This window comes from Psammomys obesus, unplaced genomic scaffold, assembly GCF_907164565.1.
Source record: "Psammomys obesus unplaced genomic scaffold, mPsaObe1.curated_primary_1811, whole genome shotgun sequence".
Classification (NCBI taxonomy): Eukaryota; Metazoa; Chordata; class Mammalia; order Rodentia; family Muridae; genus Psammomys; species Psammomys obesus.
Genome location: NW_026594143.1, coordinates 212,491 through 284,579, shown reverse-complemented (window position 1 = coordinate 284,579; position 72,089 = coordinate 212,491). Strand labels below are relative to the sequence as shown.

General features: G+C 40.1%; 1 pseudogene; it reads right to left on the bottom strand.

The window, feature by feature from the left end:
• Positions 1-41,017: 41,017 nt before the first annotated feature.
• LOC129684707 (zinc finger matrin-type protein 5-like) lies at positions 41,018-41,883 on the bottom strand (annotated as a pseudogene).
• Positions 41,884-72,089: the final 30,206 nt, after the last annotated feature.

Below are 72,089 nucleotides of genomic sequence, written 5' to 3'. Positions count from 1 at the left end.
CAGGAAGGCCCTGCAGCTTCTCATCTTACCGTCTAGGAAGAGTTCAGGGTGGGCCTCAGTGGTCTGAGCCCCACTCCTGGCCCCAGCACCTCTATACTTTTGGCAGAGGGGATGCTTCTGCATCCGTGCATGATGCAGACAAACTTGTGGGAGCAGCACTGGGGAAGGCTGGGTTTCCTTCAGAAGAAGAAAAGGATTCCTGAGACAACAGCATTGAGATCACAGGGCACCTTACCCAGTCGAAAGGGACACCATAATCTTCCCCTTGGGCAACAGAGCTCAGAATCAGTTCAGATGTGAATGTTTGTACTACCAGGCCCATGGGCAAATTGTTTCTGAGGAAAGGAATGGGTTCGACAATACTTCCGCCTGAGATACACTAGTGCAGGGACTTGGTGGCCTTACTCTCAGCCTGGGAGCCAACAGACTCATACTCCCAGCAGAAGGGGTGCAGCAACTTCCGGAGCCCATAGACAAGTGCCAGCAGGAGAGCAAGACGAAGTTCCAGAGGCTGTTTAAACAGTGGTTGGAAGAAAGCTGAGATGCTCATCTTCAAGGGACCCAGATATCTGAAAGGATTCACACTGCATCCTTGTCAGATTCTGAATGTAGGCACTTTTGTGGGAGGAAATACTCAGCAGTCCATCGCAGGAGTTCCAAGATCTGCCTGTTTTACCAAAATCTTCAAGACAAGAAATCTGATTCACTCCCAGAAGGGCTGCAGCTTTCCTGCCTGTTTTTGTTTGTTTGTTTGTTTGTTTTGTTTTTTGTAGAGACCTGTGAAGCATTCTGGTGCAAAGGAGACTACAGAGGTCCACACCTCATCTCATGTGGCTCCCATGATGCGTGTTGTCACTTTCCCTGCCCGGATCTCCTTTCCTACCAACTTTCTTATATGATGAGGGGGTCCATGCTTTGGCAATGTACAAGTGCTTTTGAGCTATGTCATGCAGGTACTGACACTGTAGAATGGGTGGGGAAAGAAGAAATCAGACCATGGTGGTTCACCATCATACTGTCTGGATAAACAAGATATTGCAACTATGATAAGCTAACTGTAAGTTCATGTGTACCTCCTCCTTAACAGTGGAGCAATATTCTCCCACATAGCAATTTGTGACAGAGTTCCTCATTGTCAATGACAAAAATAAAGAGACTTATGAAAAAAAGCATATGCTTCGGATTCAGAGTTGAGGTATCTTGTTTCTTGACAGAGCTGAAAGATCCCTGACTGGTAGACTAGACTATAAAAGGAGGAGCACAGCACCATGGAGAGTTGAACCAAGGGAGGAATGGGGGAGAGTGGGTGGAGATGAGAGGGTGTGGTGGTTTGAACTGGAATGGCCCCTATTAGCACATGTATTCAAATTCTTGTTCTCCAGTTTCTGTTTGGGAAGGATTAGGAGGTGTGGCCTTTTTAGAGGCGGTGTGGCACTGGGGTGGGTTTTGAGGTTGTAAAAGCCCTTACCAGGCTCAGTTAGCCCTCTGTCCTCTGCTTGTGGATCAAAGACAAGCTCTCAGCAGCTGCTTCATTGCACTCCCTTTCCCCTATTTCTCAGTCTAGGGGAGTCACACACAACCCAGCACATGAGGACTGAGTATCCCTCCCCTGTGGCCTGGTAGGGCAGTACCACCAGGGGGAACTGATCAGAGAGCCGGAAATATAATTCATGGCAGGGGCCTATGACTGAGATGTAAATTGAATTAATTAATAAACAAATGGAAAAAAATTAAAGAAACTCTTAAGCAGTGGGAAAAAAACCCATTGAAAACAGAAATCTGATGAAAATGTATTTGAGGGGGGCCAAGTTTCTGCCCAAGTAAGCAGAACCTGACAGCTTTGGCCATGTGCTTCTGGCTTCCGAGTCAAGAATATAAGAAAGGGGCTGTGGAATCTCCCCCCATAGCTAAGGTGAGCTGCTGAGGCCAGGTGTGTATCAGGGGTGTCTCTGCACAGACACCCAGAGAGGTTTTGCATGAAGCTGTGAAGGGGAAGCCTGGATTGTGTGGGAGACTCCAAGATGTTGGAGATGGAAGAATCATGGAATACCTGCTATGAGTATTGATAATAGAGTGTGGAACACTGCTCTTGTTCAAAAGCAACTTTCTGCTCTGATTACCCAGCCTAGGATATTTTGTTATAGCAGCACAAAACAGACTTAGACAATGTCAGATCTTTCTCTTTGATTAAATGATCACCAACTAAACCTCTTTTCCTCACCATACCAGACAGCACAGCAAAGACTAGGGAGGGGGTAAACTGAGACTAAAACTGAAACAAAAACTAAAACTAAAACAAAAACACAGGCAGTTGGTTCAATGATTGTTAGTAGATCAGTGAGCGTGGTGTGGCTAACGACAGGCCTAGAGTGCCTACAGAGTGGTATATCTGGGTCTTGCACTATTCCAAGTTCTCTGAGAAAGCTCAGGATTGATTTGCAAAGTGTTTGTATAAGTTTACATTCCCACCAGCAACGGAGGAGTATTTTATTTTCTCCACATTCTTGTCAGCATGTGTTGTCACTTGAGTTTTTGATCTTAGCCATTCTGATGGGTGTGCGATGGACTCTCAGAGTCATTTTGATTTGAATTTCCATGATGACTAAGGATGCTGAGCATTTCTTTAAGTGTTCCTTGACCATTTGAGTTTCATCTGTTGAGAAGTCTCTGTTTGGCTCTATACCCAGTTTTAAAGTTGGATTCTTTGGTTTGTTGCTGTTTAATTTCTTAAATTCTCTATATAGTCTGAATATTAGCCCTCTGTCAGATGTAGAGTTGGTGAAAATCTTTTCCCAGTTGGTAGGCTGTCTGTTTTTTTATTTTTTTCTGTTGACATTGTCTTTTGCTTTACAGAAGCCTTTCAGTTTCTAGAGGTCCCATTTATGGATTGTTGATCTTTGAGCCCGTGCTGTTGGTGTTCTGTTTAGAAAGTTGTCTCCTGTGCCAATGAGTTCAAAGCTCTTCCCCACTTTTTCTTCTAACTGGTTTAGTGTGTCTGGTTTTACGTTGAAGTCTTTAATCCACTTTGACTTTACTTTGTGCAGGGTGATGAGTATGGATCTATTTGCATGTAGACATCCAGTTAGACCAGCACCATTTCTTGAAGATTCTGTCTTTTTTCCATTATATGTTTTTGGCTTCTTTGTCAAAAGTCTGGTGTGCATAGATGTGTGGGTTTATTTCTGGGTACTTTATTCCATTCCATTGATCTACCTGTCTATATCTATGCCAGTACCATGCCATTTTTATTACTGTTGCTCTATAGTACAGCTTGAGATCAGGGATGGACATACCTTCAGATGTTCTTTTATTGTGTAGGAATGTTTGAGCTATTCTGGATTTTTTTGTTTTCCCATATCAATTTGAGAATGTTTCTTTCAAGGTCAGTATAGAATTGTGTTGGTATTCTGATGGGAATTGCATTGAACCTGTAGATTGTTTTTGGTAGGATGGCCATTTTAAAACTATTGATCTACAAGCATGGGAGATTTTTCTATCTTCTGATATCGTCTTGAATTTCTTTCTTCAGAGACTTGAAGTTTTGTTTTTTATTTTTCCATACAAGTCTTCCTTTGCTTGGTTAGAGTCACACCAAAGTACTTTATGTTATTTGTGGCTAGTGTGGAGGGTGTTGTTTTCATAATTTTTTTCCCAGGCCATTTGTCTTTTGTATACAGAAGGTCTAATAATTTTTTTTGAGTTAATTTTGTATCCAGCCACTTTGCTGAAAATATTTTTATCAGTTGTAGGAGTTCTCTGGTAGAATTTTTGTGGCCACTCATGTATACTATCATATCATCTGCAAATAGTGATACTTTGACTTTTTCCTTTCTGATTTGTATCCCCTTTATCTCCTTTAGTTGTCTTACTTCTTTAGTTAGGACTTCCAGTACTATGTTGAAGAGGTACAGAGAGAGTGGGCAGCTTTGCTTTGTCCCTGATTCCAGTAGGAATGATTTAAGTTTCTCTGTGTTTAGTTTGATGTTGACTATAAGTTTGCTGTATATTGTCTTTACTATATTTAGGTATCTGCCTTGTAGCCCTGTTTTCTCCAAGACTTTAAACATAAATGGGTGTTGATTTTGTCAAATGCTCTTTCAGCATCTAAGGAGATAATCACAAAGTTTATTTTTCTTTCAGTTATTTATATGTTGGGCTACATTGATGGATTTCTGTATATTGAACCACCCCTGCATGCCTGGGATGAAGTCTACTTGGTCATGGTGGATAGTTTTGATGTATTCTTGCATTAGGTGTGCAAGTATTTTATTAAGTATTTTTATGTCAACGTTCATATTAGAGATTGGTCTGAAATTCTCTTTTTTTGTTGGGTCTTTGTGCAGTTTAGGTGTCAAGGTGACTGTGTCCTCATAGAATGGGTTTGATGATGTTCCTTCTGTTTCTATTTTGTCGAATAGCTTGAAGAGTATTGGTATTAGCTCTTATTTGAAGGGCTGGTAGAATTCAGTGCTGAAACTATCTGGCCCTGTGGGGTTTTTTTTGTTGTTGTTTGTTTTGGTTTTTTTTGTGGGCTTTTTTTTTTTTTTTTTTTGGATGGGGGACTTTTTTTGACTGCTTCTAATTCCTCAGGGGATATAGGCATATTTAATTTATTTACCTGTTTTTGATTCAGCTTTGGTGGGTGGAATCGATCAAGAAAATCGTCCATTTCATTCAGATTTTCAAATTTTGTTGCATATTGGCTTTTGAAATAGGACCCAGTGATTCTTTGGATTTCCTCAGTATCTATTATTATGTTCCTCTTTTCACTCTGATTTTGTTGAGTTGGATAATTTTTCCTCTGTGTTTTAGTTAGTTTGGCTAACGTTTTGTGTATCTTGTTGATTTTCTCAAAGAACCAACCAGCTCTTGGTTTCATTGAATCTTCCAATTGTTTTCTTTGTTTCTAATTCATTAATTTAATCTCTGCATTTGATTATTTTCAGCTGTCTACTCCTCTTGGGCGTGTCAGCGTCTCCTTTTTCTTTCTAGTGCAGTCAGGTGTTCCATGAGATGCTTTTATGAGATATGTCCAATTTCTTTATGAAGGCACTTAGTGCTATGAACTTTCCTCTTAGCACTGCTTTCATTGTGTCCCATAAGTTTTGATTGTGCCTTCATTTTTTTTTTGAATTTTATTTTTTTCTTATCAGTTACATTTTATTAACTCTTTATCTCAGCCGTGTCCCGATCCCTCATTCCCTCCCAATCCCACCCTCCCTGCCTCATCTCCACTGTGCCCCTTTCCAAGTCCACTGATAGGGGGGACCTCCTCCCCATTCATCTGATCCTGTTTTATCAGGTATCTTCAGGATTGGCTGCAAAGCTCTCCTCTGTGGCCTAACAGGACTGCTCCTCCCTTGGGGGGTGGGGAGGCCAAAGAGCCAGTCATTGAGTTCCTGTTAGAAATAGTCCTTGATCCCCTCACTATGGGAAACCAATTGGTTACTGAGCTACCACAGGCTACATCTGAGCAGAGGTTCTAGGTTATATCCATACATGGTCCTTGGTTGAATGTCAGTCTCAGAAAAGACCCTGTGCGCAGATATATTTGGTCCTTGTGGAGCTCCTATCCTTTCCCCATCAGACTAACTCCCCTTCTTTCTTATGATTCCCTGTACTCTGCCAAAGGTTTGGTCATGAGTCTTTGCTTTGAAAACACTGCTAGTTAGAGTCTTTCAAATGTGCTCAGTAGACTCCTGTCATACGTTCAATGCACATCCCATCTGTCTTTCTAAACGAGGATTGATCATCTTTCCCCATGTCCGCTCTCTTGATTATCTTTTTTAGGTGTACAGATTTCATTATGTTTATCACATTTATAGGTCTATATAAGTGAGTATATACTGTGTTTGTCTTTCTCCTTCTGGGATATTTCACTCAGGATGATCTTTTCTAGATCCCACCATTTGCCTGCAAATTTCATGATTTCCTCCTTTTTGATTGCTGAGTAGTATTCCATTGTGTAAAAATACCACAGTTTCTGTACCCATTCCTCCTTTGATGGACATCTGGGTTGTTTCCAGGTTCTGGCTATTACAAATAAAGCTGCTATAAACATGGTTGTGCAAATATCCCTGTTGTGTACTTGAGCAAACTTTGGGTATATACCTAGCAGTGGTATAGCTGGGTCTTGAGGAAGCACTATTCCTAATTGTCTTAGAAAACGCCAGATAGATTTCCAGAGTGGTTGTACCAGTTTACATTCCCACCAGCAGTGGAGAAGGGTTCCCCTTTCTCCACAACCTCTCCAGCATGTGTTGTCCCTTGAGTTTTTCATCTTGGCCATTCTGATGGGTGTAAGGTGATATCTCAGGGTCGTTTTGATTTGCATTTCCCTGATGGCTAATGAGGATGAGCATTTCTTTAAGTGTTTCTCTGCCATTCGATATTCCTCTGTCGAGAATTCTCTGTTTAGCTCTGTTCCCCATTTTTTAATTGGATTACTTGGTTTGCTGCTTTTCAGCTTCTTTAGTTCTTTGTATATACTCGATATTAGTCCTCTGTCAGATAAAGGGTTAGTGAAGATTATTTCCCAATCTGTAGGCAGTCGTTTCATTTTGTTGACAGTGTCCTTTCCTTTACAGAAGCTTTTCAGTTTCATGAGGTCCCATTTATTGATTGTTGCTCTTAGAGCCTGTGCTGTTGGTGTTCTGTTCAGGAAGTTGTCTCCTGTGCCAATGAGTTCTAGGCTGTTTCCCACTTTTTCTTCTAACAGATTTAGAGTATCTGGTTTTATGTTGAGGTCTTTCATCCACTTGGACTTTAGTTTTGTGCAGGGTGATAAATATAGATCTATTTTTATTTTTCTGCATGTGGACATCCAGTTGGACCAGCACCATTTGTTGAAGATGCTGTCTTTTTTCCATTGAATGGTTTTGGCTTCTTTGTCAAAAATCGAGTATTCATAGGTGTGTGGGTTTATTTCTGGGTCTTCTATGCGGTTCCATTGATCCTCCTTTCTGTTTTTATGCCAATACCATGCAGTTTTTATTACTATTGCTCTGTAGTACAACTTGAGATCGGGGATGGAGATACCTCCAGATGATCTGTTGTTGTACAGGATTGTTTTGCAGATTCTGTTTTTTTTTTTTTTTCTCCATATGAAGCTGAGAATCTTTTTTTCAAGGTCTGTAAAGAATTGAGTTGGTATTTTGATGGGAATTGCATTGAATTTGTAGATTGCTTTTGGCAGGATGGCCATTTTCACAGTGTTAATCCTACCAATCCATGAGCACAGGAGATCTTTCCATCTTCTGAGATCTTCTTCAATTTCTTTCTTCAGAGACTTGAAGTTTTTCTCAAACAGGTCTTTCACTTGCTTGGTTAGTGTCATAAGGTACTTTATGTTATTAGTGGCTATTGTGAAGGGTGTTGTTTCCCTAATTTCTTTCTCGGCCCTTTTGTCTTTGGTATACAGGAGGGCTTCTGATTTTTTTGAGTTGATTTTTGTATCCTGCCACTTTGCTGAAGGTGTTTATCAGCTGGAGGAGTTCTCTGGTTGAAATTTTGGGGTCGCTCATATATACTATCATATCATCTGCGAATAGTGACACTTTGACCTCTTCTTTTCCGATTTGTATCCCCCTGATCTCCTTTAGTTGTCTTATTGCTCTGGCTAGGACTTCAAGTACTATGTTGAAGAGGTATGGAGAGAGTGGGCAGCCTTGTCTTGTCCCTGATTTCAGTGGAGTTGATTTAAGTTTCTCTCCATTGAGTTTGATGTTGGCTATAGGCTTGCTGTATATTGCCTTTACTATGTTTAGATATGTGCCTTGTCTTCCTGATCTCTCCAAGACTTTAAACATAAATGGGTGTTGGACTTTGTCAAATGCTTTTTCAGCATCTAAGGAGATGATCATGTGATTTTTCTCTTTCAGTTTGTTTATGTGGTAGATTACATTGATGGATTTCCGTATGTTGTACCACCCTTGCATGCCTGGGATGAAGCCTACTTGGTCGTGGTGGATGATATCTTTGATGTGTTCTTGGATTCGTTTTGCAAGTATTTTATTGAGTATTTTTACGTGAATGTTCATAAGAGAGATAGGTCTGAAGTTCTCTTTTTTTTTTTGTTGGGTCTTTGTGTATCAGGGTGAGTGTTGCTTCATAGAAAGAGTTTGGTAATGTTCCTTCTGTTTCTATTTTGTGGAATAGTTTGAGGAGAATCGGTGTGAGCACTTCTTTGAAGGTCTGGTAGAATTCTGCGCTGAAACCATCTGGCCCAGGGCTTTTTTTGGAGGGGAGACTGTGAATGACTGCTTCAATTTTCTTGGGGGATATAGGGCTGTTCAGTCTTTCTACCTGATCTTGACTTAATGTTGGAAGATGGAATCTATCAAGAAAATTGTCCATTTCATTTAGGTTTTCAAATTTTTTGGCATATAGGCTTTTGTAGTATGACCTAATGATTGTTTGAATTTCCTCAGTGTCTGTAGTTATGTCACCCTTTTCATCTCTGATTTTGTTGATTTGGATAGATTTTCTCTGCTTTTTAGTTAGTTTGGCTAAGGGTTTGTCTATCTTGTTGATTTTCTCAAAGAACCAGCTTTTTGTTTCATTGATTCTTTGAATAGTTTTATTTGTTTCTAATTGATTGATTTCAGCCCTGAGTTTGATTATTTCCAGCCATCTGCTCCTCTTGGGTGTATCTGCTTCTTTTTTTTCTAGGGTTTTCAGTTGGGCCATTAAGTTGTTTGTATGTGATGTTACGAATTTCTTCTTGCAGGCACTTAGTGCTATAAATTTTCCCGTGAGCACTGCTTTCAATGTGTCCCATAAATTTGGGTATGTTGTGCCTTCATTTTCATTGAATTCTAGGATGTCTTTAATTTCTTTCTTTATTTCTTCCTTTACCCAGCTGTCATTGAGTAACAAGTTGTTCAGTTTCCATGCGCGTGTAGGCTGTTTGTTATATCTGTTGTTGTTGAGGTCCAGCTTAAGTCCATGGTGGTCAGATAGAATACGAGGGATTATTTCAGTCTTTTTGTATCTGTTGAGGCTTGCTTTATGACCAACTATGTGGTCTATTTTGGAGAAGGTTCCATGCGGTGCTGAAAAGAAGGTATACTCTTTTGAGTTTGGATGAAAAGATCTGTAGACGTCTATTAGGTCCATTTGATTTAGGGTCTCTGTAAGTGTTTTTATTTCCCTATTTGTTTTCTGTCTAGTTGATCTGTCCCTTGGTGAGAGTGGAGTGTTGAAGTCTCCCACTATTAGGGTTTTAGAATCAATGTGTGATTTAAGCTTTAATATTGTTTCATTTACGAATGTAGGTCCTCTTATATTTGGGGCATAGATATTCAAAATTGTGATGTCCTCTTGGTGGATTTTTCCTTTGATGAGAATATAGTGGCCGTCCTTACCTTTTTTGATTAACTTGGGTTGAAAGTCTATTTTATTAGATATTAGGATGGCTACTCCCGCTTGTTTTCTGGAACCATTTGTTTGAAAGACATTTTTCCAGCCCTTTACTCTGAGGTAGTGTTTATCTTTGTTGCATAGGTGTGTTTCTTGGATGCAACAGAATGATGGATCCTGTTTCCGCAACCATTCTGTTAGTCTGTGTCTTTTAATTGGGGAGTTAAGTCCTTTGATGTTGCTAGAAACTAGTGACCAACAATTGTTACTTACTTTAGATGTGGTGTTGGTGGTGTCACTGAGTTTCATTGCTTGTCTTCTTTTGGTTTTTTTTTTTGTTGTTGTTGTTGTGTAGTTATCTATTTCCTCTGTTTCCTTTGATGTAGTTGTTTTCTTTGGTTTGGAGTTCCCTTCTAGTAACTTCTGTAGAGCTGGGTTACTATGTAGATATTGTTTAAATTTGGTTTTGTCTTGGAATATCTTGAATTCTCCGTCTATGTTGATTGAAAGTTTTGCTGGGTATAGTAGTCTGGGTTGGAATCTGTGCTCCCTTAAGGACTGTATGATTTCTGTCCAGGCCCTTCTGGCTTTCATAGTTTCTGTTGAGAAATCTGGTGTGTTTCTGATGTGATTCATATGTTACTTGGCCGTTTTCCCTTGCTGCTTTTAGAATTTTTTCTTTGTTTTGTAGGTTCAGTGTTTTGACTATGATGTGACGTGAAGAATTTCTTTTCTGGTCTAGTCTACTTGGTGTTATGTAGGCCTCTTGTATGTTTATGGCCATCTTCTCCTTTAAGTTGGGAAAGTTTTCTTCTATAATTTTCTTGAAAATATTTTCTGGACCTTTGAGCCTGATGTCTTCTTTTTCTTCTACTCCTATTATTCTTAGGTTTTGTCTTTTCATGGTGCCCTTGATTTCTTGGATGTTTTGTGTTTGGAACTTTTCTGATTTTATTTTTTCTTTGAGAGATGTGTCAATTTCTGCAAGTGTATCTTTGGCTCCTGAGATTCTTTCTTCCATCTCTTGTATTCTGTTGGTGATGCTTACCTTTGTAGTTCCTGATCTTTTCTCTATGTTCTCCAGCTCCTGGTTTGTCTCTATTTGTGTTTTCTTTATTGATTCTAATTCTGTTTTCATGTCTTGCACCATTTCCTTCATCTGTTTGAATGTGGAGTCCTGCTTTTCAATGATAGCTTCTATTTTTTTGTCCGTTTCCTCTCTATGTATCACTACTTGTGCCTCTACTTCTTTGGGTATAATTGCCTGTATTTCTATGAGAGCTTTGTTTATTTCTTCTTTATTTGCCTTCATTTGTGTGGACATTTCTTTGAGAGCTTTGTGCATTTCTTCTCTGTTTGCCTCAATTTTCGTGGTCATTTCTCTGAGAGCACGATTTGTTTCCTCTTGGTTAGTCTTGATTTCTTTGGCTATTTCTCTGAGGGCTTTGTTCATTTCATCTTTATGGGCCTCTAATAGCTGGAGAAACATAGTTTTGGGGTCGTTTTCTTGTATATCTAGTGAACTGAAGTGTCCATTGTTTTGTGGGGTTGCTGGTGAGGTAATTATGTCCTAATTTTTGTTGGGAGAGTTCTTACGTCTGCCTCTAGCCATCTGGTTATTTATAATCCTCACTGTTCCTCAAGATTGTAGTTCGGGCTATGATCCTCTCTTTCTGTTTTCTGGGTCTGGGGCAATCTCTCCCTAGAAGGCTCACTCACTCTCTTGCAGGACCAGTTGGAATGCACAGGGGTTCCCCTTGTTCACTACTCTCTGATTTGGTCCTGCTGCGGAAGTGCACGGGTAGGCTAACAGTCAGCTCTGTGACATTGTGGCCGCAGGACTCGGTGTCCACCTTTCCTGTGTGCTGCCTCTTTGTCCTTTCCCTCTGCCAGGAAGGGTTATGTTGACTGGTCCCTGGGTGGCACAGGAAAGAGTTAGGTTGAGTGTACTCAATCCCAGATCCCGGGCCCAGATCTCTCTGCCAGAAACAGCCTGGTGGTAGAATCTATGTTTGCTGATCCCGAGAGAGTACCAGGTAGGGTTGAGTGTCCTCAGATCCAGAGCTTGGGTTTCTCTGCTAGGGGCCGCTGGGTGAGCTGGAGAGAGGGTGCTGTGTCCTTGGCAGGCTGCCTCTCTGTCCTTCCCCTCTGACCTTCCCCTCTGGTAGGGCAAGCTTATGGAGGTGCTCTCAGGGGAGTGCCAGCAGGGGTTGCCTTCATTTTTATTCAACTCTAGGAAGTGTTAATTACTTTCTTTATTGCCTCCCTGACCCAGCTGTCATTGAGTAGAGAGTTGTTCAGTTTCCATGCATGGGCAGGCTTTTTCCTATTTCTGTTATTGTTGAGGTCTAGTTTTGGACCATGGTGGTTTGACATCATTCATGGATTATTTATATCTTCCTATATCTGTTGAGGCTTGCTTGTTTCCAACTATATGGTCTATTTTGGAGAAGGTTCCATAAGGCGCTGAGAAGAATGTATACTCTTTTATGTTTGGGTGAAAAATTCCGAGGGCATCTGTTCGGCCCATTTGATTTAAGACTTCTGTGTCATTATTTCTCTATTTAGCTTCTGACTCCATGATCTGTCCCTTGGTGAGAGTGGGGTGTTGAAGTCTCCTACTATTAATGTGTTGAGATACTTGTGTGACATAAGCTTTTATCAAGTTTCTTTCACAAAGGAAGGAACCCTTGTATTTGGGGCATAAATGTTCAGGATTGTGATGTCTTCATGATTTCTCCTTTGATGAGGATGAAATGTCTTTTTCCATTTCTTTTGATTAATTTTGGTTGAATGTCTATTTTATTAGATATCATGATGGCTATTTCAGTTTATTTTGGGTCCATTCACTTGGGAAACCTTTTTCCAACCCTTTATTCTGAAGTAGTGTCCATCTTTGTTGCAGATGAGTACTTTTTTAACGCAGCAAAAGTTGGATCCTGTTTCTACAACCATTCTGTTAGTCTGTGTCTTTTTATTGGAAATTTGAGTCCATTTATGTTTATAGAATATTAGTAATCAATAATTGCTAGCTCCTTGTATTGTGGAGTTGGTGGTGATTGTGTGTTTGTGTACTTGTTTTCTTTTTTATTTTGAAGAAATCTATATCCTGTGTTTTCTTGGGTGTAGTGAATCTCACTGGGTTGGCATTTTCCTTCTAGTGTCTTCTGCAGGGCTGAGTTGCTGCGTATATATTGTTTAAGTTTAGTTATGTCATGGAATATTTTGTTTTCTCCATCTATGTTAATTGAAAATTTTGCTGCATATAGCAGTCTCAGTTGGCATCTCTGGTCTCTTAATGTCTGCCTGATATCTTCCCAGTCCCTTCTGGCTTTCATAGTACCTGTTGAGAAGTCTGGTGTGATTTTGATAGATCTACTTTTAAATGTTATCTGGCCTTTTTGCCTTGCCACTTTTAACAATTTTTCTTTGTTCTTTACATTTAGTTTTTTATTATGTGGTGGGAGGAATTTCTTTTCTAGTCTAGTCTATTTGGTTTTCTATAAACCTCTCATATGTTTAAGGGCATCTTTCTTAAGGTTGGGGAAATTTTTCTTCAATTATTTTCTTGGGAATATTTTACGGAATTTGAAGCCTGGAATGTTCTTTTGTGTCTATACCTATTATTCTTAGGTTTCATCTTTTCATGGTGTCCTTGATTTCTTGGATGTTGTTTGTCCAGAATATTTTCATTTTCATGTTTTCTTTGAGAGATGTATCAATTCCTACAATTGTATCTTCAGTGCCTGAGTTTTTCTCTTCCATCTCTTGTGTTCTGTTGGTGATGCTTAACTCTGTGGTTCCTGATCTTGTCTCTAAGTTTCTCCATCTCCAGGTTTCCTTGGTTTCTGTTTTCATTATTGACTCTTATTGTTTTTTCATGTCTTGAATGATTTTTTTTTCATTTCCTTCACTTGTTTGACTGTGGATTCCTGTCTGTCCATGATGGCCTCTATTTGTTTGTTCATTTCCCCTTTATGTGCCTCTAATAACTGCATAACCACAGATTTAAGATCATTTTCCCATGTTTCAGCTGCATTAGAAATCCAATGATTTTGGAGGATTCTGGTGAAGCCATGATGTCTTGGGTTTGTTGATTATATTCTTTGCTGGCCTCTAGACGTCTGGTTGTTCATAGCCATGACTGTTCATGCAGCCTGTACTGCAGGTGGTTCCATCTTTTTCTAGAGTCTGGCGTAGTCTACAGGAAGATGAGAGATGTCCAGGGGCTCAGAATGAATGCTGGTCATTTGGATGCAGCTAAGGAAGGGAGGGTACTGGCACATTTGTCTTGAGGGTCATGGTCAGTCACTGGGGCAAATGCCTTGAAGGGGAAGGTGCATGAGTGTGCTATAGCTTCAGCGAGTGCTTTTGCATGGAAGTGTTTGTTGAAGGTCAGGGGTGCACGTGGACAGGGCGTGCGTACGGGCATATCTTGGGGTGTGAGAACAGTGTACATGCACAGGGTGGCAATCTCCTCTCTTTGCATTGCCCCTTAAGTAGCTTCCCTTGGCTTAACCACATCAAAATCACATGCTTAAAGTAAACAGAAGTTCTTGGATTAAAAGCGTGTGATAGGGATCAACCACACCAAACAAGAAACAGGGTTTTACAATTCACAATTTGGAAGTTCACAGTAGGAACAAATATATTGCCACCCAGGCAGATATTTGGGACAACGGCAAAATGGCAGCCACATTCTTTCCCCAAATATCACAAAAATAGTCTCTAAGCCACTGATTAATATTCTTCTCATCTGAAACCTCTTCATCTGGACCTTGCAAATCTATATTTTTCTCAGAACCACTGTCTTTCACACCTCAACTGGCATGGTTCATTAAACACACATAAAGTGCAGCTTTCAACTCCTTTCCAAATTCAAAGTTCACAATCTGCCAACACTGAAGCATGGTCAGGCCAAATACCTTGCTCCCTGGTTCCATCTTCTGTCTTTGCCACTCTTCTATTTCTGTTAAAGGACACTAGGACAAAGCAACTTTGGGGGGAGGCATGTATTTAGGGCGTGTACAGATTCAGAGGTTTAGTCCATTGACACCATGGTGGGATCATTGGGGCAGGCATGGTGATGGGGAAATAGTAGAGAGTCCTTCGTCTAGATCTGCAGGCAACAGGAAGGAAGAGATCCAACCAGGACTGACTTGGGCTTTTGCAACCTCAAAGTCCACCTCCAGAGACAGGCTTCCTCCAGCAAGGCTACACCTATTCAAACAAGCCCACAGTTCCTAATCCTCCTAAGTAGTACAGGTCCCTGATGACTAAGCATTCAAATATGTATAGCTTTGGTGGGGGGCATTCTTTTTTAAAAAATCATTCATTTATTCACTTTTCATCCCTATTACAATCCTCTCCCCCCTCTTCTCCCTGTCCCTCCCTCCCACTATCTTTCCCCTTCTCTTCCTCACCTTCTCCTCAGAAAAGGGGAGCCCTCCCTGAACCAAGCCCAGCACATTAAATTGCATCAGGACTAAGAACATTGTCTTTCCCTGAGGCTCAACAAGGCAGCCCAGCTAGGGGAAAGTGATTCAAAAGCAGGCAGCAGAGTCCATGTCAGAGACAGCCCCTGTTCTAATTACTAAGAGACCCTCATGAAGACCAAGTTGCCTATCTATCACTTACATATGTGTAGGGAACTTAAGTCCAGGCCATGTATGCTCATTGGTTAGTAATTAAGTTTCTGTGAGCCCCATGGTCCTCGGTTAGTTGACTTTGTTTGTCTTGTTGTTGAGTTCTTGAACCTTCCACATCAGGGAGGGAATTCTTATTCAAACCACAATATACATCATGAGTGAAACACATTGGCCAGGACAGCCTTTGCTGAATTTCTCCAATTAAGCAGTTGGTGTCACAAAGAGGCTATTAATCAAACAGCACAAAATCAAAATGCTAACCTTTCAATGTGATCACCACTGAAAAACTTATGGGGTGGATAAGCCTTATAAATAAGGCTTGAAAGGCAAATGCATTATGATGCTCAGACAGAAAGTCAATGATACTTGTTGTATTTGAGTCTGAGACAAAAATCCAACGACTGAAAAGGATACTGCCAAAATCACACAAGTGTCAATTCACTCTTTAATAGACTTCATTAGTAGGTGAAATAACACCTTGAAAGAGAGTTTCTGGATCTAATCTCAGAGAGATGTTATTAAAATAAGAGATTAATGTTAGCCTTTGACAATGACAATGACAATGGGAGTGTTCATTAATACAATGAAACAACCTATGTGTCCCTTCTTTCTGGATTTGCTTTTCCTACTATGATTCTAAAAGTTTAGCAGTTTATAACTGCAGATCTAAAAGACTGTTTCTTTCCACCATCCCCTTACCTTCACAAGACTGTGAAAGACTTGCTTTTGCCATACCAAGTATTAATCTGAGTTCCTCTGCCAAAATATATCCACAAAATGTGCTAACTCAAGGCATGTTAAGGAGCCCAACTATACATTAGTCATATGTATGATCTGCTTTGGCTTCTGTCAAAGATCTAGTCTCTTAGTTATATATTATCCACTATGTAGATGATACTTTGATTCCTGTCCCTAAGGCACAGTTTTAGAGGATCTCAGTGCAATTATGACTTTTATTTTTTTCATCAAAGCTACATATAACTTAGTAATGGATGATTAATGAAATTAATGTCTACCTACAACAGAAATAGTTCATTGGAATCCACAATATCAATGAAGGGCAACATTTTCATGTAAATTTTGGTTCAGTCTTAATTTGATAGTCTTCAAAAAACACCACAAAACCCACAAAACAAAGCAAAAGTGACAAGAAATCTGCTAGTAGAGCCAGTTAGGATGCCATTCAGTGGGGTCGCTTAGCATTATGTTTCACATCATGTGTCCATAAAAAAAGCTTTGAGCAACCTGGTATCTGAAAAGGCTATAAAATCTGATCTTTTACCTGAAGTAAAAGCCACAGGCTGTTTCATTGATCTGAATATTCTTGTGTGAAGAGAGGTATGTTCAACCACATGAAAACTCACAGAAAAGTATACTATAACAGATCCACCTGTATTACAGAGATGGAAACAAATAGAGGATATGCTGAGTGTCAAGATCAATCCCACTTCCAACTCAGTTGCTTCACTGATAAAACTAGGTTTGATTTGTTCAGTCTGAAAGATTGTTCATGAGGGTGGCTTTGTTTGTTTGTTTGTTTGGTCAAAGTGCAGTTGTCCAAAATGGCATTCAAAATTACTAACAGAGAATTTGTCCAGCCATATTTCATGTAACTAGACATTATTCTCCTCCCTTAATCTTTTTTTTTAAATTTTATCCCATTAAAATAAAGATTACAGCCAAGCTTTGCACAGTGTGCAGGGAATCTTATGAAAGAAGGGGGAGATAGAATGACCTGGAGGGGACAGGACCTCCACAAGGAGAGCAATAGAACTAAGAAATAAGGGCTCAGGGGTCTTTTCTGAGAGTGATATTCCAAACAAGAACCATGACTGGAGATAACCTAGAACCCATGCACCAATGTAACCCATAGCAGTTCAGTCTCCAAGTGGGTTCTCTATTAATGGGAACAGAGACTGTCTCTGACATGAACTCAGTGGCTGGTTCTTTGATCACCTCCCCCTAAGGGAGTAGCATCCTTACCAGGCCACAGAGGAGTACAATGCAACCAGTCCTGATTGGACCTTATATGCTAGGGTCAGAGGGAAGGGGAGGAGGACCTCCCCTATCAGTGGATTTTGGGAGTAGAATAGGAGATGAAAGAGGGAGGGTGAGATTGGGAGGGAATAAGGTAGAAGGCTATAGCTGGGATACAAAGTGAATAAAATGTATTCAATAAAAAATAAATTAATTAAAAAACAAAAACCACTATGGATTTATAATAATAATAATAATAATAATAATAATAATAATAATAATAATAACTGTTTAAAACTTCAACTCAATTTCTTCACTTGTTTAATAATTTTTCTTCAGCGATTTTAGGCATGGGGGATAAGTTGTTGAGATACAGATATAACCCTGTTTATTTTGTTTTCTAAAGGCTCTCCTGGGGCCCACAATTTAAGATGTTGGTTTTACTGAAGCCTGGGTTTTGTATCTGTCAGTGGTAATGCACTGTAGACTTGCATCAACTCCTTCTTGGTGTAGGCTGTAACTGAGAAAGCATAGCTGACTTGTGCTTGTTCAGTGGGCAGCTTAGTAAAGCATGCATTAGACCTACCCGTTATAACTATTTTTGTTCTTGAGGTTGTTGTTATTTAAGTTGAAAAGTAGTTGATCACATCCTCCTCCTTTTGTTTCATTAAACAGGGACCTGTAGATTTTTTTTGCTAAGATAGGGTTTTCATATGGTTTCCTTCTATGTGCTGCTAATCCTATAAAAATATAAAAGTCCATAAATGCGGGGGGTTGTTCATTTATTTGAATTTCTGATGTACAAGTCCATGTAACATTTTTGTTTGTTTTTTTAAGACAGGGTTTCTCTGCATAACCCTGTTCAGGACAGCCTATTCTGTAGTACAGGCTGGCCTCAGGCTTCCCAGAGAGAGCCACCTGCCTCTGCTTCCCTGAGTGCTGGGACTATAGGTGTGTGCCATCACTCCCTATGTTGTTAATTTTTGTTAATTTTAAAATGAATGCTGATTGTTCCATTCTTGAGGGATGTGTCAATCTATAATATGAGGTGTTGTGCTAATGTTGCTCTTTTTTCTTATTTGCATAGTTAAAAATAGTGCATATTTAATTTTCCTCTATGTCAAAATAATATTGTCAATCCTGAAGACATTTTCGACATCACTATACAAAAAGCAGCTTATTAACAGATTGCTTTATCTGACTTTTAGTAAGCTTTATTTGTCATTTTCCTAAAGGCCAGCTTTTCACTTCTTTAAAATCTTCTTTCTGGATGGTTTTCAAAGATGTTCTCACTTTCCTCATTGAGGGAGCTTCTGCCTCCTTTACTGTTGGTATCCGTCTCAGAGAGGCAGCCTAGGCTGAACCACTCATGAAGATTTTACAAACAACCTTGTCTTTTTCTTCAGCACAACAAATGATCTAGATGCTGTACGGATATTGCTAAAGGATGTTGCCACCTCATTTAATCTTGAGACTGGTTCTCGATATGCTACAGCTTCAATCCCTGTGCCATTACACGACATGAACAAATTGTTTCTCTTGGGTATGTTTTCAGGTTCAACGTTTGACAGGACAGTGAATCCATCCTACATATGTTATTTATACCAGTTCTCATTCCGGGCTTCTGGGTTCCCTGGTTAAGGGGAATGATCAAGTAGGTAAGTTGGTGTTCTTTACAGCTATCAAAGATCTTCAGCGCTGGCATGAAATTACATATGCCCTGTTCTCTTCTTTTGAAAAAAAAAATGCTTTTGTCTAGATCCTAACCACTACATGTCACAATTTCCTGTCCCTCCTGGGCCATCTCGGACACCTCTTCTTTCACAGATGGGAACCAATGAGCTATGGCAGATGGTTGTTACTCATATTCCATCCCCTGGTCGCTTGTCCTTTGTTCATGTGGTTGATGCTTATTCTGCTTACACATGAGCTAGAGTGCTACCTGGAGAAAGGGCCGTTTATGATGTTACACATTTACTAAATACGTTTACTGGATTAGCTGCACATTGTAACATTAAGACTGGTAACTGCTGTCACTTCTGCCTTCCTGTTTCTAGGAATGATAGCACACCTTCCACAGGAAATCTCCCAGCTGACTCGTGCCGTTAGTAATACTACCAATGCCTCAGCTACTCCTGTCTTAGGAGAATTATATACAGATATGAAGGAACTTGGAATAGCAGTTTTGCAGAACGAGCTGCCATTGATTATTTTCTGATAGAATGTCATATGGGGTATGAGCAGTTCCCTGGTATGTATTGCTTCAGTATTACACATAACTCTCACCTTTTCCAAAAACAGTTGGCTCAAGTGCTGGAGGAGATCGGTAAAATCACTGCCTTCTCCTGGTGGGGCTGGCCTCATTAGTTCTCTTGGCTTCTTCACTTTCTGGGAACACTGGCAACGATTCTAACTTTTATTTTAGTTTTACTCTGCATTTTCCTATGTCTCATGGACCCATGCAACATCTTCCTCCATGAAATGAACTTCCTATTGCTGTAATGAGTTCTCAGAAATCAGGAGTGGGAGGTGGGGGGCTCATGTAGCATTCAAGTAATAAGGTTACCCACACTGTCCTGCTCTTTGCACTCTGTCCACAGAACTTTGCTTACTCCCCAGGGAGGGCCTCCACCTGCCCAAGGGCTTTCCCTGACAAGATGTTTCCTCTCCTCTCCTTAGCAATGCAGAGTAGAGCTTTCAAGGACATTATGCAAACAGTATGTCTCCTGAACAACCTGCTGATGGTGATGAGAAATACTTGGTATGCTTTTCATTGTTTCTCTGTCCCTGCTTTGAACTCTGAGCTCTCCAAATAAAAGCTTCCCAGAATGCCAATGAAGGCACTTTTGAGCAGCATGGCCTTGAATTCCTTGGTTTTGTTGAATCTCAAATTTGACTTCAGTTCTTCTGTGCCTGATTGGGTGATTCACCTTCATGCATTTATCTGATTTTTTTTCCTTAGGATTTTTTTTTTAATTTTTCCTGACTTCAATAGAAACATGTTGTAACTCTTGCTTTTTTTTCTTCCTCTCGTATTATCCACTCCACCTCTTCACATTCTTGTATTTCTTAGCCTTGACACTCCTCCATTTTCCTCTTTCCATTTCCCTGCCTTCCTCTTTTTTTAAAAAAAATAATTTGTTTAATATTTATCTTATGTGCATTTAGTGTGAAGGTATCAGATCCCTTGAATTTGGCATTGCAGACAGTTGTGGGTGCTGGCAATTGAACCTGGGTCCTTTGGAAGAGCAGACAGTGCTCTTAACCACTGAGCCATCTTTCTAGCCCCCCTGCCTTCTTCTTTAATGCTATTCATTATTTCCACATTTAGTGGTGATGTTTTTTAAACTCCTGATCATTTTTTTTTTTTTCATTTTCTGGTCATAGATTTGTGAGCTGTAATTGATTTTAAGTGCGTTTTGGCTTGTGTGTGTTTGTTATGTTACCGGACAGGATATCTCCGCATAGTGGCTGTCCTAGAACTCACTCTATAGACCAGGCTGGTCTCAAACTCACAAAGATCTGCCTGCACCTGTCTTCCAAGTGCTGGGATTAAAGGTGTGTGGCTCCACAGCTGGGCTTATCTTTTATGTTCTGATGTTAAGTTAGAAGTCTGTTTTCCAGATACAGAGACCCCAAGCCAAATATTAGGCAGAACTTGGGGATCCTGTGGAAGAGGGAAGGACTGATTGTATGAGCCAGAATGGTCAAAGACAGCACAAGGAAACCCATAGAATCAAACAACCTGGGATCATAGAGACTCACAGAGACTGAGCTGCCAACCAGGGAGCCTGCATGGAACTGACCTAGGCCCTCAGCATATGTGTTACAATTGTGTAGCTTGGTCTTCTTGTGGGATTCCTGATGGTGGAGAAAGGGCTGTCTCTGTGACTTGCTTGCTTTTGGTACTCTTTTCCTCCTGCTGGGTTGCCTTATTCAGCCTTGATATAAGGGGAGGTGCCTAGTCCTATTGCAACTTGATATGCCATCTCCTTGAGAGGCCTGCCCTCTTAGAAGAAAAATGGAGTATGAGTTGGGGGGGACAGAGAACAAGGGGGAGGGACTCAGAAAAAAGGGTGGAGGAGAAACTGCAGGCAGAATATTAAAATACACATGTGCGTGCCTACACACACAGAGACACACACACACACACCACACCTGAGCTAGGCTTGCTTACAGCTTCAAGTGGAAGGAAGCAAACTGCCAGGGCAAGGAGTGAGGATGCATGGGACATGGCTATTTTCTGGAAAAGAGTCAGGCACCTAGAGAGTATGTGATATAATAGAGTCCATTATGGCAGAGAATCAGACAGTAGAAACTTTAGCAGCTGGTCACATTGTGTCCAGCTAAGAAGAAGAGAGAAATGAAAGAGGGCACTCAGATAGAGTTCTTCTTTTCATGCAGTCTAGAAGCCAAGCTTAGGCAATAGTTCCATTCACATCTAGTTTGTCTTCCCACTTCATTTAACTGAATCAACATAATCCTTCAGGAGCATTCCCACAGCCTAACAAACACTTACAGATGCACCTACAGCCTTGTCACCTAGGTGATTTCAGAGCCTGTCGAGATGACAATTAACACTAATCACAATAGAGGGCCTTAAGTCATTGGGAGATGATGCCAAAGGATGCCCTGAGACCACAGTCTTTCCTTTTGCACTCTAATCCTTGTATCATGATATAAGTGATTTTGCTCTATCACATGCACCTACCACATTGTGCTGCCTCATCAAGACCCAAAGCATGAAAGGGACACTGTGTCATGGTTTCCCAAATTGCCAGCCAAAATAAATGCCAACATGAGAGAAGAATTCAAATGGAAATTTTCTGTGTTGAACAAAAATAAGTTTGTTTTTTCTTTAGGAGTGTTACCATGGAGTTGGACCTGCATGAGAGATGGCCTGTCTGAGAGATGACCCCATAGTATCAGGCATTTGAGTGCTTGGTTCCTAGTTGATGGGACTCTTTAGGGAAGTTTATTTGGTGTAGCCTTGCTGGAGTAATTATGTCACTGGGGCAGGCCTTGAGATGAAAAGTCTCACTATTTCTAGTGTACACTTTCTGCTTTGAGCCTGTGGTCCAGGATTCGAGCTTTGGCTTCCTGTTTCTGCTTCCATGCCTGTTACTTGATGCCATGCCCCCATTCTGCCTACATGGTTCTTGACCTTCTGGGGCCATAAGCCTTATAAACCTTCTCTTCAATAAGTTGCCTACAGTCACAGTGCTTATTACAGCAACAGAAATGTAATATAAGTTGGTTTCTCACTATGAAAATCCTTCTGGAAGGGGAGGAGGACCTCCCTTATCAGTGGACTGAGGGGCATGGGTGGGGAAGAGGAAAGGAGGGTGGGATTTTGAGAGGAGGAGGGAGAGAGCTACAGGGGGGATACAAAGTGAATAAACTGTAATTAATAAAAATAAAAAATAAAGATCAAAAAAGAAAATCTCTCTGCGGTGGTAAATATTGATTGTCAACTTGACAGGATCTAGTACCACCAAAGAGACCTCTAAGCATGAGAAGGGCAAATCTAGATTAAAGTAATGGATGTGGTAAGACCCAGCCTAAACATGTTTAGCACCAGTCAATGGGCCTGAGTCTTGGACTACATGAACAGCGGAAAGCAAGCTGAGTACCAGTATTCATGTGTCTCTGCTTCCTGATACCATGTGACCAGTTGTGTGCCACTCTTGGTGACATGACGTCCTTCCCTTAAACTGTGAGCCATAAATACACCCTTCCTTCTTTCAGAGGGTGGCAACACTCTCTAGCCAATGGAATGAGAATTGTATGAGGAGGAGAAAGAGCGCTGAGCACCTGCATGCACGTGTGCACTGATTCATTGCTCTCTGACCTTGACTGTGGTTGCAATGTCACTAAGCCACTTCAAGTAACTGCCACCTGCACCTTCATGCAATGACGGGCTGTAACCTGGAATTGGAAGCCAGACAAACCCGTTCTCACTTCAGTTGACTTTCTGAGGACAAATGAACAAACAAAAAATCTGGAAACAAATGAACAAACAAACAAACAAAAAAGAGACCGACTTTGTAGTAAACGGAAGAAAGCTGAAAGCATTTCCTTTAACATCAGGAAGCAGGTCAGGGGGACCACTCTCCACTCTCACTGCTCTTAATATTGTGCTCAAAGTCTTAAAGAATCTAACAGAAAATTCTTAGATGTGGCAAATACTTTTATCAAGGTAGCAAAGTATGAAATCAACATTCAAGACCCAGCAGCCTTTCTTTATGACATAGTAAACTTTCCAAGACAGAAATCAGGAAAACAAATGACAGCGAGTTCAGGCAAGGATGTGGGAAATCAGGATCCCTTACATGCTGCTGCTGGGGATATAAGCAGCTGAAGCCACTATGAGAGTCAGTGTGGAGGTTCTTCAGGGAAATAAAGGTAGAGCTACCATGAGACCCTTCTCTGAGAGTCCTAGATAGATACGTGGAATGCTTAAAACTGGTGTAGCACAGACATACATGCACTTTCTTGTTCATTGACACTCTGTTCACCAGTACCAGGACAAGGAACTAACCAAGATGTCCATCAGCACAGGAGCAGATCCAGAAATGTGCTACACATGTACCATGTAATTTTATTTGGCCACAAAAGAAAATGGAATCATGATATTTGAATGGACATACATGTACCTGGAGACAGTTATGTTAAAGAAAATAATCCAGAGTTATACAAATCCATTTGTTTTCTTTCATACCAAAGTATAATGACGTGAATATGTGAGAAGACACAATGAAATATATGAAAAAGACACAATGAAACCCATGACTTTGTATAATGGCTTAAAAATAAATTTAGATATTAAAAGATAAAAAATTGGTTAAGATGTTCAAGATGGATGCACATTTTCCAATACATTATGAAAATATTATTAGTCTACCTCTAAAGCCAGGCTGAGCCACTACAAGGACCCCCACAGACCAGGGATGTCTGTGAAAACATTCTTCAAGATGATATTGACAAATCAAATCCAGCAGAAGCATGTAAAATATGTGACATCTTTGTGTGTGTTTTTGTTTTGGAGCAGGGTTTTATTCTGTAGATCTGTCTGGTCTGCAAATTGCTGTGTAGCCCCTGTCCTAGCTCAAACTTGCAGTCTTCTTGACTCAACCTCCAAGTGCTGGGATCTCATTTGCACACTAGCATGCCTGGCAGATTAAACAGTACTTCCAGGTAAGATTTCTTCTAGGTATGTATAACAGTCACATTTCAGTTAAGGTAGTGTACTATGTTAATATAACTGAGGACAAAAACTGACCATTTTGGCATTTTACAAAAGCCAAGACACAATCATAATTAAAAAGCAGTTAAGAATGGGAATGAGTTTGAAGAAAAATTGATTCTCCCTCTGGAGGGGGGAGATGGAGGATTGAATACAATACTCATGTATGAAATTCTCAAAACCCAAAACATAGAGCAGGGGTGGTGTCACATGCCTCTTATACTAGCCCTTAACAGGCAGATTTGGGGGGATCTGAGTTCCATTCCAGGCTTATCTGCATAGCGTATCTCTGTGTAAAAAAAAAAAAAAACAAAATAAAATATAGCCAACAACTTTGGGATTGCAGAGAAGGCTTCCAAGAGGTAAAGGATATCTACTATAATCTTAAAGCACATATTGAGGGTGAAAGAAGAGGTTATTTTTCCTTAAGACTGAGGCTAAGACAGATCTTTACACTTAAATGTATCATGGGTCATTTCTTCCAAAAGGCACTTGGAAATTGAATCCTCATTTGAGAGATTAAGAAGTGGAGCTAGGAGTGATGCTTAAAGATTGATTGTGTTCTTCATGGAACTGATCTAGGCCCTCAGCACATATGTAACAGTAGTGCAGCTCGGTCTTCATGTGGGACTCCTAACAGCAGAAACAGGGGTTGCCTCTTACTCTGTTGGCTGCTTTTGGATCTTTTAGGATGCCTTATCTAGCTACAGTAAGAGAAGTGCTTAGTCCTACTGCAACTTGATATGTCAAGGCAGGTTGATATCCATGGGGGGGGTCTCTCCTTTTCTGAGAAGAAATGGAGGATTAAGAGATAGGGGAATGGACAGGAGAAGGAGGGACTGGGAGGAGAAGAGAGATGAGAAGCTGTGATGGGGATGTCAATTAATTAATTAATTAATTAATTAATTAATTAATTAGAAATTGGTTGTGGTCTTCTCTCATGAATAAGTTAGTAATTCATCTAATTATTGAAGGAATGGGGGCCAGACATATAACCCAGTGATAAATAAGTTTGTTAACATGTGCAAGGCCTTGGACTCAATTCCTAGTACTGGAAAACAGGAGAGAGAGAGACAGACAGACAGAGAAAGAAGAGAGAAACAGAGAGAGAGGAAACAAGAAAATAAGGAAGGAAGGAAGGAAGGAAGGAAGGAAGGAAGGAAAGAAAGAAAGAAAGAAAGAAAGAAAGAAAGAAAGAAAGAAAGAAAGAAAGAAGGAAGGAAAAGAAATACAGATGGATAGGTAAGTGGATTAAAATGTTATCTGGGGTGTAGGTCTATGTTGTATGTTTTCTCCTGGGGTGGCATAAACAAGCATCTATTCACTGAATGTAGGGCACCAGTGAAAGTCTAGTGATATTACTCCAGCCACTCGTTGCTTAGTGAGCTGATGAGTTTAATTGGGGTTGTTATTCATTAGGACATGGGCAACTTTCAGGCAGCTATGCCATACTCTGAGCTATTCTCCCCTCCTGCCACTATCAATTGTTAACTTTCTTATATATTCTTGGAGAGAGGACTCATGACTCACTTGGCCTTTCCCCACTTCCACAAGTAAAATTTTGTGGGATTGATCTTGTGAAAATCTCATGCAGGTAATCACAGCTGTTATAACTTCAAGATAGCTGTGGCCCTATTATCATTCTTGTTGGATGTAGTTCCACACCAGTTTTCTTCAAAAACCAGTTAAGCAAAGACACTCCCATACTTCATGTCTCCTTGCCATGTAATGGCTTCCTCTTGGTCCATCTGAGATCCCTGGTAGCAAGAAGCCCCTTAACCTTGGATAAGGATCATAAACTAAAATAAATCTTTATACCTTATCCAGTTTGTGTTTGTGATTCCATGTTATTAGAAACAGTGAACAGACAAAGACAACATGTATTCTGATAGTCACAGAAGTATTATTGAAAATGGACTCAGTGTGGAAATGAAATATATACCAGTTGCTGAAAAGATAAAGGAAAGGTTGTATATAGATGGAGAAGAATATTATTGAACAATGGACAAAGCAATTTCTGATGCTGATACTATAACATGCAAAACCCCCAAAAACTTAAAATTGCATTTTTTGTGTGTGTGTTGGGGGAGTGTTGTATATGCCTAAGCATGTGTGTTGCTATTTGAAGACAATTTGCAAGACCTGGTTCTCTTCTTCCACTCTATGGGTTTTGGGGACCGAATCCAGGACATCAGGTTTAGCAGCAAGGACTAGCCCAAAGCCTTTTTTGTTAAACATCAAAAGATGTTTAGCATCTTACAATGTGAATCACTTTAAAGAAAACCGTCAGAAATGGAATTATATATAGATAGGACATAGATTATGGATTGCCTGGACCTGGAGGTAATTATAGAAATTGTTTGCCATATTAATATTGAGTTTTTTTTTTCTTGAGTGATATGAAATAGGACTGTGGTGATGGTTGTACATCTGTGTCAATTTACTCTAAGTGCTGTACCCATAGTTGTGTGGATTATTGTATCAACTATGCTGTTTTAAAGTGTAATTCACATGTGAAAGTCATAGAAGAAAAGGTGTGCAAGTACTTTTGTCACCATCCCACTCTTTCCTTGTTATGAGTTCTGCCTGCTTATTTTACCTCGTTGCCTCCTGTATTCACAGGTACTTGATGTTCTAGTCAGACAGAATCACTGTGCATATATGAGTAGAAAGCATGCTACTTAGTTTACACAGTGTGTGTGTTTGTTTTCATATGCACACACATCAAGAAAGGTACTCTCCATGTGAGGCTAACTATCAGCTTGCAAATCCTATATCTGTAGGTAGGTTCTTATAATCCCTGCTGTACACTAAATTTCATGTCTGAATATTCTATTCATGAATCTCAAATGCCTGGCTTTGATCTCCCTGGAAATCAACCTCAGCTCTCAATTTTAACCTCTTTCCCCAGAAAGAAATCAGAGTGGGGATAGCTATTGTCTCACATTAAGGCATTCAAATTGAGCTAGTGACCCTTTGGGGTTGAGAATCAGAGTGGTTTCCAAGACAACAGTATTCAGATGTTTTCCTGCCTGTAAGGTCCTTTCTCTCTGCCTGCCTGGCTAGCATGTGGGAAGAGGGACATTGTAGAATGCACACACCAAATCCTGTAGGTTGCTTTAAATATGGCTGTAGAGTAAATATCTCAAACATAGCTCTACAAATAGAAAGCACATTATCATTAAAAAGAAAAAAACCTGCAAAATATAAGGCTATGGAAGCTGTATTGGTTACTTTTTAGCAGCTTGACACAAATCTAGGTTTAACTGGGAAGAAGAAATCTCAGTTGAGGAATTGCCTCTATCATATTGTGCCATGGCAGTGGTTTTCAACCTTCCTAATCCTGTGGCCCTTTAATACAGTTCCTCATGTTATTGTGACCACCAACCATAAAATTATTTTCGGGCTACTTCATAATTATAATTTTGTACTGTTTTGAATATTTATTTTTAACTTCTTTATTAAATAATTCAATATGGAATTTTCATATGAAAAATAAAAAATCCAGAATAGCTAAAACAATCCTACACAACAATAGAACATGTGGAGGTATCTCCATACCTGACCTCAGGCTATACTATAGAACAATAGTAATAAACCTGCATGGTACTGGCATAAAAATAGGCTGGTTGATCAATGGCATCGAATTGAAGATTCAGAAGTAAACCCACACACCTATGCACACCTTATTTTTGACAAACATGTCAAAACCATGCAATGGAAAAAAGACAGCCTCTTCAACAAATGTTGCTGGTCTGACTGGATGTCTACGTGGAGAAAAATGCAAATAGATCCATATTAATCATCCTGCACAAAACTAAAGTACAAGTGGATCAAAAATTTCAACATAAAACCAGATACACTAAATCTGGTACAGGAAAAAGTGAGCAAGAACCTTGAATTCATTAGCACAGGAGACATCTTGCTGAACAGAACACCAACAGCTCAGGCTCTAAGATCTACAATTAATCAGTGGGACCTCTTGAAAATGAAAAGCTTCTGTAAAGCAAAGAACAGTATCAATAGAACAAAACAGCAGTCTACAAATTAGGAAAATATTTTCACAAACCCTACAGCCAACAAAGGGCTACTTAGTATCCAGAATATATAGAGAACTCAAGAAATTAAACACAAACAAATCAAATAATCCAATTAAAAATGAGATACAGAACTAAACAGAGAATTCTCCACAGAGGAATATCAAATGGCCGAGAAACACTTAAAGAAATGCTCAACATCATTAGCCATCAGGGAAATGCAAATCAAAACAACTCTGAGATTCTATCTCCTGTTGGTCAGAATGGCTAAGATCAAAAACTCAAGTGACAACACTTGCTGGCGAGGACGTGGAGAAAAGGGAACCCTCCTCCATTACTGCTGGGAATGTAAACTTGTACAACCGCATTGGAAATGGATCTGGCACCTTCTCAGAAAACTGGGAATAGCCATACCTCAGGACCTAGCTATACCATTCCTAGGTATACACCTAAAAGATTTTCCACCATACAACAAGGATATTTATTCAGCCATGTTCATAGCAGTTTTATTTTTGATAGCCAGAAACTGGAAACAACCTAGATGTCCCTCAACCAAAGAATGGATAAAGAATCTGTGGTACATTTACACAATGAAATTCTACTCCACTATTAAAAAACAAGGAAACGATGAAATTTGAAGGCAAATGGATGGAACTAGAAAAGGTCATTCTAGGTGAGGCAACACAGACCCAGAAAGACGTACTGTTATGAATCTTAACATAAGCATGTAATACATAACCACAAAGGTTCTCAGGTTGAGAACCCCTGTTCTATGGCCATGTCTGTGAAACATTTTCTTGATTATGGTTGACCTGAAAGACCTAGACCACTGTGGGTGGTGTCACCTCTCAATATGTGGCCCTGGATTCTATAAGAAAATAAGCTTAAAACACCATGAGGAGCAAGGCATTAAATAGTATTCCTCCATGGTCTCGGTTTCAGGTCCTTCCTGCAGGCTCCTTCCTTGCTTGCATTTCTGTTGTGATAACCCTCAGTGATGAACTGTGATTGGGATATGTACATCAAATAAATGCCTTCCTCCTCAAGTTGCTTCTGGTAAGAGTATTTTGTTTCAGCAACAGATACAAACTAATCAAAGTAATTTAGCACATCAAACTAATACAAAGTCCAAAGCTGCATTTAAAAACAAGACAGGTAAAATGCGTATGCTTCTGTTTCTTAACCTTACTTGTACATACCCCCCAGATCTCCCATAACCCACTTTTACGAACCCTATCCATAGAGATCTGCTCAGGATGTAGTCAGAGAGTCTCCGATGAGAATAAAGCCCTCACAGAAGACCTTTCTGCATCTATGTCAACATGGAGTTCATGGATGGCTTTTTTCAGAGCATTCCAGGGAAACAATATGATAAGTGACAAATAGAGTAAATTCTAGATAAGCTGGCAGACTGGAGACTGCCTCTATATGAGCTTGTAAAGAAAGAAATAGAGGAAGAGCCACAAAGAAAGTAAAAGGATATCTGAAAAGAGCTGGAAAAAAGATGTTATGACCCAGGGAAGTAAGCTGGTAGGGAAAGCAGCTGCTACTTACAAAAGTAAAACAGAATCTAGACAGTCCTGTCCTCAGAACAAGCCTACAACCCTCACACTCCTCAAGTGTACTAGCAGGTTTTGTAAAGAGTGGGTCATCTGGCAGATGGGTGAGTGGTGGAAGGAAATACAATTTTGTCATGTTATAAGACTTTAGGCAGCCAGGAGCCATCTCAAGAAAGAACCTATTTTTTTTTTAAACTGAGCTACCTTGGGGTGGGAGAGGTAGCTGAAATGAAGGAACATCCATGAGTGAGGGAATCTCAAGTTGGCCTGGCAAAGACCCTGGGTGAGGAAAGCCTCAGAGAGGCAGTTGTGATGAGCAGGAGGGCTGAATACTTACAAGCCAAAGCTGGGAAGTGCATGAGGAGATAGAGACCCACCCTTGTTGCTGGGAAGCAGATCTCATCAACTTTAACTAATTCTGTAGTTTGATAGCTTTAAGCGTGGGGCCTTAGAGTTGATCAAAATCTGGAGCCACCTATGTGCCCTTCGTTGCTGTGGGGCCAGAAAACTCTGATATGAGTTTGTACATGATATACATGTACATGATATCCACAGCTGCATCCCTCATATCAGCAGAGTGAGTTAATACTCAAGAGATCTGGGAAGCAGAAGGGTAAGTCCCCTACCTGTGCCCATCTTGGTGGTTTGGTTGCTTCCCATACTCCAAATGACTTGGGAGACATCCTCTAGTTAAAATAATAGCCACTCCAGAGAGTACAGTCTGGGGAGTCTCAGAGGTGATAGGATCTTCCTGGTCTGCATAATGAAAAGCTAACTGTGGTTAACAGAGCAGATTACCCTACTATGTAAGGAATGGAAACAACTAAAGAGAAAGATAGTGGAAACCAGACACTCTTGTAGTGCACACTCCATCCACAATGGCATAAACCACAGGAAAGACAAGAGTACACAAATTTGACTGACCCTCCCCAACCCCCATGATAACTGGCAGTATCCAGTGTTCAAAGACACAGAAAGAAGCTTCTCACTTTACCTCATCTTTCCTTTTTCTTTTTTTATCATTATTAATTAATTCAATTTACATTTCTGTCATGGGCTCCTTCCTACTCTCCTCCCAGTCTCACCCTCCCTTCATCATCTCTTTTCTCTAATTTCCCAGAATAGGGGAGCCCCAGACACTCCAGCATCTATTCGCATGAAGCCTGAGTTATTCTTCCTCCCCTGTGGCCTTGTAGGGAAGTCCCATCAGGGGGGAGTGATCAAAAAGCAGGCAACATAACCTGTGTCAGAGATAGTCCCCAGTCCCCTAAATAGTGGGCTGACATGAAGCCTAAGATGTCCATCAGACTTATTTTCTTGGGGTCTGTACATTGTAGTATGTCTAACCTATATCATATGACTAAATTCCACTTATAAGTGAGTATATGTGTGTCTTTCTGGGTCTGTGTCACCTCACTCAGAATGAGCGTTTCTAGTTCCATCCATTTGCCTGCACAATTCATGATTGGAAACAACCTAGATGTCCTTCAACCGAAGAATGGATAAAAAAACTGTGGTACATTTACACAATGGAATACTACTCAGCCATCTTTTCTTTTTCTTTCCTGGTGATTCTTTTTTTCTCTCCTTAGATATTTAGCAAGCCTTTTTACTTTACTGCATTTCATATTTTCATTTGTTATTTCCCTTCACATAGTTTGTGTGTTTTCCATTTGCTTATGCAATGTTCTGGTTAGCTTCAATTTCAATTGAGGGATTGCTAAGATTAGATTGTCCTATGGCCACATCAGCAATAGACAGTCTTGAAGTGGCAGAATCCATCCCACTGAGGGTGACACTATTCCTAAGTAGTCCGGCCTGGGTATATATGAAGCTAGCTGAATAAGTGAGAAAACAAACCAATAAGCATTGTCTCTCCATAGTTTTTATTTCAGTTCCTATCCTGACTTCTTTCAATGATGGATTGAGACTTGAAATTGTAACCAAAAATAAAGCCTCCCCCACACCCAAGTTAATTTTGGATAGTGTTTTATCACAGCAACATGATACTAGATATAGCAATGTGAAACTAGAACAAAAACTTTTTCCACAGGGGTGGGGGCAGTATTTATTTATTTTCCTCTTTTTTGCTCCTTACATTTTCTAGGAGTATTTTAACTAGACTGTGTTTGGTAATAGCTCCAGATCATAAGGAATTAAACCACGCTGTACTGGGCAATAGTCCCTAGCCATAAAGAATTGCTTGGCCATAGACTGACTGTTATGATACACTTGTAAGAGCAATATGCCTGAGTATCAAAAAGAAGCCACCCTGCTTCCAACCAAACCACAAAAGAATAGCTGTATCTTCCTGCTAGCTAATTATTTTACATATGCATGTCCCCCAGGCCTTCTGAATGAGCATGGTGGGAACATGCAGGACAACCTTTGCTCTACTGAAAGCTTGGGACCTCTTTCTGTTCCAATAAAGCATTCTTAGTCAGTTGATATGAAGAGTGTCTGTCTGCTTTTTGCCTCATTTTTTTTTACATCTGGGGGTGGATTTTTAGGATCCTTTTGGCATCCTCTGAACAGAAAGCCCTTGTCTCTCTCTCCTAAGGGGTCATTCCTTCAGGAGCACAGACACCTTATAATCTCACTGGTGGTTTGAATAAGAATGGCCCTCATAGGCTATTAGATTTGGATGCTTGGTCACCAGAAAGTGGCACAGTTTGAAAGAATTAGGAGGTATGACCTTATTGGAGGAAGTAACACAACTAGGGGTGGGCTTTGAAGTCTCAAAAGCCCATGCCAAATCCAGAGTCTCTCTCTTGGCCAAGTGGATGGGTACACATCTTTCAGCTACTTCTTCGGCAACATTTCTTCCTGTGTGCTGCCATGCACTTTACCATAATGATATCCCCTGAAACTGTAAGTAAGCCCTCAACTAAATGCTTTAGGTTACAAGGGTTGTCTTGGTCATGGTTTCTCTTCATAGCAATTGAACAGTGACCAAGACATTCAGTATATAGACTGAACAGCCACCAGTAAGATCTGAGCCTGAGGCTTCTGGTGATGGTGGCCTATGCCTTCATGAGTAGTGGAAGTCCTGTGGATGAAACCTCAACTCTTAGGACTTCAGGGGTGCCCTTTGTAAAACAAAAAAAAAAACAGCTGACCCTAAGCCTCTTCTCTCCTCTGAAACCTCCCTTCCATATTCCTCTGACCTCTTCCTCCTGAGAGACCAAATAATTAAAAATTAGGGGGTATTGGTTTATAAGCCTGAACATAGGTCAGCCAGGTAAAGACATGTCCAGCCACCAGAGGAAAGGAACTAGATTTACTGCATTCTTTTCCTGCCCACTAAAGATACAGTTGCTAGGAAAGCGGCCCAGATGGCCAGGCCAGAACCGTTTATGGTCTTGGAACCTAAAGTAAATCAATCATTTCAAAAATAAATTTTCCTTACCCAATCACATAACGCCAAGGCATGTAACCCACCTCTTGAGGTTTTGCCCTTTAAAAACTTTGTTCCCCTAGACTGTGGGGCCTCACTCCTCCTCTTCAACCAGGGAGGTTGCTGCAACCCGGGCTCAAGGTTGTAATAAAAAGATCCTTATGTGTTTTGCAGAGGAGTCGATTCATGTGGTCTTTGGGGGTCTCATGAACTGGACATAACATTTGGGGGCTTGTCCTGGATACCGAAAACTCCAGGACCCTGACCTGGAGGATCTTATGTCAGCTGGTAAGTGTCTCTGTGTCCCAGTCTTTGTCTCTGTCCCACCAGTCTTTTCCTTTGTGCTTTGTACAATGTTCATGTTGGCACCTATTTTCTGTATTCTGTTCTGCCTGAGGATATTTGTATGAGTGGCTAGATGTGATTTGTCAATCACAGCTGCTGAAGTAGTGGGGGGACAACCTTGCCTTCATTAGTTTTTTAGCGGGTAGTGTCTCGCCAATCAAGAGGTGGCTCAGAATCACCCACTGCTCTGGAGCTTCTGTTGCAGGAAAACCAGAGTGAGACTCTGAAGGTCCGTGGATCTAAGCTTCAATTGTGATATAGCTATAGGGGCCACTCCGTCTGCATCTATCTTTCTATTTTATTCTTAGTGTTTACCTGTTTCCCTGCATGCTTTTGTCTGTTCGTTTTGTTTCTTGTGTTTATGAATCTTTGTTTATATTGGACTGTGGGACTGATGGATGTTATGGGACAGACTTCCTCCAATCTTCCCCTGTTCTTTCCAGCCCTTCTACCCTTGCACCATTCATTCTCCTCCCTGCCTCCCACCACAGAGGGATGGCCAGAGCAGGCAGACTCTCTGGAGACCAGGGCTCTGGCAGCAGGCAGGAATGGGAGAGTGGGGTAGGGAATGAAATTGTCTTGACTGCTAGATACACTTCCACCTTGGTGGTGAGCAGTGACCAGCTCCATGAAGGAGGGAAAGCCCAGTTGGGGAAGGTATCTGGGGGTGGGGTGAGTCACGCATGGTGCCAGACCATCCTGTCCCAAGTATTATAGCGCCCAGGCAAGCAATACTCACTGACTCTGGGGGGGCTGCACCTTCATCATGGTGGGGCAGACAGAGCAAGCTTGCACAGGCTGACTGCTGCATTTCCACCTAGAGGGTAGAGGGAGGGAATTCTTGCTGATTAGAAGAGCTCCACTTGTGCAAGCCTGCCTTCTGGAGGGGAAATAAATGACAACTCTCCCAGGATCAGCATTAGAGGGCAGAGGTTTGGAAGCAGGCCAGGGGTGGCTGCATCGTGTGGCACCCCAGGAAACACTGCCAGCAAGTCCCAAACTCCCAAGGGCAGGGAGGGCCTCTTGAGCTCGCCCAGGCTGATGGGACAAAGTGCTTGAAATTACAGCTGGACTGAGTAAGAACAGTTTTGCCTGTTAAAATGTATGTATGGCCATTACATGTTTGTTTTTTAACTGATCTTAAATGGTTAATATGCTCTGTATGTCTTGGTTACAAATTGAGAGTTATTGGATCTGTTTAAAGGTTAACTTCAAACTCTTGTTTAGAACATATATATGTGCATATGTGTTTTTAAGATCTATAGAGGCATAAATGTTTTTAAATAGAAACAATGTGGCTTGTCATGCCATGTGATGTGACTTGCCATCTTGAAATTGCCACACGGTGTGGGGCAGAGCAAAGAAAATATTTACAGAACCTCTTAGTCGAAATGAATTCTGTTTATCAACCTATTTCCTTTTAGACTAAGAAGACCAGTCTCATTTTAAATTGGTATTGGTTTTAGAGGTTGGAATGTTTGTACTGGTAAAATTTGACTTTGACTTTTAAAATTATGGTTATGCTTTGTGATTTCACTCCTAAAAAGGGTACTTTATTTTGATATTGCAAAAACCAGGTTTTGGAGAATGTTTAAATGTTTAAGGCTATAAAACATTTTAAAGTTTATCAAGCATTATAAATAATGACTGTAGGCAGTCTAACAAAAAACTTGGAACAGATCAAAAGACCCTGTTATTTATGTTACTAATTTTGCCAAGTGAAACCAAGCCATAATGTTTGAGCAAATTAAGAAAACTGCAGTTTTCGCAATGCATCATGGCAGGATGATAAAAACCTATGGAATGACTTAGTAACCTGAAGGTATATAGAATGTGATGGAAGGTCAGGTATGTATAGAGAGCCAGAGGGCATATGAACTGTATTTGCTTTGGTTTTTCATACCTGCAAATATGATTTGAGAAAGAACTGTAAAATATGTTGTTCTTCATTTAAAAGGTTCGTGACTGTTCAATGCAAAATGTTTTCTTATGTTCTTTAAAGGGGGAGGAAGACTGCCCCTCCATGTTAAACCAGGGTTATACAGGGTTGTAGTCAAGTCATTGTTAACCATCATATGCCTGACCGCCAGCTCCTGAGTGAACGGATTAATGCTTTTCTTTCTGGAAGATAGGTTTGGTGTGGCCAGAATAGTTTAAGTACAGTTTAAAATTGTTCCATACTGTTCTGTCATGCAGTTGGTTCTAAACTTATTTCATTGCAATGTTAGAACTTTTGGTTACAGGAAACTGTAAATGTTCCACAGTGCTTGCTATACCATGGGAGGTAGCAATACCATCAGCCATACCTAATGGCTATGTTTTATATGTTGTTACACAGCCTGTAACAACACATGGCTAACTATCGTGTTGATTCAGGGATAAACGTGGACCCATGGTTTTACCACCATCTTTCTTGAGGAGTACCAGCTGTGTTCAGTTCCTTGTTTCATGCTAAGTGAAACTTTTGTCCTTTAAGTTTTTTGCTGTTCAGTCTTAATGAAATGTGGTTGGATCACCAAGATTTTCCAGCCCCTCTCTGAACTGTATCTGATTGAAAGTTTTACTTTGATTTTAGTTCAGAAATATATTTAAGGTTATGCTAATGACTGAAGTTGGTTATAAGATTGAGCTTTACCTTGTCCCTTTGTTTATGTTTCCAAGATTAAACCTAGAATGGGTAACTATGAAGTTTGCCTATGTAAGATCTACTTGAAATAGATATGGTTCTAAAATACTCATCTAAGGAATATGACAGAATTAGAGATTATAGCATTCTGTTTTATAGGATGCAGTTTAGAGCAGATGATAAAGATAGACAAAGAGTAACTCAGATATGCTGGCCCTCAAGCTTGTCAGAGATCTGTGGAATATGGCATTTTAACATGTGTAAGCTTATTATGACAGAGAGTCACAAAATCCTGGAAGAACTCCCCAATGTCTCCTAGACGATTTGGGCACAACGACAGATAACTGACTCTGGATTGTGGTATGCTAAAGACTGCCCCAACTGACCCACCATTAGGGCCCAGCCTAAACTGTGGACAAAGCTGTGGACACCTGAAGAGTCATTGTTTCACATTGCTGAAGGCGAGGTGAGATAGTCTCTTATGTTCTTTTTTTCCCACAGAAACAGTCTCTCATCTTCTGTGCCTGATGACCAGACTGCCTCTGTTCATGATGCCATGAGACCACAGGAGCCAGGGACAACTTGCCTAGGTGGTGAACTGAGTAGTCATCTCTGTTATTTTGATTGGTACATAGATTGATACATTATTTGGCTTATATTATCCTTCTCAGGTCTCTGATCACATTGATGGCTAAGCTAAGCTAATGGTAGCTTTGCAGCTAAAGAGCAGACAATTAGATCCACCGTTAGTTCATTGGTCAATTCATTAGCTAGTAAGAACTACTAGGTACTAGATCTCTTATTTAGAAAAGCAAACAGATTTGCCTTGCTCACAGGCTTCGTGTTAGTTGCCTGTCTTATGGTAAATAACTGGATAAAAAGATGTAAAGTATATGTAAAGTCTGAGGATATAAAAGTTTAAGTTATGAGAATCTAAAAAGTATTGTTTGAGGGTCTAGGAAAATGTTTCAAAGTTGGTAAAGGCAAGGAAGTTTGGAAGGTCTACATAAAGGTTTTAAGGTATATGAATGTAAGTTGTGATGATATAAGAAAATAATTTAAGGCACATGGAAAATGGGAAATATTTCAGATTTCTCCCTTCCCCAAGCTATGTTTGTGTTTGTGTTGTTATACGATTTCAGACATTCAGAGTTAAGACATTGATCAATAGAGTTTTGAAAAGCTGATGGAGCATTGACTGCTTATTAACCAGTCACAAGCTTGAGATTTTAATTTCCTTTGGGTTGTCTTCTGGAGCTAGACTTAAAGGTACTTCCCGTCATGCTAAAAACACTTGTCTAATGTGTATATCTGACCCAAAAGCCATAACTTTTATTGTGTCTTAATGGCATGAGTCTACTTCTGCTGTCTTGTAGACACCTGTTACCTGCTTTTTCTAAAGAATGGATCTCAGTAAAATGTTGATGAGTTTCAGGAAACCAAAAAGTCAGAAGACCTGGATCTGGCATAGCTCAAACAGACCCCAGATGAGTTTATCCCTTGGTCTTGGGATTCCTCACTTTCCCTAATTACTAGACGAATTTTAACTTCTGTCTCTAGTCTGAATTTGTCTCAGCAGATTTTCCCCTGGCTGACTGCAAGCTGAAATCTGGACTTGCTGGAAGCCGATATGATTGTTGCTTGCCTCTTCAGGTGGATCAACTAACCAGACACTTCTGAGGACTGCCCCATTGTCCAGCCTTTGGCTGGCATTTCAGTCTTCCTAGTCCCTTATGCCAATGGTCTTATAGTCAGCACTGAATCAATTTCAGAAGAAGAGACCTTTGTCCCAAAATCCCACCTTACAGGCTGAAATGCTAAGTCAAAAGGAGGTCCCTGACATTAGCTATTATTTTGGGAACCTGCTTAGCTGGAGTAGGAACTAGTATTGCAGCATCTGGACAAAAAGCCTGGAGAGATGCTAGAGAGAAAAGATTGCAGAGGATGGTTTAAATCCTGGTATAACAGTTCTCTTTGGCTTACTACCCCTATATCCACCCTTATGGGATCCTTACTCATTTTATTTTTATCTTAGGACCTTGTATTTTAAATTGATTGATGGCTTTCGTGAAGGAATGCTTGGGAACAATATAGCTAATGGTCCTCAGATCCCATTATGGAAAGGTAAATCTGGAGGACACCAGGGGTCAAATATGGAAGACCCATGATTTAGCCTTCAAATGATCATGGGAAAGGGAGAATGAGAGACCAGAGAATTAAAAATTAGTGGGTACTGGTTTATAAGCTTGAGCAAAGGCCAGCCAGGTGGAGACATGTCCAGCCACCTGGGGACAGGAACTAACTTTTCCTGCCTATACAGTTGCTAGGAAAGCAGCCCAGATGGCCAGGCCAGAACCGTTTTATGGTCTTGGCACCTAAAGTAAACAAATTATTTCTGAAGTCAATTTCCCTTACCCTATCATGTAACACCAAGTTTTGTAACCTGCTGCTTGCAGTTTTGTCCTTTAAAAACTTGTTCCCTTAGACCGCAGGACCTCACTCCTTGTCTTCAACCAGGGAGGTTGTTGCGACTCGGGCTTGAGCTTGTAATAAAAAGATCCTCATGTGGATCTTTCAGTGGAGTAGATTCCTGGTGGTCTTTGGGGAGTCTCACAAACTGGGCATAACACTCCAGCACTCTCTGACATCTTGGCTGAGAGACATTTCACCATTTGATCACTGCAATCTACACACACAACTTCTGTAGGACAAGCTAAACCTCCCCATCTGATTTAGAGGTGCGCTAGCCAAACCCAAGAAGCTCTGGGAACTTCCCATCCCTCCTCTGGATCACAAAGTCTTCTCCAAGAACTTCCCATAGTTAACTAACTTTGAGACCCCTTAGTCTTACAAGTGTGGGGATACACTCCCTAACACTTGGGCTCCTTTTTACCTTTTCCTTAATCCTAGGGATACCTTATGCAGTAGAATAAGATTCTAACAGTTCTGCCTGTCATTTGAAATTCAAACCAATTTTTTTAAAAATTAACTCTAAAAGCTGCAGCTTAATGAGCTCTTCAGCCTATGAAACTCATTCAGTTATCTACTCAAATCTAGTCACAGTATTCTTTCAATGATGACCATTGAACCTTTCAATTTTAAAATTCTTACAAACTTAGGCAATTTTCTCAAACTAAATGGTAAAGGCTCTAAGCCCTCTCCACCATGAAGTGCCTCCCTCTCCCAGTTCATTTTAATTCTTCTCATTCCTGCCACTCAGCTACTCCTTACAACCATACCCAGACCTGAAATTAATATAGCTTGGAAGGAAACTGAAAATAAAATCTACACTGGGTCCTAATGCCTGCTGTTTCTACTGGTTTTCCAAGTCTTCTTTCCCTAACTGAGATAGGGTGGTCATTTTGTTCTTGGGACATCTTTATGCCTTTAGTCTGCCTTTGTTTCTTTCCTACCAAACTTAGATAATCTTGCTTTTATTTCCATCTTTCAGTTACTTTTTGGTCTTTTCATGCTGTCAGCCCCCATCTGCACACATGCACACACACACACACACACACACACACACACACACACACACACACTAGTTATGGATATGTAGATCACTTGATTTATTCTTAGAAAGACTCATATGTCTTCTGGGTATGCATAATATTGAGAAAGTTGTCACAGGCTGTTTTACTTCCTTGAAAAGCTGGCTCTGGAGATAGGATTAGGTCTTGCCTGCTTCAGCCCCCAATATATTCATTTCAAAGTTTCCTCCACAGCTTTGCTTCTGGGTCAAGCTAGCCTCCTGACTCCGTGTCAGAGAGAAAGAGAACAACAGAACAAACCAAGAAGAAGAAATTATGTGCTTGAGAATAGCTAAAATGTAAACTATTTCCAATACAGGATACTATTGTTTATCTCGTGGTATAAAGGTATCTATAATAAAGTCAGCTAATAAAATTCCTTTTTAAAGAAAGGATAAAAGGGACCCACTGTCTAAAAATCTCTCAGTAGTAACTCCAGCATCATAGTTTTAACTGGGATCCCTTGACTAAATTCTGTTAGATGATATAAACATAAATTTAATGATAATTATTATTTTTAAAGTGTTATATGTTGAATAAGTTATAAAGGCTGTCTTATGTTTTCTATAAAGCTTGCCTAAATACTAACCAGTATGTACATATGTAATATTAATTCATTGCATCTTACTCTATGTGTTGTAATTTGTATTCAACCTTCTTTTACTAAGGTGATGTTGCACAATATCTTCTAAGATGAAGAATTACCATCTTCAGAACTCTAGCTGTGCCTGCTTAAAATAATTACAGCTAAACTCACTAAACTTCAATATTCCTTCAAATATGAGGATATAGACATGGTCATTGGATATTCACCTGAGTATCCAGTCACTATTCCTAGCTGGTTGTATGCAATTAAGCTCTAATTATTTGAGAACTCAATGATTTCTAGGTGTATAGTATATAAACTATAAATGAGGAAATGGTCACTACCATTGGAAAAGGTGTTGTAAATATGGTGTAAGGGAACCAAATATTGCCAAATTTAACACCTCCCCTTAAAAATTTCTTACAACAAATGATGAATTTATTTGTTACTGTTGTGCCTCATGGTATTTTACTTTTTTCGAGGATAGACTTTCTTTATAAATATTTGAATATTTCTCACCCATCTTCTCATTATATGCCATGAGGGATGATGGGTGGATGTGAATGAAGAGGCCAAGCTTGTAGTAGCAGAAGCCCCAGGTAAAACAGCAGGAAGGCAGCTTCACCTCCTAGGTTGAGCAATTGTCTTTACTATGACTGATGAGACAGATGACCAGCTGAGGTCACGAGGGGAGATGGGGAAGAACTCAGTCCCACTGGACTCTGGACTGTAGTGCTATCCTCCAGGAAGGGGTCCCCACAGAGAAGGGGGCAGCTCCTGCATTGGCAACCAACTCAATGGGTACTGGAAGACAGTGGTGGTTCTCATGGGTTCAGCCCTGTTACTTGGGGCTGAGCTCTGCTTCTTAACTCTCTTCTCCAGCCAGTCCTCCAGGTGGCCCTCAAGAAACTCAGAAGTCTCCAGTGGCCATTCTCTGACCTGCCTCCCTTCTTCCCCCTGGATGGTCTTGTCCCCCTGCAGATCTTGTTATGACATGTGGGAAAATCTTCAGTTGGAGCCAAAGTTACAGTGGCCTGTCAGCAAGAATTTCTTGCAGGGTTGCTTGTTCTGTTCATCCAGCAAGATGGCAGCTGCATCTCGGAACATGTTGTACCACCACACTTTCTTGGCTTTGAAGGGCTGTAGCCCATTCAGGTGCTTCTTTAGGTTGTGGGGTTGTCTTGGAAGGATGGTCTCAGTAATCACAGAAGTAGCACTTCCCCATGCCCACCTGCACCAAATGATGGGTCCCCTGGCTTGGTGGCTAAATGGCTCCTGCCTTTCTCTTGTGTCCTCACTTTATCATCTCAGTATTTAATTTTTTTTTAATCAAGAGAGATTCATATCTAAAAGTTAGAAATGGCTAAAATGTCTAGCTCTCTGAAAACCTCCTCTCCCACATGCTTCTTGGTTCTTGTTTACAAAAAATGTTCCCCATTCAAGATCATGGATATCTTTGAAGGTCTTACTGAAATGTAAACTTTCTCTCAAGATCTGTAGGACTATTATGGGGGTGGTTTAAAAAGGCTTTAAAATTCCAATAAAAGAGTTACGTTACAACTTATAACAAAAGAGGTTAATAGTTAAAAAGCTATGTACACGTAATCTTGATTTGCTACAGTGTGCCATGTATAAATTCTTAATATTATAATGGTCTATTCATGCTAACAAAGTCTGACTTAAATATGTATGTCTAATCACCATATCTTTGCTAACTCTGTTAAGATTTAGCTTTTTGGAGAAATTGAGTTACATTAAAAAAAACTGTGACATTTTGTAAAAGTACATTACAGAAGGATCACAAAATGAGGTTCTCAGTCTTTCAGTGGACAATATCTATGATTTAAAGTTTATTTTGAGAGTAAAAGAGTTTCAATTCAAAATTATAAGTTTTAAGGCTCAAAATATTTTTATAGATTTTATTTAATTTACATAATTTTATCATTTATTTTTAATTCAACATGATATTTTTAATTTTTATAAATTACAGTTTATTCACTTTGTACCCCAGCTGTAGCCCCTCTCCCATTCCCTCCCAATCCCACCCTCCCTCCCTCTTCTCCTATGCCTCTCCCCAAGTCTAATGATAGGAGAGGTCCTCTTCCCCTTCCTTCTGACCCTAGTCTATCAGGTCTCATCAGGAGTGGCTGCATTGTCTTCCTCTGTGCACTGGTGAGGCTGCTCCCCCTCAGGGGGAAGTGATCAAAGAACCAGCCCATGAGTTCATGTCAGAGATGGTCCCTGTTCCTATTACTGAGGAACCCTCTTGGACAATGAGCTGCCATGGGTTACATCTATGCAGGGTCAACATAATATTTTTGTTGATTCTTTGGAAATTTCACATTATACACCCCATCACACTTTCCAGTCCTTCCATGTCTGCCTCCCCATCCTTGTGACTCCCTTCACCAAAACAACAACAACAAAAAGTCCAATTTGTGTTATCTGTATACTCACTGGAAAATGATCAAACTCTCAGTGGCCTACCCCTTGCACCCCTGCCCAAAGCCATCAATTTTGGATAGCTACACTTCAGCATCCTTATCATATTTTTTAAGAGGTCTCTAATGGTAGGGTGTTATTTGCGGGGCTAGGGTGGGGGGTGTTGGCGGGGGTAGGAGTAGTCACAGAAGCCTTCCATGTCCCTCCTTCTCAACTGTGAGTCTGTAGTTGATATCACTGCCAAAGTAGCTTCCTTACTTTTTATAGTCAGAGGGAGAACGAACCATGGGCTTCCATATTGTTTCTGGTGACAGCACAGACCACAGTCACAGTCCCTAGCAGCAGTAAGACCACAGACACGACAAGGCCCTCAGAGGCAACCCAGACCATGGACATCAACACCGCCTCAGGCTGCAGCATAGACCACAGACATCTACTTGGTCTTCAGTGGTAGCATGGGCCATGGACATCAACACAGACCCCAGTTGCAGTAGGACAATGGATTCTGACATGGTCTTCAGAGGTAGCATGGCCCGATACATCAGCATGGCCTCTGATGACAGGACAGGCCACTCAGATTAGTATGGCTCCAGGAGCAAAACAGTCTACACACATTGATGTGGTTTAAGGAAGAAGTACAGATCACAGACATCTGAATGGACGTCGATGGCAATACAGGCCATGGACATAAACACAGACCCAAACTGCAACAGGACCATGGACTTGGCAAAGCTCAAAATCTTAACAAAAATAAAATTATAAAATCCTAATCTTATGAGAGTTACTCATTGTAAACTGCTTTGTTTGTTGTTTGCTTGCTTGCTTTTTGAGACAGGGTTTCTCTGTGTAACAGCCTAGAACTTGCTTTGTAGACCAGTCTGGCCTAGAACTCACAGAGATCCACTTGACTTTGCCTCCCATGTGCTGGGATTAAAGATGTGTTCCACCTCATCTGGCATAAACTGTGAGAAATAACTAAGACATAAAAGTTAATGTTCAGTCACCTTACAAATGATCAAATTCTTAAATGTACTCAAATTTGTATTTTTAAACAGAATTTTATCTCCCATTACATAGTCTTCTGTCTATATTATCAAATAATACCTCAAAAGAAGCATAACGTTTATTTAATGTAGAATAATATTCAAAATAAGTTACATAGTCGAGGGCTACACAAAGAAACCCTGTCTTGAAAAACCAATATATAATATATATTACTATGTATTATATATAATTAAATGCTTGAGTAAAATGGATTAAATTTACAATATACTTGCATGGAAGGACAACCCTGGACTCAAGTAGTACCCTTTTCCTGATGAGGGCACAGACTCACCAGCATAAAGTACATGCTAGCCTCACTGCAGGATAATGGCGTATGGAAAATAAGACTTTCCAAAAAGTCTGCTCCTTCTGCTTCCAGCTTTGTAGACCTTACTATCTCTGTCTTATTAGGTCAAATTCTGCTAGGCCACAGAGGAGGACTTTGTAGCCAGTCCTGAAGATATCTGATAAAACAGGGTCAGATGAAAGGGGAGGAGGTCCTCTCCAATCAGTGGACTTGGAAAGGGGCAGGGAGGAGATGAGGGAGGGAGGGTGGGATTGGGAGGGAAAGAGGAAAGAGGGAGCGGGATACAGCTGGGATACAAAGTTACTAAAATGTAACTAATATTAAAAAATTTTTTTAAACTCTCTAAAACCCAACCCTCTTTCTTATTCATATGGAAGATGAATTACTCCTTATGTCTCATATGGCAGGGGGAATGGATTCTTCTGTCCAGTTGAGGATATTAGCGTCTGCACAGATACACTAAATGTCTAAACAACAGAGAGAAATTACAATTAATGATTACTCTGTCCTCAATGTCTCCTGAACTGACATATCAAGACACTGTGAAGAGGAAAACCTTGTATGTAAGCCTGCCACCTGACTGGAATGGGACCTGTATGTGGGTTCAATTGACCATGCCCTGTACTCTGGCTTTCAGTTCTTCCTCTTAACAAAAGCGAATTCCAGGGTCCACACCATAACCACCATGTTCTATGATTAAAGGAGGCTGCCAGATACAGCCATCAAACTCACAGTTGGGGGTAATTATTCAGACTATCTAACTGATGTCTTGGGAAACCTTGCTAGACAATCCTCTAAAAATTCTATTTCTTTTTTTTTAATTGCCAATTAAATGCTGACTTTCACTGAGTGCTTTTACAAAGCTTCTGGGTGCTTATTCCTTATGCAGGAGTCTGGTGTAACAAACAGATAATTAGTTACTTCAACCTCCTAAAGACTTTTACTTGCTTTAGTCAGTTGAACAAGTGTATTTAACCTTACTAAACAAAACTTAATCTTATTTATTAATGTTTCACACAGGTTGTACAGTTATTACCTCCTGAAATTTGTCTAGATTTTTTGCCATCTGTTAAGTCTTATTGTGATCCCCTGGATGGACCTCTTCTGGGGCACTTTAATTTCTGCCCTTTCTACATTGCCCCTTTGTCAGCTAGAAGAAAAGTCTGTTCCAAGCCCCTAAAAGCAGTTCAGGTAACCTCTGAAGGGGATATCCAACTCATCCCTTTTTTGCCACTCTGGGCATTGTTTTCTGGACTTTGAATTAAATAGCTGGAGTAAAGCCTTTTCTACAGCAATTAACCTCTCTGTCTCACCAGTTTTAAAACCTTAGAGAAATTTCAAATCAGCTTAACATCTGTATTAGTCAAGGTTTCCTAAAGTTCCTAGAGCAGAACTTATAGAATGAGAGGGATTTCTTAGAATAACTTACAGGCTATGATCCAACTAATTAAACAATGGCTGGCTATGAAACAAAAATCCAAGAATCCAAAAGTCACTCAGTCCACAAGGCTGGTCTTCAGTAGATGCTAGAATCCCAAAGAAATAGGTTTTAATGCCAGTGAAGGAATAAATGTACTAGCAAGGCCATGGCAAGCAGACAAAGAGCAAAAGCTTCCTTCTTCCAAGTCCTTATATAGGGTTCCAGCAGAAGTGTGTGGCCAAGATTAAAGTTATATATTCCCCCCTCAAGATATGAATTAAACACATGTGTCTTCAGACCTCAAGTTCCAAACTGGAAGTGGAGTCACTCACTTCAAACCAAGCAAAAAAATATCTCACAGGTATGGCTTCCATTCCAGGATTGTAATTCATTCCAGATTTAGTCACGTTGACAATCAAGAGTTGTTATCACAGATAGGCATGGTGGTGCAAGCCTTTAATAATCCCAGCATTTTGGTAGGCAGAGGCAGGTGGATCTCTGTGAGTTGGAGGCCAGCCTGGTCTACAAATCCAGTTGAGGACAGCCAGGGCTACACAGAGAAACCCTGTTTTGGAAAACAAAACAAAACAAAACAAAACAAAACAAAACAAAATGCCAAGAATAGTCATTACAACATTCTTCAGGACCAACTGAATTCTTTTGCTGTTTCAGTATTCCATGACTAGATCTGATTACAGGTAAGATGGGATCTGTGTCCTCTTCCATGAAAGATGCTGCTTCCACAACAACAAATTCTAACTTGTTTGAGGTGGGACTCCAAAACACTGGGGCCAGACAAAAATTAGACCACAAGCCTCCTCCTTTTAGTTCATTTACACTCTGGTTTCTTCACTAATCACTTTTTTCTCCTTATTATCTTGATACTTGCATTTCCTCCTGTCTTTGTAACAGCTCTATTTGTAATAGCCAGAAACTAGAAACAACCTAGATGTCCCTCAACAGAGAAATGAATACCTAAATTGTGGTACATTTACACAATGGAATATTACTCATCTATTAAAAACAAGGAAATCATGAAATTTGCAGGCAAATGGTGGGAACTGGAAAATATCATCTTGAGTGAGGTAACCCAGAAGCAGAAAGACACACATGGTATATACTCACTCAAAAGTGGCTATTAGCCATATAACATAGGGTAAACATGCTAAAAATCTATAGTCTTAAAGAAACTAAACAGCAAGGGGGACCACAAGGAAGATGCCCAATCCTCATTCATAAGGACAAACGTGATAAGACATTGGAAGCAGGAGAAGACAGGGAACAGGACAGGAGCCTACCAGAGATGGCCTCTGAAAGACTCTATTGATTGAGGTATTGAAGCAGAGGCTGAGACTCATAGCCAAACAGTGGGCAGAATGCAGGGAATCTTATGAAAGAAGGGGGAGATAGAAAGACCTGGAGGGGAAAGGAGCTCCAAAAGTAGAACAACAGAGCCAAAACAAAACAAACCAAAAATATAAAAAAACTGAGAGTGGAGCCCCCTGCAGAGACTGATATCCCAACCAAGGACAGTGCATGAAGAGGACCTAAACCCCTGGCTAATATGTAGCCCATAGACTCAGTTTCCAAGTGAGGTCCCTAGTAAGAGGAACAGAAGCTTTCTCTGACATGAACTCAGTGACAGGTTCTCTGATCACCTACCCCTTGGGGGGTGCAGCCTTGTCAGGCCACAGAAAAAGGCAAGGCAACCAGTCCTTATGAGACCTGATAGGCTAGGGTCAGATAGAAGGGGAGGAGGACCTCCCCTATCAGTGGACTAGGAGAGGGGCATAGAGGAAGAAGAGGAAGAGAAGGTGAGATTGGGAGCAGAAGAGGGAGGGGGTCACAGCCAGGATACAAATTGAATAAATTGTAATAAATGATAATAATAATAATAAAAGAAAAAATAAATGTTTTAATTAATGAACTTCCCTTACACCCAAACAGAAGGTTCTATGTAAGCCCTCCCCCATGACTCTCATCCTACAATAGCCATTGGCATGACAGCAAAAGGGCTCCAACAGGTATGATGCAGCCATTTGAGCAATCAGATTAAGGGAGACATGACCTTGATACAATAAAGTATAGTTACTTTATTAAATCAAATAGGTTCTCTCTGGCTGTAGTATCTCTTCAAGACCTCAGAGGACTGGACATAATAACTGTTAGAAAAGGAGGCACAGGAGCCTTCCTAGGGAAAGAATGCTGTTTTTATGCAAACAAATCTGGCCTAGTATTGGGAAATGCTAAATAACAATTAGAAATAATTAAAAAACACAGAAAGGACAGGCAATAATTTCTGGAAGGATACCTGACTGCTTGGGGACTATGAATTTCCCCTTTGGCAGACCCAACCATATGACAGTACTAACTAATCTTTGTTTCCTGCCTTTTCAAAAGTTGTTTCCTTCTTTAACAAAGACTACACATTTTTGCCACTCAGTGGGTTACTGAATTCTTCATGACCTAAAACTTTCAGCCCCTATCCTATCCAATTTGGAAGAGACCTCAACATGCTTCTTCCACTGTTGAGACTTTCACCCTCCTTCAGCAGGAAGAAGCTTCCCCAAAACTATGACTTCCCCTGCTTTCCACCTTTCTAGAGTTGGGATGCATTAGGTAATAAGGATGAGTCAGGCTGTATTAGGCAATAGCCCTTAGCCACAAAAAATTGTTTGGCTAAACAGGCTTGAAGAGACTGAAGCACCAACCAAAAAACACGCATAGATGGTACATAGGCCCCCTTCAGAGTTGTAGCATATGGGCAACTCAGTCTTCATGTGGGTTCCCTAGTAAGTGAACCAAGAGCTATCTCCAACATGGACTCTGTTGCCTGCTTTCTGATTACTAACCCATGGTGGGGCTGCCTTGCCAGGTCACAAGGAAAGAGGACCTCTCAGTCCTGATATGACTTAATGAGCTGGGATGAGTGGGTGGCTCCCCTTATCTGAGGAATAGGGGAGGGTGGATGGGGAAAGAGGGAGGGTGGGACTGAGAGCAGAGGAGGGAGGGAGCTATGATTGGAATGTAAAGTGAATAAATAAATAAATAAATAAATAAATAAATAAATAAATAAATTAAAAAAGAACCTATCTCAAAAGAATTGTTTGGCCCCAGCCTGTTCATTCTGTTCCACATGCAGAAACAATATGACTGGCTATTAAAAAGGGGAGGGGGGTGATTCAAGATAGTGGCAACTAGCATGCACTGTATCTGAGGGGCAGAGGATCTGAAACTCTGAAACTGTTGAGTGGAGGGGCAGCTGAACCCAGAACAATGACATTGGGGCTTCCCGGGGGAAATGGGACAAACCCTGAACTGAGACCAATAGGATACAGGTCAACCACGGACTTCTCCTTGGACTGCTCCACGGACTTCTCCTGGAGACTCAATTCCCAGGCACTTCCCCTTTAATGGGCAGAGGCAGCAATGGTGGTAGCACAGGCAGTCCGCAGTGCACACTTCTCCTAGCACAGAGCACAGTGCTAGCTGCTTCTAGCACAAAACACCCTGCTTGAGATTTGAGACAGAGAATACTCAATCCCCTGACATTTCCCCACGACAGACCTCCCTTCTCCCTCTTTGGCAGAGCGGGAAAGTGCAGAGGCAGCCCACAGCATCCACAGAGAACAGTGCCCAGCCTGCACTTCCCATACTCCTAGCACAGAACGAAGTACTGGCAGCTCCACCAGGCCAAGCAGGCCAGCGGCTCCCCAGGGCCTACCAGAAGGCATCTGTACGAGCGGCCTTCTAGTTCTGGCACAGTGGCTGGACTCCCAGTGGACCACAACACCAGTCCCCAAGTTCCGCGGCAACATAGGTATTCTTGGGACAGCATTATCAACATTAAAGCCCCTGCTCTGCAGGTCTACCAGTGAAGTTCAGGCAAACAACTCCTGGAGCCCAGACAGATCTGAATACCAGATCGCAGGACTGTTGACCACTGAGGTATTCAGGAAATCAGCACAAGCGCATTGCTCCACCAAACTACACCCATCGAACAGTGCTAGCATCTGCACCTCCACTGAGCCTGCACCCTCAGCACATTCTAAGCGTCTATGCTCTCTAGCACTCTCTCCTTCAAAACACACTTCCACGTGCACACGCGCGCGCGCACACACACACAGGCTTCCTCCCCCGAAATTGCGATTCTCCATCAACAGCTCTTCCTCCACTAGGTAGAGCTGAAACACCAACGTGCACACTCAAACCAGTGGACCTCTCTCTCATCTTCCTGAAGAATACTCCAGACACCAGAGAAAGACAGACCCAGTCTGAAGTACAGGCTCCAGGAACAGTGAAGGATACAGATAAGCAAAAGGCCAGAGGTTGGCTAAGAACACACCCAACAAAAATCAGGACATCATGGCTCCACCAGTTACCCCCAAAATCAATGGATAATTCAATTCATTGGAAACACAGGAATATGATTTTAAACCTATGCTTATCCAGTTATTAGAGGCACATAAAGAAGAAACAAACAAATCTTTCAAAGAAATAGTCACACATAAGGAGGCAAATAAAGACAAAATGAACAAAGCTCTCAAAGAAACACAGGCAAATATAGCCAAACAAACAGGAGCACAAGCAGAGGCACAACTAGTGGTATATAGAGAGGACATGAACAACAACAACAAAAAAAATAGAGGCCATCATGGAAAAACAGGAATCTACATTCAAAGAGATAAAGAAAATGGTGCAAGGCATAAAAACAGAATTAGAAGCAATAAAGAAAACACACACAGAGAAAACCCTGGAGCTGGAGAACTTAGAGAAAAGATCAGGAACCACAAATGTAAGCATCACCAATAGAATACAAGAGATGAAAGAGAGAATCTCAGGTGCTGAAGATACACTTGCAGAAATTGACACTTCTATCAAAGATAAAGTAAAATCGGAAAAGTCCCAAACACAAAACATCCAAGAAATCAAAGACATCATGAAAAGGCAAAATCTAAAAATAACAGGAATTGATGAAGAAGAATATTCCAGGTTCCAAAGTCCAGAAAATATTTCCAAGAAAATCATAGAAGAAAATTTTCCCAACATAAGGAAAGAGATGACCATAACATACAAGAGGCCTTCAGAACACCAAATAGACTAGACCAAAAAAGAAACTGCTCATGGCACATCATAGTCAAAACACTAAATCTACAGAACAAAGAAAAGATATTAAAAGCAGCAAGGGAAAATGGCCAAGAAACATATAAAGGTAGACCTATCAGAGTCACACCAGATTTCTCAATGGAAACTACGAAAGCCAGAAGGGTCGGGGCAGATGTCATGCTGCCTTTAAGGGACCACAGATGCCAACTCAGACTACTTTACCCTGCAGAGCTTTTAATCAACATAGATAAGAAAGCAAAATATTCCATGACAAAACTAAATTTAAGCAACATATACACAGCAAACTAGCCCTAGAGAAGATACAAGAAGGAAAACTCCAAACCAACTAAAAGAACTACATACAAGAAAACATAGGATACAGATAGTTTCTCAAAAATTAAAAGAAAATAAGCAACGAATCACAGTAACACCATCAACTCCACAATACAAGGAACTGACATTCACTGGTCAATATTATTGATCAACATCAATGGAATCAACTCTCCAATAAAAAGACACAGACTAACAAAGTGGTTGCAGAAACAGGATGAAGCATTCCACTGCATCCAAGAAACACACCTCTGAAACAAAGATAAACACGTACTCAGAGTAAAGGGCTGGAAAAATGTTTTTCGAGCAAATGGACCCAGAAAAGAAGTTAGGGTAGCTATCCTAATATCTAATAAAATAGACTTTCAACCAAAATTAATCAAAAAAGATGAGGGTCACTTCATTCTCATCAAAGAGCAAATCAACCAGGAGGGAATTAGAATTCTGAACGTCTATGCCCCAAATACAAGAGCCACTACATTTGTAAATGAAACGTTATTAAAGCTTAAATTGCACATCAATCAAACACCTTAATAGTGGGAGACTTCAACACCCCACTCCCACCAAGGGACAGATCATCTAGACAGAAGCTAAATAGAGAAATAAAGGCACTTACATAGGTCCTAAATCAAATGGAACTAATAGATGTCTATAGAAATTTTCACCTAAATTAAAGAGTATACCTTCTTTTCAGCACCTCATGGAACCTTATCCAAGATAGACTATAAAGCAAGCCTCAGCAGATACAAGATTGAAATAATCCCTTGTATTCTATCTGACCACCATGGACTAAAACTGGACCTCAACAACAACAGAAAAAGCAAAAAGCCTATATGCACATGGAAACTGAACAACTCCCTACTCAATGACAGCTGGGTTAGGGAAGAAATAAAGAAAGAAATTAAAGACTTCCTAGAATTCATTAAAAATGAAGGCACAACATACCCAAACTTATTAGACACAATGAAAGCAGTGCTAAGAGGAAAATTCATAGCACTAAGTACCTTCAAGAAGAAAGTTGAAACATCTCATACAAGCAACTTAATGGCCCATCAACAGTCTTAGAAAAAAAAAGCAGACACACCCAAGAGGAGTAGACAGCTGGAAATAATCAAACTCAAGGCTGAAATCAATAAATTACAAGCAAATAAAACTATTCAAAGAATCAATGAAACCAAGAGCTGGTTCTTTGAGAAAATCAACAAGATACACAAACTCTTAGCCAAACTAGCTAAAAGGTAGAGAAAAACTATCCAAATCATCCAAATCAGAAATAAAAAGGGGGACATAACAACAGACACAGAGGAAATCCAAACAATCATAAGGCTTTTGTCTTACTATATGCCACAAAATTCGAAAATCTAAATGAAATGGACAATTTTCCTGATAGATTCTATTTACAAAAATTGATTCAAGATCAGGTAGAAAGATTGAATAGTCCTATATTCCCCAAGGAAATAGAAGCAGTCATCAAAAGTCTCCATTCCAAAAAAAAGCTCAGGGCCAGGTGGTTTCAGTGCAGAATTCCACCAGACCTTCAAAGAAGTGCTAACTCCATTTCTCTTCAAATTATTCCACAAAATAGAAACAGAAGCAACATTACCAAACTCATTTTTTGAAGCCACACTCACCTTGATACCTAAACCTCACAAAGACCCAACCAAAAAAGAGAACTTCAGACCTGTCTCTGTTATGAACATTGATGCCAAAATACTCAATAAAATACTAATGGCAAACCTAATCCATGAACATATAAAAAAATCATCCATCATAACCAAGTAGGCTTCATCCCAAGCATGCAGGGGTGGTTGAATATAGGGAAATCCATCAGTGCAAACCATCATATAAACAAACTGAAGGAGAAAAACCACATGATCATCTCCTTAGATACCGAAAAAGCATTTGACAAAATCCAACACCCATTCATGTTTAAAGTCTTGGAGAGATCAGGGATACAAGGCACTTACATAAACATAGTAGAGACAATATACAGCAAGCCTATAGCCAATATCAAACTAAACAGAGAGAAACTTAAATCAATCCCACTGAAATCAGGGACAAGACAAGGCTGCCCACTCTCTCTCTATCTCTTTAACATAGTACTCCAAGTCCTAGCTAGAGCAATAAGACAACTAATGGAGATCAAGGGAATACAAATCAGAAAGGAGGAAGTCAAAGTATCACTATTTGCAGATGATATGATAGTCTACATGAGCGACCTCAAAAATTTATCCAGAGAACTTCTTCAGCTGATAAACACCTTCAGCAAAGTGGTTGGATAAAAAATTAACTTTAAAAATTAAGAAGCCCTCCTGTATAATAAAGACTAAAGGCTGAAAAAGAAATTGGGGAAAAAACACCCTTCACAACAGCCATTAATAACATAAAATGCCTTGGTATGACTCTAACCAAGTAAGTGAAAGACCTGTTCGAAAAAAACTTCAAGTCTCTGAAGAAAGAAATTGAAGAAGATATCAGAAGATGGAAAGATCTACTGTGCTCATGGATAGGTAGGATTAGCATAGTGAAGATGGCCATCCTGCCAAAAGCAATCTACAGAATAAATGCAATTCCTATCAAAATACCAACACAATTCTTTACAGAACTTGAAAGAAAAAAAAAAACTCAACTTCATATGGAATAACAAGAAACACAGAATTGCCAAAATGAACCTGTACAACAACCAATCATCTGGAGGTATCTCCATTCCTGATCTCAAGCTGTACTACAGAGCAATAGTAATAAAAACTGCATGGTGTGGATCAATAGAACCGAATTGAAGACCCAGAAATAAACTCACACACCTATGGATACTTGATTTTTTACAAAAGAAACCAAAACCTTTCAATGGAAAAAAGACAGCATCTTCAACAAATGGTGCTGGCCTAACTGGATGTCTACATGTAGAAAAATGAAAATAGATCCATATTTATCACCCTGCACAAAACTAAAGTCCAAGTGGATCAAACCCTCAACATAAAACCAGACACACTAAATCGGTTAGAAGAAAAAGTGGGGAATACCCTAGAACTCATTGGTACAGGTGACAACTTCCTGAACAGAGCACCAACAGCACAAGCTCTATGATCAACAATGAATAAATGTGACCTCATGAAACTGAAAAGCTTCTGTAAAGCAAAGGACACTGTTGTCAGAACAAAACAACAGCCTATAGACTGGGAAAGGATCTTCACAAACCCAATATCTGACAGAGGGCTAATATCCAGAATATATGAAGAACTAAAGAACTTAAAAAGCAATAAAACAAGTAATCCAATTAAAAAGTGGTGTACAAAACTAAACAGAGAAATCTCTGTAGAGGAATATAGAATGGCAGAGAAACACTCAACATCCTTAGTCATCAGGGAGATGCAAATCAAAATGATCTGAGATTTTACCTTACACCCATCAGAATGCCTAAGATCAAAAACTTAAATGACAACACATGCTGGAGAGGATGTGGCTAAAGGGGAACCCTCCTCCATTGCTGGTGAGAATGTAAACTTGCACAAACACTTTGGAAATCAATTTGGCACTTTCTCAGACAATTAGGAATAGTGCTTCCTCAAGATCCAGCTATACCACTCCTAGGCATATATCCAAAAGATGCTCAAGTACACAACAAGGTCATGTGTTCAACCATGTTCGTAGAAGATTTATTCATAATAGCCAGAACTGGGAAACAACCCAGATGTCCCTCAAAAGAGAAATGGATACAGAAATTGTGGTACATTTACACAATGGAATACTGCTCAGCAATTAAAAACAAGGAAATCATAAAATTTGCAGGCAAATGGTGGGATCCAGAAAAGATCATCCTGAATGAGGTATCCCAGAAACAGAAAGACACACCTGGTATACACTCACTTATAAGTGGATACTAGACATATAATACAGAATAAACCTACAAAAATCTGTACACTTAAAGAAGGTGAGCTAGAAGGAAGACCATGGGTAAGATGATCAATCCTCACTCAGAAAGGCAAAGGAGATGGACATTGGAAGAAGGAGAAAACAAGTAACAGGACAGGAGTCTACCACAGAGGGCCTCTGAAAGACTCTACCTAGCATTGAATCAAAGCAGATACTGAGAATCATAAACAAACTTTGGGCAGAGTCCTATGAAAGAAAGGGGAGATAGTAAGACCCGGAACGGACAAGAGCTCCACAAGGATATCAACAGAACTAAAATATCTGGGCACAGGGGTCTTTTCTGAGACTGATACTCTAACCAAGGACCATGTATGAATGTAACCTAGAACCCCTGCTCAGATGTAGCCCATGGCAGCTCAGTGTCCAGGTGGGTTCCCTAGTAAGGGGAACAGGGACTGTCTCTGACATGAACTCAGTGGCTAATTCTTTGACTGCCTCCCCCTGATGGGGGAGCAATCTTGCCAGGCCACAGAGTTGGCCAATGCAGCCAGTTCTGATGAGCCTGGTTAAGCTAGGGTCAGATGGAAGGAGAGGAGGACCTCCCCTATCAGTGGACTTGGAGAGGGGCATAGGAGAAAATGAGGGAGGGAGGATGGGATTGGGAGGGGGCTACAGCTGGGATACAAAGTGAATAAACTGTAATTAATATAAAAAAATAAAAATTTAATTAAAACATATAACCATTAAAAAACAAACAAAAAAAATACCTGGCCACTGCATCAGGCTGTGTCTGCCCCTCTGTCACCAGATGGGCTTGGTGGAAGCACCAAGCCATTACACCAGGCCTTGCCTTTCCCTCACTGAGGGCTATATTGATGTTTGTGAGCCATGTTACCATAGAAGACCATGTGAATGTCTGTGTTCTTTTGTTAAGCCTGAAGCCATGGTGATGTCCTTAGGCACTATTGCCCCAGGGGCCATACATATCTGAAATGTCTATGCTTCCACCTTAGGCCTTGGTGATATCTTGTCCCATGTTGCCGTTGAGAGCCATGTTTGGGTCCACGGTCCTACAGTAGCTGGAGTCTGTATTGATGTCTGTTGCCCATGTTGTCACCAAGGACCATGTGGTGCCCTCTGTGCTGCCATCTGAAACCATGTTGATATCCATGTTTCACACTGACTTCAAGGGCTTTGTCTAGGTCCTTGGTGCCATTGAAGTTGGGGGCCTTGTTTGTGGTCAGAGTTGTCACCAGAAATAATTTGGAGACCATGATCCATGCTCCCACTGACTGAAGAGCAAGGAGGCTACTTTTGCTATGATATTGATGACTACATATGCATAGTTGAGAGAGAGAAACACAGAAGACTTGTGTCAATCTCTAACTCCCAACCTCCTCCCTCCCAAAAGCAACAGCCTAGATAAAAATCCACCAAAGAGAACTTTTAAGAAGTGTTATGGGGATCCAATTGGTTTTTGGGGGTGTGAGAGAGAAGGACTCGGTTCTATTCAAGGGCAAGCCATTTAAATGTCCATGCTCTGTTGAGTATATGATTAACACAAATTAAAAAAAAAATTTCTCCTTATTTTTAATTTTACTTTTTTTAGGGGGGTCGTAAGAATGGGGGTGCACATGAAAGGAGAGGGAAGTGAGTATGATTGGGATGAATGATGTGAAATTTCCAGAGAATCAATAAAATGTTATGTAAAAAAATCTTCCCTTAAAAACAAACAGACAAAAAGAATGTAAAGAATCTACCCTGCTTCCAATCAAACAACAAAAGAATGGCTATAACTTCCTGGTAGCTACCTCAGTATATGCCTCTCAGCCGCTATAAATGCACTCAGCCTTCACCCCTCGAAAATTATATGCACACGTGTATATATAGCTTAGTTGTGTGTGTGTCCAGGACTGACCACTTGGGGTTGGACAATCTATATTTTGGCTGCAACTGATTTGCCTTCTCCCAGAAGTCATTGACCTCCTGTAGATTTTCCTCTATGCATGGAGCCATGTGGAATTTCCCCTGCCACCATGGCATGTTAACTGGTGTTGCCATTATGCTAGTCTTGTTAAGACAATTTAATTGTTAAAATTTCATGGATGGATTTTCCTTTGGGGACATGTCCAGTGGACTGGTTATCAACCAGTGTACTGGGCCTAAGTCTGTGGGTTCTGGGGGTTGTGTTGCAGATATATCAGTTGGGGTTGGATACCCCCCAGTTATTTATTCTTTGCATTCACCAGCTATGTTTTTCTGCAATATTCTCCATCTGTTGCAAAAAGAAATTTCTTTGATGAGAGGTGATCACTATACTTCTCTGTGAGTATAAAGATAAGTATTTAGAAAACAGAAATTATATTGATTTATCTTGGCTGCCCTGAGATATAAGTGCCATTATTGCACTATTGTGACTGTCTTACTAGTCTGGTCATTGCTGTGGTTCAAAGGCTTTACAGCTGAGTAGGACTACTTATTGCTTCTGTCCCTTGGCAGCTTGCATAGCACCTTCCAATAATATGAAAGCAACCCTGTTGCCAACACATGTGGCTCAGGCCTGGGAAGGCCGCTGAATTCATTTCCTCCTCCATTCAGGTCCCTTGGTTTTGTTGCCACCTGCCTCAGAAAACCACTTCTTTCAGCCCATCTGTCTTCCTTTGAGAGTCTTTAAACTGTTATGATTGTGTGTCTTATTCTTTCTTGCATTTTGGTTTTAAACTTTATTGTTACAAAAAAAAAATCTCTCTGTTGTTTGTGTTTTGTTTTTCGTTTTTCTTTCTAATCTTTTCTCTTTTCCTTTCTGCTGTATGAAATTCTTAACCATTTGTTTTCTTCTTTCTCCTTTCATACATTTAACTTGTTTCTCCTCTATTTCCCTCCTTTGCCCCTTTCTTTCCTTTATTCCATTCATGTCCTATCTTTCCACTTACCATAAATAATTTTGTCATAATGATCCAGGAAGTTTTTTCCTTAATTGCTCTGGTAACCATTACTCTCTCTTGGAGCCCTGCTTTCCAGTTTATTCAACTTCATCTTCATCAGACCCAGGATAAGTTCCTAGCCACATGTGGCATGATAAGCCAAGACTTCAAAAGAGGTCACATATGTACTGGAACTTTAAGAAGTTACACTTTTGTGTTGTTAGAAGTTCAACTATGGACATCTTTAAATGTGGAGAGTTAAAAATGTTAGAAATTCAAAGCCTAAATTATCTTGGGCTATTTTTTTTCTTTTTTTCTTTTTTTTGGGGAGAGGGGATAGGATTTTTCTTTGTAGCCTTGGCTGCCCTGGACTTGCTTTGTAGACCAGGCTAGCCTTGAACTCACAGAGATTTGCCTCTGCCTCCCTAAGTGCTGGGGTTACAGCCATTTGCCACCATGCTCAGCTTTCTACTGTGTGTGACTTAATATTCTGTCATGGGAGCTCTAAAACATCTTAATAAAATTAACTTTAGAGATATCTATAACAAATTCAAATTTCACTAAAACCTATTACCCTCTGATGGCTTCCCCACAAGCTCCCCTAATCTACTTTAAAATACCAAAATTGTACCACTTCAGAGTGTCTGTTCTGTTATTAAGTCCTCTACTTACCACACTCTCTTTTGACAAAATTCAATTTAAAACTCTTAATAGACCTCCAAGGGAATACCAGATCATTTCTTAATCATCTGCTTTGATCTTTATATCTGTATGTCCTTTTCTAGCCCACATGCAGCCTCAATTTACCTAGGGTACTGTTCAACACACTGTATATGTTCAACACACAAAGACTTGAATAGTTGATGCCCTTCTGATGCACAAATCTGGATGCTAGCCTCAGTCCCATATAGTAATGCCTAGACAAAGCCTTGTCCTGATCCTACATCCCTAGTCAGTTCTAGGAAGCCAGAATCTGAACTTCAATGTCCACTATCCTTTTGGGTCTCCTTCTCTACTTGTCTTTCCTAGGGAAAAAAAATATTTCTTTTATTTACAAAAAAGCTAAAAATTTGAAAACATAAGCATTCATTTAAGACGTGGACTGCTTTAGTGGCCAGATCTCACAGTCTACAGAAATCAGGTGATACTCCCTCCTAGAGCTCACAGACCCCTGCTAGAAAGACTAAAACATGCAAGTCTCCAAGGGAGAAATCAAACACAAGACAAAAGAGACCTAACCACATCTCATTTGTGAAGTCCCAGACTGCAGAGATGGCAGAACAGTACAAACAAACATTTCTCTCTATCTCTGCTGTCCAGGAATTTATCAACCTAATGCCTCTAAGCCACATATCTAAGCTATGTTATCCTAGAGTGCTTAACCCCTGAGCCAATGTTTTAATGTTTTAGCTCTTCTCCTTGTTCATTGGGACTTTGAAGTATACATATTCTTGCCAGCTTACCCCAGAGGCCCTGGTAGGAGTACATGAGTAAATAATGAATCCATCTCAGATATAGTATATTGAACCAGCTCCTTATTACCTTAACATATAGTAACTCCTCTGACAGATAATTATGAATGTAAATAATTTTGAACTTCATGTGCCAGTTTTGTCAGTTTTTATTTTATGGTCATTAGTGATACATAAATAGAAATAAATGGCATATTATAGTCAAAATGTTAAAAATACAAAGCAAAGAAAATTAAAAGTTATAAAGCAAAATTACCAACTAACCTTCAAAGTCAGAAATGTCACAATAACAGCAGCTCTCTCATCAGTAGCACTCAAAGGTACAATATATTTCAAGCCCTAAAAGCAAATAACTGTCAACCAAGATTGTTATAACCAGCAGAGCTATTTTTAACCTTGACAGAGAAATAAGAACATTTCAAGGCCAGCACAAACTAAGTCAGTTCATGCCCACCAAATTAGCACAGAAAATAAATACTTTAAAAATAATACTTAAAAAATGCTTATACTGTTCACATAGTAGGAAGAAAGACAGTCTAAATTACAAAAGAACAGAAAAGGATAGATTTCATGAGAGGAATATCTAAACAAAGGAGATCCATGAAGAAATCCATTATGTCCAACACAGTGTGTGAACAAGCCTCGATAATAACAGGGAAGAAAGCAAAGAACAATAATCTAAGCAATCAGAAAAAAAAAACAATAAATTTAAAAGAATCATTAAACAGAGAGCTAAGAGGGTATAAATCATACTTGAGGAGAGCAAGGCTGAGAAGGCCTGTAAAAAAAAAAAAAGAGAGAAACTGATGGTGGTGACATCTCTGTGACAAACTGGAAACCTAAGTCAGTGTAGGATCCTGGGAGGTTAAGAGGGGTAGTCAAGCAGAGACTCCTATAGCAAATACCATAGAGACTAAAGAGGACATCCTTTAACTAGACAAGTCTCCTAGCAAAGTATGGGGAACACCCACAAAAACTTTGACCCAAAATTTACCCTGCCTCTGAGATATGCAGGGATAAAAAACAGAGCAGGTAGAGCAGAGATTGAGGGAATGCCCAACCAATGCCTGACACAACCAAAGACCAACCCTGTGGGAGAGTGCCAACCACTGACACTATGAATGATATTCTGCTAAGCATGCAGTCAGGAGACTGTCAGAATTGTCTTCTGAGAGGCTCTACTGAGCAACGTCTCAAAACAGATGCTGAGACTCACAGCCAAACATTGGTTGATGCATAGGGAGTCTTGGGGAATATTAGGAGGAAAGAGAAAAGGGTCTGGAAGTGAAAGAAGCATTACAAGAAAAACAGCAGAGCCAACTAACCAGGGCCCAGAATGGTTTTCTAAGACTGAAACATCAACCAAGGAACATGCATGGACTGGACCTAGGCCCCCTACAAAGATGTAGCATATAGGCAGCTTATGCTTCAAGTGGGTCCTCTAGTAAGGGAAGTGGGAACTGCATTGAACACTACCTTTCAGATCATTTTCCCATGGTGAAATTGCCTTGAGAGGCTACAGGGGAAGAGGACAAGTTCAGTCCTGATGCAACTTGATGAACTGAGCTAGATAGGAAGGGGAACTTGAGGGGAAGTGGAGGGAAGGAGGGTAGGACCGAAAGGGGAGTAGGGAAGGGGTTACAAGGATGTGAATTGAATAAAATAAATAAATGAGAAAAAAAGAATCAAACATTTCTCATTAATATCCAAGTTCTTTTCTAGTTGGTGTTCTAAATACCTCTTGTGTTTGAATGACTATTCCTTTTTCAAGATATGGGGAATTTTTTGTTATAAATTTCTTTGAATTGCTGGGCAGTGGTGGCATGCCTTTAATCCCTGTACTTGGGAGTCAGAGGCAGGTGTATCTCTGGGTTTGAGGGCAGCCTGGCCTACCTAGTGAGTTCCACAAAAAACAAGGTTACAACAGAGAAATCCTGTCTCAAAAAAAAAAGCCCCCCATTTTTTTTTTCATTGAAATGATTTCCTAAGTATGCCTTAGTTTCTCCCATTCTATGGATTCTTTTGTTTGGTCTTCTGGTTATATACCAGAGGGCTTGGGTTGGGGGCTGAATGTGACACCAGAAACCTAAGTAATACTAAAGATAGGATGGGACTGGAAATATGGCTCAGTGTTTAACAACACTTATTGCTCTTCCAAAGACACAGGTTCAATTCCCAGCACCCACATGGATGGCAGTTAACAACTTACTGTAACTCCAGTTGCAGAAGATCCAATACTCTCTTCTGGTTTACATGTTCACTACATGTGGTGCACATACATACATGCAGGTAAAACATCCATATACAAAAAATAAAATAATACAATTTAAAAAGATATGTTTAGGGACACATGTTTGTAATCTTATCACTGAAGAGGCAGGGATAGGCAGATCCCCTGAGATTCCCAGCATCCATGTTGGTCAGGTCACAACTTCCTGGAACTTTAGTTCCAGTGTGTTGGATGCCCTTCTCCATGGGTACCTGCATACACACACACACATACACACACATGACAATATACATATTAACCTATAAATCAAAAATAAAAAGAATATTTTAAAAGAATGAATGATACTTGAGGAATGACACTCAAATATGTACATGCATAATCATGTACACACACATTTCTCTTACACACATGAACAAATACACACAAACACAATCCCTAAGTTTCTTCTCTTTAAGATTCACTGATTTGGGGGATTTTATTGAAATTTATTTTTTAAATGTATTTACTTTACATCCAGATAGTAGGCCCCTCCCTCATCTCATTCCAGTCCCACGTCTTCCTACCTTTCCCTCCCTTGGTCCTCAGAAAGGGGAGCCCTCCTCCCCTATCAATTCACTCCAGCCTATCAGGTCTCCTCAGGACAGACCGTATCATGTTCCTCTGTGGCCTGACAAGACCAACCTGACAGGGGGAAGTGATCAAAGAGAAGGCAACAGAGTCCATGGCAGTGTCAACCCCTGCTCCCCTTACTAGGGAACTCACATGGAGACTGAGATGCCTATCAGCTACATCTGAGCAGGGACCATGCATGGTCCTTGGTTGGAGCATCAGTCTCTGCAGGACCCCCTGGGCCCAGATTTGTTGGTTTTGTTGGTCTCCTTATGGAGCTCCTGTTCCCTCCAGATCCTTCTATCCCCACCTTCTTCCATAAGACTCTCCGCACTCTGTCCAAAGTTTGGCTGTGAGTCTCTGCATATGTTTTGATCCCCTGCTGGGTGGAGTCTTTAGAAAACATCTATGGTAGGCTACAACCTGTTCCCTCTCTTCAACTGCTTCTGGTGTCTCTTTTATTTGCCCTGCCGAATGAAAATTAAACATCTCCCCCTAGGGTCCTCCTTGTTACTTTGCTTCATTAGATCTGTGGACTATAGTATGGTTATCCTGTATTATATGGCCTCTTAGAAGTGAGCATATACCACGGGTGTCTTTCTGGGTCTAGGTTACCTTACTCAGGGTGATCTTTTCTAGATCCATCCATCTGCCTGAAAATTTCATGATGTCCTTGTGTTTAATATCCGAATAGTATTCCATTGTGTACATGTACCACAGTTTCATTACCCATTGTTTGGTTGAGGGACATCTGGGTTGTTTCCAGATTCTGGCTATTACGAATAAAGCTTCTATGACATAGTTGAGTAAATGTCTTTGATGTATGGTGGAGCATCTTTTGCTATGTGCCCAGGAGTGGTATAGCTGGATCTTGAGGTAGTGTTATTCCCAATATTCTGAGAAAGTGCCAGATTGATTTCCAAAGTGGTTGTATAAGTTTGTACTCCCATCAGCAATGGAGGAGCATTCCCCTTTCTCCACAACTTTGCCGGTGTATGACTGTATTGCCTGCATGGATGAATAGATGTACACCATGTCTGAGCCTGGTGCTCTTGGAGGCCACATGAAGGCTTCCAATCCCCTGAAAATGGAGTTATAGGAAGTCAGGAGCCACTGTGGGCACTAAGAACTGAAACCTGGTCCTTTGCAAAAACAAGTGGTCTTATCTACTGAATCATCTCTCCATCCTCCAAAACTTAAATTTAAATTGGCTCAAGTCACCAATAATGAGATATAGACTGGCTGGCCAAATTGAAAAACTAAATCAAATACCTATTGTCTTTAAAACCCAAAGCACATTAACTAAGACGTCCATGGACCAAGAACAAGGTGATACAGCTATTTTGATGCTGAAGTATATTTCCAAGCAAAATTAGAAGAGTTAAAGAAGGCCGCTTCCTGTTAGTAGAAGGAATGCTTTATCAAAAAAAAAAATTGTAAATATGTGTGCACCAAAAGATGTAGTTTTGAATTTTATAAAACAAACACTAAAAGACATGAACTATCAGATGGCTCCTGATACAAAAATAATGTGAAAGTTTAGTATGTCACTCACAGCTCACAATAAATCATGTAAGCTAAAATTCAACAAAGACACTCAAGAGTAAACCTACACCATTGATCAAATTGGCTTAAAAGACATATACAAAACAAGTACAGAAACAGAATGCACATTCTTCTGACAGAGCACATGGAACCTTTTCAAAACAGGCTACATTATAAGCTGCAAATAAAATATGAACAAATATAAAATAAACTCAAGTATATCTTGTATCTTACCGGATTTTAATGCAGTAACACTAGAAATTGATAGCAAGAAAAGCTACTTAAATCACACAAATAGGATACTGACCAGTACACACTTGAAGGGACACTTTTTGTTGAATATATTAGAGAAGCGATTGAAATATTCCTAGAATCAAGAGAAAATGCAAGTACAACTTACCAGACCCATTTAGACACAGCTAAGAAAATTCTAAAAGGAAAGTTTATAGTTACAAGGGCTTACACTAAGAAATTAGATCTGAAACCTGATAAGTATCCAAATAACAATCTAGGCTCCAAAACACTAGGTGGTAAGAAACAAAGTTCAGATCAGAAACAAATAAAATGGAAACTTGAAAAAAAAAAACACATAGAATTCAAAAGTTGGCACGGGAGCTGGAGAGATAGCTAAGTGAGTAAGAACATTTGCTGCTCTTGCAAAAGGACCCAGGTTTAGGACCCAGGACCCACGTAGTGGCTCAGAACAATTTGTAACTCCGGATGCACGGGTTTCAATATCCTCTTCTCATCTCCACAGGCAGCAGGCATACACATGGTGCACATATGTACATCTAGAGAAAACATACACATAAAATAAATAATCTTATTTTTTTATAGAATCAAGGAGTTGACTTTTTGAAAAATAGAGAAGTTCTTCAAACCTTAGCCAAGTAACCAAAAGAAATAAAGAACACTCGAATTGATACAACTAGACATAAACATGGGGAGATTATTGCAACAAAATTCAAAGAATTATTAGAGTACTTCTAAAACTTATATCTAAATAATGCTGAATGAATCTAGAATAAATTAACTTCCTAGAATCTGTATCTGATCTATCAAAATTTAAGTCAAGAAGATGTAACCATGTAACAGATCCATAACCGTGTGGATGAAACAGTAATAAAATGATTCCCACCAAAGAAAAACCCAGAACCAGATCTGTTCAAAGCCAAATTCTACCAATATTTTGAAGAAGAGCAGGCACCAATGCCTCTCAAACTATTCCATAAAGTAGAAAACTCATTCTGTGAAGCCAACATTTCAGGTTAAGAATGCGACAAAGAATGAAAACCATCAGTTAATTTCTTTGATGAACATGCCTGCAAAACTTCTCAATAAAAATTCTTGCAAATCAAATTCAAGGACATATGAAGAAGGTTGTACATCAGGAACAAGTTAGTTTCATTCCAGAGATGCAAAGTTGGTTTAAAATACAGAAGTGAATAAGTTAATTCAACACATAAATAGATGTAGAGGTAGAAACTATGAGATCATCTTAACCAACACAGAAAAGTTCTTAACAGAGTTCAATATCTCTTTAAGTCCCGAGGAAATCAGGAACATACCACAGTTATTAAGGGTGACATACAACAAACATAAAGCTAACACTATACTAAATGGGGAAAACATTTCCCCCATTTACTTTAAAATCTGGGAAGAGACAAAGTTGTCCACTCTCTCCTCTTACTCATTATACTGATTGAAATTGTGGCTAGAGCACAAATAGAGAAAGAATGTAAAAGGTACAAATCAAAAAAGAAGTCAAAGTATTCTATTTACAGATACGATCCCATTCTTTAAAAAAAAAAATAAAGACTAAAAACTCTCCAGAAATAATCTTATGTATAATAAATATTTTTCAAAGTATCAGAATACAAATCAATTTTAAAAATCAGTAGTTTTTATATACTAATAACTAACTTGCTGATTAAGAAATCAGGGAAATAATCCCATTCACCATAGCTTCCAAAGATACCTATGATATTCTTGCTACTAGAAACCTTGTGGCCACCACCTAGGTAAATTACTATTGTAGACAGGCTAAAAGAAAATGGCTGGATGGGGGGAGGGCAGAGAAGGAGAGTGCTAGTTTGTGCTGTGTATTTTTACAGGGCCCATTGTAACAAACACCTCCACAGTGAAAACATTAAGACACTAGAGAAAGTCATTCAAGAAGACACCAGAAGGTGAGAAGAACTCCCATGCTCATGAGTTGGCAGAATTAACATTGTGGAAATCATTATATTGCCAAAAGCAGTCTATACATTAAATGAGATCCTGTCAGAGTCCCAATAATATTATTAAAGGAGGTAGAAAAAATTCTGAAATGCATACGGAATCACAAAAGACCTGGAATATCTAAAGCATTCCAAAGTAGGAGGAAAAAAAATGTACTTGTGATATCATGATACCTGATTGCAAATTAAATTACAGAATCATGGTAAAAAAAAAAAAAACAGCATGGTAATGGCACAAAAATGAACACAGACCAATGTAATAGGGGGTCCAAAATAAACCCAAACAGTAACAGCTCCGTAATGTCAAAAACATTTATTGATGAGCAGACAGCTTTTCCAACAAATAATGCTGAGAAAACTGGGTCTCCACATGTAGAAAAATAAAATCCATATCTCTTAGGCTTCCCCAAATCACTTTAAAGTGGATCAGAGACCTTAATATAATAACCAAAACTTTGTAATTACTAAAGTAAAATGTAGATAAAACATTTCAAGTTAAAACATAAGCAAGGTTTTCTTTTTTCCTTTTTACCCAGCATTAAAATTTTTTATTTATTATAATTTGTTCACTTTATATCCCACATGTAGCCCTTTCCCTCACCCCTCCCAATTCCGGTCTCCCTCCCTCTTCTCCTTCCCTGTCCCTCCCCCCCAGTCCACTGATAGGGGAGGTCCTCCTCCACTTTTATCTGACTCTAGCCTAACAGGTCACATAAGGACTGTCTGCACTGTCTTCCTCTGTGGCCTGATTAGGCTGCCCCCCACACTCAGGAGGAGGTGATCAAAGAGCCAGCCACTTAGTTCATGTCAGTTCATGTTCCCCTTACTAAGGAACCTACTTGAAGACTGAGCTGCCATGGGCTACATCTGTGCAGGGGTTCGAGGTTATCTCCATGCATGGTCCTTAGTTGGAGTAGCAGTCTCAGAAAAGACCCCTGGGCCCAGGTTTTTGGTTCTGTTGCTCTCCTTGTGGAGTTCCTGTCCCCTCCAGGTCTTTCTGTCTCCGCCTTCTTTCATAAGATTTCCTGCACTTTTCCCAAACTTTGGCTATTTGTCTCAGCATCTGTTTTAATACCCTTCTGGATAGAGTCTTTCAGGGGCCCTCTGTGGGTAAGCTCCTGTCCTGTTCCCTGTTTTCTCCCTCTTCTGATGTCTATCCCATTTGCCTGAATGAGGATTGAGCATCTTACCCAGGGTCCTCCTTGTTGTTTATCTTCTTTAGGTGTACAGATTTTAATATGTTTATCCTATATTATATGTCTAATATCCACTTATAAGTGAGTATATACCATGTGTGTCTTTCTGCTTCTGGGATACCGCACTCAGGATGATCTTTTCTAGTTCCCACCATTTACCTGCAAATTTCATGATTTCCTCATTTTTGATTGCTGAGTAGTATTCCATTGTATAAATGTACCACAAGTTCTATATCCATTCCTCAGTTGATGGACATCTGGGCTGTTTCCAGCTTCTGGCTATTACAAATAAAGCTGCTACAAACATGGTTGAGCAAATGTCCTTATTGTGTACTTGAGCCTCTTTTGGATATATGCCTAGGAGTGGTATGGCTGGATCTTGAGGAAGTGTTATTCCTAGTTGTTTGAGGAAGTGCCAGATTGCTTTCCAGAGTGGTTGTACAAGTTTACATTCCCACCAGCAGTGGAGGAGGGTTCCCCTTTCTCCACAACCTCTCCAACATGTGTTGTCACTTGAGTTTTTGATCTTAGCAATTCTGATGGGTGTAAGGTGAAATCTCAGGGTCGTTTTGATTAAGCAAGGTTTTTTTTTTTTTTTTTTTTTTTAAAAAAAAAAAAAAAAAACAGAACTCCAAACAGTAAAGGAAATAATCCCTCAAAATTGACAAATGTAATTATATGAAATCAAGAAGATTCTTTGCAGCAATGGCAAAAATCATCAGACTGAATAGATAATCTAGAGAACCGGAGAAAATATCCAGGATATATTACTATTTAGGATATATAAATAAAAAATGAAATACCAAGAAATGAAATCACTCACTCAACAAATAGACCAATTAACTGAATAGATACTTCTCAAAAGAAGAAATAAATATTGTCACAAATATCTGAAAAATTGTTTAATATTCTTAGCCATCAGGGAAATGCAATTTGAGACTGTTTTGACATTCTATTTCACATCTATCAAAATGGCTATCATTAAGAAAACAAATGGGCCTTTGGGACTTGCCTGATCCCAGCCCCACTTGCTACCAGGGACCCTATATCCACCACCTGAGTAGATTACCAGCACTTTCTCTAACAATGCCCTATATTTGCGTTGCTCAAGTCCTGTAGCTGCTTATCAGAGACATACACTTCCTCTCAGCCCATTTTCCTCCTTCTGAGACTCTCTAGATCTCAGCCCTGCCTGCTACCACGGGCCCTGTAAAACCACACATGGCACAACCATGCTATGAATTAGTCTCCTCCCAAACACTGTAAACATATCTACTGAAAAAAGAAAGGTGATTTGAATAAAACAGAAAGAAAAATTCAGCTAACAAACTAACTCCAGATGCCAAATTAAAAAAAAAAACATGAAAATCCAAAAGAACATAGCACCTCCAAGGAACCAGCAAACAAATGAACAAAACAAATCCCATATTAATGTTCCCTAATAGAAAAAAACTCAGGAAGACAAAGAAAAGAGGATGAAAACAAGCAAGTCAATTAAAGCATGAAAATAGAGTTTGAATTTTTGAGGAAACCCAAATTGAAACAAAGCAAGAAATGAAAAGCCCAATAAATCAGTTAAAAAACCTCAGTGGAAAGCCTCACCACTAGGATGGATCATACCAACCACCCCCCCCCACAAAAAAAAAAAAACAGTCAGGAATGGAAGACAAAGTAGAGGAGTTAGATGGACTAGTAAAGGTAAATGAAAAAATTTAAATACACAAACAAAATATAGGAGAGTTTGGGGTTATTATGAAAGAAAAGAGATAACCTATAAATTCTTCTTCAACTTTGATAGTTTGTCTGAATGAAATAGTCTGTACTCCAACTCTTGAAAGGACACAATTGTTATTTTAAAAGCTTCCATGTGGATGATGGAAAGTTGAACCGATGTCTTCTGGAAGAGCATCCAGTGCTCTTAACTACTGAGCAATCTCTCCAGCCCCTTTTCTTAGCTTATGTGAGATGCCAACATGATCACACAGTTTTGTCCTTGGTTACAATAACATGGTACACTACCTTAACTGAAATACAAATATTATACATATCCAGGAGAAATCTTATTTGAAAGTGCTGCCTAGACTGTCATGCATGCTAGTATGTGAGTGAAATCCCAGCACTGGGAGGCTGAGTCAGGAGGACTGCAAGTTTGAGAAAAGACATGGCTACACAGTCATTTGCAGACTAGACAGACCTACATGAAACCCTGCTCCAAACAAAACGTGAAAATAAAAATGATGTCATATGTTTTACATACTTTTGCTAGATTTGATTTATCAACATTTTCTTGAGGAATTTTTTCATAGATATATTTTCATAGATGTTCCTGTCTGTGGGGATCCTTGTAGTGGCTTAGCCTGGCTTGAAAGGTAGACTAATACTATTTTCATAATGTATTTAAAAATATGCCTCCCTCTTGAACATTCTCCAAGGGTCTATGAAGGATCCGTATTGTTTCTTCGTTCTCTTCCATCAATTCCATCTTAAACATTTGTTATAATCTCTTAGTTTTAAATTTATTTTTAAGCAAGCCTGTAAAGTAACAGGTTTCACTGTGGCTTTTTCATACCTTTATGTCATTATATTTTGTCCTTATTGATGGCCCTCTACCACTATACCTCACATCTCCCCATCATGTTTCCAAAGAGACATCCCCTTCTGCTTTCATGGCATTCCATTATGTCATCTCCTCTCCATTTCCCATCCCTTAAAGATTCTTCCTCCTCTAGCATGGTCGCTTAACCACATTCATGATGGTGCCCCACACATAGATGAATGGGCCTTATTTGGCTAGAGAGTGGAGCCACCCACTGAAAGAAGAGTGTATTTAAATACAGAGTCCGCATACGGAAGAAACATACGGATTTGTACAATTCTGACTTATTTTGTTTAGCATAACTGTCTCTGGGGACATGTATGTGCATTCAAATATCATGATTCCATTTTCTTTTGTGGCCAAATAAAATTACATGGTACATGTGTAGCACATTTCTGGATCTGCTCCTGTGCTGATGGACATCTTGGTTGGTTCCTTGTCCTGGTACTGGTGAACAGAGTGTCAATGAACAAGAAAGTGCATGTATGTCTGTGCTACACCAGTTTTAAGCATTCCACGTATCTATCTAGGACTCTCAGAGAAGGGTCTCATGGTAGCTCTACCTTTATTTCCCTGAAGAACCTCCACACTGACTCTCATAGTGGCTTCAGCTGCTTATATCCCCAGCAGCAGCATGTAAGGGATCCTGATTTCCCACATCCTTGCCTGAACTCGCTGTCATTTGTTTTCCTGATTTCTGTCTTGGAAAGTTTACTATGTCATAAAGAAAGGCTGCTGGGTCTTGAATGTTGATTTCATACTTTGCTACCTTGATAAAAGTATTTGCCACATCTAAGAATTTTCTGTTAGATTCTTTAAGACTTTGAGCACAATATTAAGAGCAGTGAGAGTGGAGAGTGGTCCCCCTGACCTGCTTCCTGATGTTAAAGGAAATGCTTTCAGCTTTCTTCCGTTTACTACAAAGTCGGTCTCTTTTTTGTTTGTTTGTTTGTTCATTTGTTTCCAGATTTTTTGTTTGTTCATTTGTCCTCAGAAAGTCAACTGAAGTGAGAACGGGTTTGTCTGGCTTCCAATTCCAGGTTACAGCCCGTCATTGCATGAAGGTGCAGGTGGCAGTTACTTGAAGTGGCTTAGTGACATTGCAACCACAGTCAAGGTCAGAGAGCAATGAATCAGTGCACACGTGCATGCAGGTGCTCAGCGCTCTTTCTCCTCCTCATACAATTCTCATTCCATTGGCTAGAGAGTGTTGCCACCCTCTGAAAGAAGGAAGGGTGTATTTATGGCTCACAGTTTAAGGGAAGGACGTCATGTCACCAAGAGTGGCACACAACTGGTCACATGGTATCAGGAAGCAGAGACACATGAATACTGGTACTCAGCTTGCTTTCCGCTGTTCATGTAGTCCAAGACTCAGGCCCATTGACTGGTGCTAAACATGTTTAGGCTGGGTCTTACCACATCCATTACTTTAATCTAGATTTGCCCTTCTCATGCTTAGAGGTCTCTTTGGTGGTACTAGATCCTGTCAAGTTGACAATCAATATTTACCACCGCAGAGAGATTTTCTTTTTTGATCTTTATTTTTTATTTTTATTAATTACAGTTTATTCACTTTGTATCCCCCCTGTAGCTCTCTCCCTCCTCCTCTCAAAATCCCACCCTCCTTTCCTCTTCCCCACCCATGCCCCTCAGTCCACTGATAAGGGAGGTCCTCCTCCCCTTCCAGAAGGATTTTCATAGTGAGAAACCAACTTATATTACATTTCTGTTGCTGTAATAAGCACTGTGACTGTAGGCAACTTATTGAAGAGAAGGTTTATAAGGCTTATGGCCCCAGAAGGTCAAGAACCATGTAGGCAGAATGGGGGCATGGCATCAAGTAACAGGCATGGAAGCAGAAACAGGAAGCCAAAGCTCGAATCCTGGACCACAGGCTCAAAGCAGAAAGTGTACACTAGAAATAGTGAGACTTTTCATCTCAAGGCCTGCCCCAGTGACATAATTACTCCAGCAAGGCTACACCAAATAAACTTCCCTAAAGAGTCCCATCAACTAGGAACCAAGCACTCAAATGCCTGATACTATGGGGTCATCTCTCAGACAGGCCATCTCTCATGCAGGTCCAACTCCATGGTAACACTCCTAAAGAAAAAACAAACTTATTTTTGTTCAACACAGAAAATTTCCATTTGAATTCTTCTCTCATGTTGGCATTTATTTTGGCTGGCAATTTGGGAAACCATGACACAGTGTCCCTTTCATGCTTTGGGTCTTGATGAGGCAGCACAATGTGGTAGGTGCATGTGATAGAGCAAAATCACTTATATCATGATACAAGGATTAGAGTGCAAAAGGAAAGACTGTGGTCTCAGGGCATCCTTTGGCATCATCTCCCAATGACTTAAGGCCCTCTATTGTGATTAGTGTTAATTGTCATCTCGACAGGCTCTGAAATCACCTAGGTGACAAGGCTGTAGGTG